Source organism: Nicotiana tomentosiformis, chromosome 8, assembly GCF_000390325.3.
Source record: "Nicotiana tomentosiformis chromosome 8, ASM39032v3, whole genome shotgun sequence".
Taxonomy (NCBI): domain Eukaryota; kingdom Viridiplantae; phylum Streptophyta; class Magnoliopsida; order Solanales; family Solanaceae; genus Nicotiana; species Nicotiana tomentosiformis.
In genome coordinates this window covers 8,499,331-8,570,857 of record NC_090819.1, presented here as the reverse complement: position 1 = coordinate 8,570,857, position 71,527 = coordinate 8,499,331, and the positions used below count along the sequence as shown (strand labels likewise).

The following is a 71,527-nucleotide window of genomic DNA, read 5'->3' as shown; positions in this document are numbered from 1 at the left end:
GTCGTTTCAGATAGGCCAATAAAATTTTAGGCGATTCAGAGCCCGTTACCCGAATTCATGAAGTTGGCGGGACGTTAACACACGAAAAATTGAAAATCATCATAAATTCCTATTTTATGACCCTAAAATACCAAAAAATGATGAACAATCATAGTGGAGCAATTACTACTGTTAATTTGATCGTTTCTGATGGGCCCATAACCGTTAGACTATTTTTGGAAGGAATAGATGTGACTATTAGTGTAATTAAGAGGTGATTGTTAAAAAGGTGCCGGTTGGATTTATGAATTAATAGAGGAAAAATTGGGGGGAAATAAATAAACTATAAAAAAGACAAATAGCAATCCTCATCTATAAGAGGTGCAACATCACTCCTTCATGTCCCTCCTTTATATATTGTTAGTATAATAGCATTTTATTATTAAAATATAATATGCCACAACTCCCACTACTCCATGATGTAAATGGCCATAACTCTTTTGTAACTCTTCTCCCATGTTCTACCACTAATTACATAATAATTTAACTTTTATCCCATGTTCTCCATGATTTCATAACTTATTACCCCACTTTCTTCCAATTTAATTCAAGGAGGAATTCTTACACTTATAAATAGGAGTCTTTCTTCCATAATGTGTGTAAAAATAATTGTAGAGAGTGTTTCAATAAAGAGAGGTTAAAGTTGTGAAAAAAGAAGAAGAGAGTTTTTTACTTTTGTTGAAGGAAGGTGTTCATCTTGGTGGAGCTTTGGACTCAACAACTTATCCATAGTTTGTTCGAGTCATACGACGTGATCGGGCTATTATATCCTGGGGGAGACAAGTCAAGAGGATTATTGCTAGGCAAGTGAAGACTTTGCTGCAGTGGGCTTGAATCCTCTTAAAGAGAGCGAGATATCCGCGCCTCAGCCTGAAGATATTTTATTTTCTTCATTTTTTTTTCAACTGTAATTGTATTTCACCAACAATTTTAAGGAGATTCATTATGGCTACAGTTGAAAAATCCGCGGATATCAAGGTGGGAGATCTCAACAAGCCATTCCGTTTCAACAGTACTTATTTCAAGAAATGGAAGGGTAAAGTACTTTTTTATTTGAGTCTTCTCAATGTTTCTTACGTCTGAGAAAAATCTTAGCAAAGTAGACAACTCCTCCATGAATGATGATGAGCTAATTGCCCTTCAAAAAAAAATTAAAAAATAAAATGATGATTCATACAAGTGTCGGTATTATCTTCTTAATTGTCTATCTGATAATTTTTTGTGATTATTATGATAGAACTTACTCTACTGCAAAGAAAATTTGGAAAGCATTGCATAGTAAGCGTGATACCGAGGAGGCAGGTGCGAAAAATATGTTGCTAGCAGATTTTTTCGCTTTCAAATGGTGGACAACAAATCAGTAGTAAACCAAGCTCAAGACTTCATAATGATTGTTGGAGAGTTAAGGTCCAAGGATATTAAAATTGGAGACAACGTTATTGTTTGTGGCATAATAGATAAACTTCCTCCTTCATGGAAGGGATTTCAAAAAACTATGCACCACAAACAAAAAGAAACTTCACTTGAGACGTTGATAATGCGGATTCGCATAGAGGAAGAGGCAAGAGGCCAAGATGCACTTATGCAATCAGAAGAGAGCACTCTACAACCCGTCACTACAAAGGTAAATTTAATTACTTCAAATAATATTACTCTTGAGACTCACAAAAAAACTTCTTTGAAGCCGAAGAATAAGACTTTTAAGAAAAGTTATGGTAGACCTCCCAAGAAGAATAATAGTGCAAACAACCAAGCACAGAATCAACAAGTTCAAATTGCGAAACCATGATTTGTCTGTGGCAAGAGTGGGCATATTGTTCGATTTTGTAAATTTCGGAAACATGGTCCTACATCTCAGCCAAAACGTTACTAAAGAGCCATTTGTGGCGGTGATAATAGACATTAACATGATAAAAAATGTTGATGGATGGTGGGCTGATTCTGAAGCAAACCATCATGTTTGCTATGATAGAGATTGGTTTAAAGTATATACTCCGTTTGAGGAGCCCAAAACCATTATGCTTGGTGATTCTCACACAATCCAGGTGTTTGGAAAGGGAGAGGTCGAGTTGAAGTTTACTTCAAGAAGAGTATTAACGTTGAAAAACGTACTTGTACTCCTTCAATGAGAAATTTTTTTTTTATATCTAGTTTTATTCTTAACAAGGCAGGCTACAAACAAATTATTGAGAGTGATCAATATGTAATAGAGAAAAAAGGTATTTTTGTGGGTAAGGGGTATGAATGTGATGGGATGTTCAAGTTGAATGTTGAGATGAATAAAACTTCTTCTAGTTCTGTTTACATGCTTTCGTCTATTAAATTTTGACATGCTCGTTTGTGTCATATTAATAATCGTTATGTGGGAATCATGAGTAGACCAAGCATAAGACTTCATAATGATCGTTGGAGAGCTCAGGTCCGAGGATATTAAAATTGGAGACAACCTTATTGTCTGTGGCATAATAGATAAACTCCCACCTTCATGGAAGGAATTTCAAAACACTATGCACCACAAATAAAAGGAAACTTCACTTGAGACGTTGATAATGCGGATTCACATGGAAGAAGAGGCAAGATGCGAATATACACTTATGCAATCGGAAGAGAGCACTCTACAACCCATCATTACAAAAGTAAATTTAATTACTTCAAATAATATTACTCCTGAAACTCACAAAAATACTTCTTTGAAGCCGAAGAAGAAGACTTTTAAGAAAAATTACGGTAGACCTCCCAAGAAGAATAATGGTGCAAACAACCAAGCACAGAATCAACAAGTTCAAATTGTGAAACCATGCTTTGTCTGCGTCAAGAGTAGGAATATTGCTCGATCTTGGAAATTTCGAAAATGTGGTTCTACACCACAAGCAAATGCTACCGAAGAGCCACTTGTGACGGTGATAACAGACATTAACATGGTAGAAAATGTTGATGGATGGTGGGCTAATTCTGGAGCAAACTGTCATGTTTGCTATGATAGAGATTGGTTTAAAGTATATACTCTATTTGAGGAGCCCAAAACCATCATGTTTGGTGATTCTCACACAATCCAGGTGTTGGAAAGGGAAAGGTCGAGTTGAAGTTTACTTCAGGAAGAGTATTAACATTGAAAGACGTATTTTTATGGGTAAGGGATATGCATGTGATGGGATATTCAAGTTGAATGTTGAGATGAATAAAACTTATCTACTAATTTTCGGCATGCTCGTTTGTGTCATATTAATAATCATTATGCGAAAATCATGAGTAGTTTAGGATTAATCCCAATGATTAAAAAGAATTTTGAAAAATGTGAGGCTTGTAGTAAAGCTAAAATAAATAAAAAGCCTCATTTCCGAGTTGAAAGAAAAACTGAATTGTTAGAATTAGTTCACACTGATATTTGTGAACTTGGAGGAATTTTAACTCGTGGAGGAAATAGATATTTTATCACTTTTATTGATGATTTCTCTAAGTACACATATGTTTACTTGATGAAAAATAAAAGTGATGCGTTTGAAAATTTTAAAAATTATCTCCATGAGGTTGAAAATCAATTCGGTAGAAAAATAAAAAGAATTAGAAGTGATAGAGGCTGTGAATATGAGTCTAATGAATTTAGTTCTTTGTTAGATCATTGGGAATAATTCATGAAACTACTCCACCTTATTTTCCTGCATCACACAGTGTGGCTGAAAGAAAAAATAGAACTTTGGTAGAGTTAACTAATGCCATATTTATTGAGTCAAATGCACCTTTAAATTTGTGGGGTGAAGTTATTTTTACTGCATGTTATGTGTTGAATAGGGTGGCTCATAAGAAAACAAAATTGACACCATTTGAGTTGTGAAAAAATCACAAGTCAAATTTGGGTTATCTTAGAGCTTGGGGTTGTATAGCCTATGTTAGGCTAACAGATCCTAAAATTACAAAACTGGGTAAAAACGTTACCATTTGTGCTTTTCTTGGTTATGCTTCTAATAGTACAACCTATAAATTTTTAAATTTTGAAGAGAATATAATTATAGAATCAGGTGATACTATTTTTCATAAAAATAAATTTTTATTTGAGTCTAAAAATAGTGGGGGTCAAAGAGATAAAGATAATTTTTTGTCTATGTGTCACGCCCCAAAACCGAGGAGCGCGACTGGCGCTCAACCGAGTAAACCCGACCGAGAAAGCCTGTTAGATTTCATTCTACCCAAGCTCATCCACGAATAGAGATAATACATATTATCATTAATTAGACGAAAATGTGTTCACGTCTACAATACTAATTCATTCCCAATAGTTTCATCATTTTTAAAGTCAATGGACAAGTAATGCAACCACAACATAACATAGTTTGTCTTTCCCCAGCACTAATACATAACCCATAATATGTCTACGGAGTCTCTATATATAAAGAAGAGTACAATGATAATGCCGGCAACAAGGCCCCGACTATACCTCAAACAGAATACACAAAGTACAAAAGATACATGACCCCGGAATGAAGTGGGGCTCACCAAGTCAGCTAGGAAGAAGGTGTACTGCTATCACTGATCAATATCTCTTGCTGTAGAACCACCTGCATCCATTTAAAGATGCAGCGCCCCCGGCAAAAGGGACATTAGTACCGTCGAATAGCACTAGTATATATAACTAAACAGTCTCTCAATAGAATGACAAATAATACAAACAAGATTATCATAATATCAATGAAAGCCTTAATTAACATCAAACCTCAATTTAGGATCAAGACAGTATTTAAATTAATTCCCATATCTCACATTGGGAGATTTTTAGTATCGATATACCATTGTCCACAATACCATTATTCACAATACCATTATTCACAAAACCAGTACCACCACACTCTTAGCACGGATTCCAATCACGACCCGTTGGTTAGGCCATATCATTAGAGACATCAACCACAATTTCACTCAATATCAATACCACCGTCTTTAACACGGAGTCCGATCACGACCCGATCGGCTAGGCTATCCATTAGGGACATCAACCACAATTATCATTTCAATTACAATTTCCAGCACAATCACCACCATGTGTGCAGCATGGTGTCCGATCACGACCCGACCGGCTAGGCTGTCTTATATGAGACATCAACCTTTTTATATCAATCATCGCATTTCATATTACTTACACATCTTTTCATTTCATTGGCACTGATGGCCATAATTATAAGATCATTCTTGGCACGTTGGCCATATTCAGTATTTCATGCTCACCTTATCAATTTCAAATATCATTATCATCATCAACAACACATACAATTCAAATCAAGGTGTGTAGTACACATGTGAGCAATTTAGAGTCTAAGGCACATAGAGATATTTCACAAAATTTGGCATAATAACCTTCATTTGAACTTGACTTAAAGTCGAAACATTATTAATGCATAGCCCATATTTTAACACATCCTCAATTAGTAACATAACATGAATAAAGCATTTGGGATGCTTGTTGAACATATATCTTTCAACCCAATCTTACTCGGAATAGCCAGTTTCATAATAAATCACTCACGACTTACATAATTTATCTGAATATCATGGGATTCAATTCTAAGAGAAGAGTTTAGCCAACGTACCTCACTTGAGCTTCCTTAAACTCTAAAACGTTCCGGAATTCTTAGCAACTTCAATCTATTATAGAAATATAATAAATTGAATCAAAATTTGGAAGATGATCATGGTTCTAGATCACTTGAGCATTTTATCAAACACTAGGTGTGCATAAGGTTTCAATATCCTTTTTATGAAGGATTCCATCATCCCACAACCCAACCTTTACCATTTTTAGCTCAACAATCTTTCTACACCCTTTGATAACACATGCATGTAAAATAACCGACCCTCTTGCCCAGAAATTATCTTGCTTATTATCCATTTCTACACAAAATTCGAAATTGAGGGTTAGGGTGTAGAATCTTACCTCTAGGATGAAGATCTAGTGAGTTTCCCTTCTCAATCTTTCAAAACTTGGGCAAGAATTGAAGAACAATTATTGGAGAATACCTTCTCACTCTAGGGCACCCTCACTCACTCTAAAATGTCAGATAATAGCTCAAAAATGACCCAAAGAGTGTATTTAACGAAATAGGGTCGGGTTTTAAAAATCCAAAAATGGAGCTCTGGAACAAGGTATGAACCGCATATCGGTCGCATATTTGGTTACAAAATAGCCAAAAAAATTGTCTGTGTATGCGGTCACTATGCGGTCCGCATAACTGTTATGCGGTTACATAATGCACCGCATAACAGTTAATGCGGTCGCATAGTCAATCGCATAGTTGCTTCCAACTGACCCAATCAACTGCCTCACTCTACGGCCATTATGCGGTCCGTATAGTGGCTCTGCTGTCGCATAATGGACCGCATAAATGCACTTTTCAGCCGAAAATTTTCCTTTACTTTTCGGTGCATTGTTCAACCCAAAAAGTCCGAGTCGCAGCGAGCTAGAATTTCTACAATCCTCAAACACGTAAGCCTAGTCTGGCACCATGAAACATTAATTTCTTTGCAAACTTTACCGGATTTTACACTTAAGTACTTTAAAATTTTCTGGGGTGTTACACTATGCCTAGTTCTTCTACTTCTATTTTGCAAGATAAAGAAAATGATGCTTTTGAGTTGAGAAGAAATAAAAGAGCTAGAATAGAAAAAAAAATTTGGTCCTGATTTTATGTTTTTAATATTGAATATGACCCTCTTACTTTACAAGAAGCTTTATTGTGACCTGATGCCATTTTTTGGAAAGAGACTGTAAATGATGAAATGTAGTCACTAATTTCTAATAAAACTTGGAAGTTGGTTGATTTACCACCAGGTTGTAAAACAGTTGGGTGCAAATAGGTCCTAAGCAAAAAGTTAAAATCAGATGGATCCGTTGATAAGTATACGGCTAGGTTAGTTGCTAAAGGTTTTAAGCAACTAGAAGGCCTAGAATTTTTTGATACTTTTTCTCCGATAACTAGAATTAATCCATTAGACTTTTAATTGCTATTGCTGTAATTTTTTATTTGCATATTCATCAAATGGATGTAAAAACTGCTTTTTTAAATGGGGACCTGAATGAAGAAATTTATATAGATCAACGTGAGGGTTTTATAAAAGCAGACCAAAAAAGTAAAGTGTGTAAACTTACCAAATCCCTATATGGCTTGAAACAAGCACCTAAGCAATAACATGAAAAGTTTGATTCCTGCATGATTAAAAGTGGTTTTAAATCAAGTGAGTGTGATAAGTGCATCTATCATTAGTTTTGGAATAATTCACATGTAATTGTTTGCCTCTATGTTGATGATTTGTTAATATTTGGCTCTAACATGAATGTTATTGGAGAAACTAAAAGCATGCTTAGTAGCCATTTTGACATGAAAGATTTAGATGAGGCAAATTTCATCTTGGAATGAAAATTACTAAAACACGTGATGGAATTTTCCTTGACCAGTCACATTACGTTGAGAAAATTTTGAAAAAATATAATTTTAATGATTGCAAGCATGTTGTAACTCCTTTTGATGCAAGTGTTCACTTATTTCCTATACAAAGTGACAATGATGTGACAAATCAAAAGGAATATGCTAGCTTAATTGGAAGCTTGAAATATGTGACTGATTGTACTCAGCCGGATATTGCATACGCAGTAGGAGTACTTAGCAGGTTTACAAGCAAGACAGGTTATGAACATTGGCATGCCATAACAAGAGTTATGAGGTATTTACTTGGTACAAAAACCTATGGCTTATTTTATAAAAAATATCCTATTGTACTCGAAGGTTTTTCTGATGCAGATTGGAACACTTTATCTGGTGATTCCTGTTCTACTACATGTTATATTGTTACTTTGGGAGGTGGTGTTATTTGTTGGAAATCAAAAAAGCAATCAATAATTGCTAACTCTACCATGGAGGTTGAGCTAATTGCTTTGGCTTCAGCCAGTGAGGAAGCGAATTGGTTGAGAGATTTATTATTTCAAATTTTTTATTTTAAAAAATCAATTCCTCCTATTTTACTTCATTGTGATAGCACTGCTGCGATTGGTAGAGTACAAAACTGTTATTACAATGGTAAATCCAGACCTATGAGGAGAAAACACAGTACTATGAGATCATATTTGACAAGTGGTACCATTAATGTTGATTATGTTAAATCTTGTGATAATCTTGCAGATCCACTAATTAAGGCCTTAGCAAGAGAAAGGGTCTGGAGCACATCGAGGGGGATGGGATTGAAGCCCATAAACTCATAAGTCACATATGAAGAAATCCAACGTGGGGACTAGAGATCCTATAACCAGATTCAATGGGAAGAACGAATCATATGATGGCTTAGTTTGAAATGCACTATTTTTATTATAGTTCCATCCCTATGGTGTGAGTGCATTTATCCTATAATGATTTACGAGGTTGAGTTTTATTAACTTTTAATGAAAATCTGTAGCTCGTATGAGTGGGGTATTAGAGTTACAGGAGCACCCTTGACAGATTTCACCTATGTGAGTGTGAAAGTAGGCCGATTCCTATGAGAATTGGGCTTGTTCTCAAAATCACTCATGAAAATCGAGATAGCACAAGGCCGTATGTGCTGGCTAATAAAGCTCATGTCAACACCTTGATTATTATGTGTAAGCATTGATAATTTATTTTTCTAAAGCAGTCATAGTTCAAATATGAGACCACTACTGATTCTGGAGTAAAGATCGTTGTTTTGCTAAGTGGAGGTTCAATGCAAAGCATACCTTTATTATGCATGATAGTCTCCCTTCAACCGGTAAAATTCTCTTATTTTAATATTAAAATGAGTGGGAGAATGTTAGTATAATAGCATTTTATTACTAAAAAAATAAAATTTTCCATAACTCCCACTATTCCATGATGTAGAAAATGGTCATAACTCCCATAACTCCCACTAGGGGTGGGCATAAAATCCAGAAAACCGAATTCCAAATCGGACCGAATTAATTCGATATTTCAGTTTCGATTTTTTCGGTATTTTGGTATAATTCGGTATTATATTTTTAGTATTTCGGTATAACGGTTTGGTCCTCGATATTAGGATCTTGAAATTTCGGTATACCGAAATACCAAATTTTAAAATTTTTTATGTTCGACCTATACTGCCCAGCCCAACCCAATATATTGTATCTCTAATTCTCTACACTGTCCTAGTGCCCAGCCCAACCCAATAAGGCCCAACTCTTACCCTCTTTAGTCTTTCCCTAGTTTCACTTCACTACAGGAAATTAGAAAGGGAGAAACAGAAACCTAGCCAAAGAGGCAACGAGCTGTGACTGTGAGAGAGAACTCAGAAAAGTGAGAACCTCGGCGCGATAGAGACGAGTCAGACGACGTCACAGCGACTTCACGACCTCGGCGCCGACGACTCTCAAGTGTGACTGCTGGTTTCCTTATTTTTAGCTCATTCTTCAATCTTCAACTCTTCAAAAGTTTCATAACTTTTCATTCTTCAATCTTCAATTTTTTATAATAATTTATGATAGATTAATTGGTAGTTCTTGGAATAAGGAAAACTCTTTGTTTTGCCACTTATTTTTTATTTAATGGCTAATCTCTTCATAAACAAGTTCTGGAAAATTTTACTTTGAACCTAAAGTCCTAAAGATTCCAGTGACATGTAAAGAGTGGGGTTAGTTTTTTAGTAGAGTTATTAAACTACAAGATTTGAATGAGTGAAAACTAGGGGTGGGCAAGCAAAAAGAATTTATGTGATTATCTTTTACTAGGTGGCGTGCAAAGAGGCATTTTCTTGTTAGGTGGCGTACTTTATTTTGATTATCTTCATTTGATTTAATAATGAAATCAGCTAACAAATTGTATATTTGTAAAAGAAAAAAGGAAACTGAACGTCTACATTAATTGTCTTATAGAAGGTTACTAACTTTGACATGAAGACTCACTTCTAGATTCCACTCTTTGCATAATATTATTTTTTCTTGCTCTCAATTACTAGTATTTCTAGTGAAAGATAATCACATAAATATATCTCTAATGAGATTACAAAATTATGTTAGGGAAATAGTAGCCCAGAAACTCGTAGATATCCTTGTCAAATACTTGTCAACCTCCATTTTAGACTTTGATTATCTAAACTCAACTCTAGTCTCATTTTGTGTTTATATTTATTTTAATTTTGTATAGATGACGGATGAAAGTAGAGTAAGTGATGCCGGTTCAACTGAAAGTTTACCTATTACTGAAGATAGCAACACCAACACAATTGATACTCAAGATTCTAAGAAAAGAAAAGTCATGCAACCTCGATCCGAAGTTTGGCAATATTTTGATAAATTTGAGGTAAATGGGGTCGGTAAAGCAAAGTGTAGATATTGTAAGCAAGCTTATGCTGCTAATACGTCTAGGAATGGAACAACAGGATTGAAAAATTATTTGGCTAGATGCAAAGAATACCCACCTTACATTGATAAAGATAATAGTCAAACAAAGATAAATTTTCAATCTTGCCAAAATGATGGAGGATCGCTTTGGAAATTTGATCAAGAAGTGGTTAGGAGGGCCTTAATTGAGATGATAGTTATTGATGAACTACCATTTAGCTTTGTAGAAAAGGAAGGCTTTATGAAATTTATGAGAATAACTCAACCATTATTTCGTCTTCCTTCTCGTAGAACAATAACAAGGGATTGTTATGAAATTTACGGTGAATTGAAGCAAAATCTAAGAAGGTCTTTTAGAGAAGCACAACCAAAAATTTGCCTCACAACAGACACATGGACTTCATTGCAAAGAATAAATTATATGTGTTTGATAGCCCACTTCATTGATAGGGATTGGAAGTTGCATAAAAGAATACTAATTTTTTGCCCTATCACTAGTCATAAGGGTGAAGAGATGGCTAAAGCTATTTCTAATTATTTGCTTGAATGGAAATTAGACAAGGTGTTCACTATTACCGTGGACAATGCTTCTTCAAATGATGTCACAGTCAAAGAATTATCTAAAAAATTAGATATATGGAAAACTAATATGATGAGTGGTAAACATCTTCATGTGAGATGCGTGGCTCATATACTAAATCTAATTGTGCAAGATGGTTTGAAAGAAATTGATGTTTCTGTCACACGTCTTAGAAATATTGTGAGGTATGTGAAATCTTCGCCTGTAAGGACCTTAAAGTTTAAACAGTGTTGTGCACATGTAAAGGTAGAATGTATCAAAACATTATGTTTGGATGTTCCTACTAGGTGAAATTCCACCTATTTTATGTTGGATACGGCACAAAACTTTGAAAAGGCCTTTGACAAGTTTCATCTTTTTGATAATGGATTTTCTACTTATCTATGTTCTCATCTTTGTGAAGATGGTAGTAGTGCAGGTCCTCTTGAATCTGATGATTGGGTGAATGTGAGGAATGTGATAGCATTTCTTGCAAGATTTCATGAGCTCACCAAAAAAGTTTCAGGTTCACGTTATGTCACTTGTAATTCTCATTTTGAGGATGTATCTGAACTTTATTGTCATTTGAAAATGTGTTTAATTAGTGAGGATGAGCATTTGAGAAAAATGGCTGAGCGGATGCAAGAAAAGTTCAAGAAGTATTGGGGTGAGCCTGAAAAGATGAATAAAATGATTTTTATTGCTTCCGTCTTGGATCCACGTAACAAATTTGAATATGTTAGCCTTGCACTTGAAGAACTTTTTGGGGAGGAAAAAGGGAAGAAAATAAATGCTGAGGTGTATGCTTATATGAATTCTTTGTTTGAAGAGTATCTAAAAAAATATTCAACTGGATCTTGTCCTCAATCTTCATCTAGTTCTACTTCATCTAATAACACATCTAATACATCTAGTGGGAGTATTTTAACTGCATCATTAATAAGGACGAAACTTCACTTGAAGAAACAAAAGGAAGACAATGGAAGTGGGGGTGCTAAATCAGAGTTGGATAAATACATTAGTGAAGAACAAGAGCCTTTTAGTGAAGAATTTGATATTTTAAGTTGGTGAAAAACACATGCTCCTAGATTTTCTATTCTTTCAGAGTTGGCTCGTGATGTGTTGGCCATTCCAATTTCTAGTGTGGCGTCGGAATGTGCGTTTAGCACCGGTGACCGTATTCTTGATTCATTTAGGAGTTCATTGACTCCTAAATGTGTGCAAGCTCTTGTTTGTGTTCAAGATTGGATTAGAGAAGAGACGAATCCTATTAGTGTTGAAGAAGACTGGGAGTATCTTGAGGAACTTGAGTTTGGTAAGCTTTAATATTTTGTGTGTATTTTAGTTCAAAATAATATATCATACTTGTTTATTTATATGACATATTTGGTCGAATTATCTTTAGATATGGAAAATAATGGAAGCACTACTAGCATTGTTTGATGTATAGTTGCAACTTGCAACTTGAGTGGTAAGTTTAATACTCTATTTGTTTGTTGATATACTTTTGTAGTTTTGTTTTATTATCATCAAAAATATAATATTCTAACTTATGATTTATCTTTTTTTTTTTAGGTTCAAGTGCAATGATGACCCGTGCTCCTAATATTCATCCAAAGAGGGATGTCACATATTGTTTAAGGAAGCATATTAGGCGTTGTCTTGAGCGTCTTCCTGAAATCCGTATTTAAGAATTAAGACTAAGTTGATTTGAGACTATTAGTGTAAACTTGAATAGAGGGATGCCCTCTATGTTTTTGTTGCACTGTGTTTAATTCTGCTGGTTACTGCTACTCGTTAGTAGTTGTTACTATCTTAGGTTGCTGTGATATTTATTTACTTCTTTTCCCTTTCAAGTACTTGTTAGGAATGTGATAATCAGGCGTGTACTTGCTGTGAATGTGATAATCATGTGCTCTTACACGCCTTTTGTTATTTAGTGTTTCTAGCTTGCTTATTTTATTATTTAGTGTTGCTGCCTTGCTGCCTTTTATTAAGCAGAATAGCAGTTGGCAGATTATTTAGTGTTGTGGTATTGTCTTACTTACACACCTTTTGTTAGGCAGAATGGCGGATTTGATTATTTAGTATTGTTGCCTTTGCTTAATGCTTAGGCTCTTAGCACTTGGTAGTACGACACATGAATATGTATTAAACCGAAACCGTACCGAAATCGTACCGAACCAAAATAAAAAATACCGAACCGTACCGAAATATTTTGGTACGGTATTTGGTATACACAATTGATAAACCGAATACCGAACCAAAACTCTTAAATACCGAATCGAAATACCGAATGCCCACCCCTAACTCCCACTACTCCATGATGTAGAAAATGGCCATAAATCTTTTGTAACTCTTCTCCCATGTTCTGTCACTAATTACATAATAATTTAACCATTATCCCATGTTCTCCATGATTTCATAACTTATTACCCCACTTTCTTCCAATTTAATTCAAGGAAGAATTCCTACATTTATAAATAGGAGTCTTTCTTCCATAACGTATGTAAAAAAAATTATAGAGAGTGTTTTAATAAAGAGAGGTTAAAGTTGTGAAAAAAGAAGAAGAGATTTTATTACTTTTGTTGAAGGAAGGTGTTAATCTTGGTGGAGCTTTGGACTCAACAACTTGTCCAGAGTTTGTTCGAGTCATACGACGTGTTCGTGTTGTTGTATCCTGGGGGAGACAAGTCAAGAGGATTACTGCTGGACCAGTGAAAACTTTTTTACAGTGAGCTTGAATCTCCTTAAAGAGAGCGAGATATCCACGCCTCCGCTTGAAGATATTTTATTTTCTTCATTTTATTTTTCAATTGTAATTGTATTTTCAACAAAATATACACATATAGATTTGTTTACAACAAATATTAAGAGATGATAAATTTTGTTAGAAACAAGATAACGGTTACTTCAATATCTTACATTGCTATCATTCTACAATTAAAAAAACTTTAGTATATTCCCTAAAGTTATACACGTATAATGTTAGTGGAACTTGTTATCAATGAACGAGGAATATACCCATAGAATGATACCCTACTCAAGATCCTTTAAGTTTTTCTTTCTGTTCCATAATTAGTGGCATCTTATTTTAATATTAATAGGAGCAATAAACTTTAAACTAAATAAAGAAACCATGATTTATTATTAGGACAAATTAGGAGGAGCCACCTATTACGTAATGGAAATACAAGGGGTATCTAGCTTAGAATTAAACAAGGTAGCTTATTATTTGAGTATTATTAGACTTGTTTTGCTTCGATTATATAACAATAAAGGAAATTATAAAGAATTAAACATTATTTTGCTTCAATTAATGAACTAACATCTTTCCCATGTCATGAGCTGAACATTTGAAACATGAATAATATAACATGGAGATTTATGATTGAATATAACTAAGAATAAGAATGAATCTAAAATCAAATTTTCAAAATATCAATTAAGAAAATGACAGTAGATCATTTAATTAAGGCAGGACATTCTAATAGGGAAAAAGTTTCCAATTGGCCCCAGTCACCCTTTGAAATTAAGTAATTTTGTCCTCCATCAACTTTTGGTCTAATATTGTTACCGCGAAAACAATCTGAGACTTTTCCCTAGATTCCTAGCTAAGCTCTAACCTAATAATAATTTTAAACCATAGTTAAGAGGTTGAGGAGAAAATTTAGATCTTTTTTCAAAACAATAAAATAAAATATAGGAGGTGTGAGAGGTTGACCTTGGTGGGTACGAGGAGGGATAGAGGTAAATCAAATAAGTATTGAGGAGAGGTGATTAGACATGATATGACGCAATTGAAACTTACTAAGGACATGACCCTTGATAGCAGGGTTGGGACGTCGAGAATTAGGGTGAAAGATTAACTAGTAGTCGAGCGTTTAACTGTTGCCACTGCTTTTTTTATCTTGTCTTTAGTCGAGGGTCTATCGGAAATAACTTCTTTGTCCTCTCAGTGTAGGGATAAGGTCTGCGTACACACTACCCATCCGAGATTTCACTGTTATATCAAGGAAGAGGCAAACCAAAAAATAAAGAAGATAAAAAACACCAAATTTTAACGTGAAAAACCCTTCAAATCGAAGGTAAAAATCACGGGATCACAAAGATTCAAAAACTTCCACTATAACAATAAGAGTGTTACAAAAGTTCTCCAAATTGACTACACAACAAGTGCCAAATATGGAACAATAATAGCAACAAGAGCAACAACAAATCATTTGAAAAAGGAGGAGAAGTCACAAAATAAAGTTGTTGTTTGGAGCTCGAAATCGGATGCTACGACACTCCAAATCCGATCTTCATCGTTCAAATCAAAGAGCAAGATGTTACGAATACTCACTCGAAATTTCAGCCCGATCTAACGGTTAATGAATCAAAAAATGTGATTTGAAGCTGGCTGGCTGGAACAAAAAACTGCAGCAAAACAAACACTTTTTCTTCTCTTTCTCTTGATGAAAGTTCTCTCAAAAATCACTCTTATGTGCTAAGTCTTTCAAAGACTTATACCAACGAGCATAGAACAATTCTCCAAGATTGTCCCATTTATAGATAATGAGTGATGCTTTCTCTTAAAGCCAAAACCAATTCTAAATAGGAATAAAAATCGAATATAATTTCGAATAGAAATGAAAATCATGAGAGAAAAAGATTATGCCATTGGACCTTTGTCCGGACGAAATGAGCATGGATCCAACAATCGTTCGTAGGAATTTACTTTTGTTGTTATCTTTTCAAAAAAACTAAACATATGAAGTCCTTTATCTCACTTTTGAGCTTATTTATTTAATAATAAAAATAAATCCAAAATAATTTGCTTGTGATAAAAGTAGGAATAAACTATAAAAAGATAATGAAGAATGAATTGGATAATTTATAGACGAATTTGAACATTTTTTCCTTCTAGAGTGCATGAAATAAGAGAAAGAAGAAAGGGAGGGTACGTGGCGGGTGATGCGCAAATCTAGGAGTTTGAGATCTTCCACTCAAACCCACCCACACGAGACCTACAATTTTGTATTTGTACTAAAATAAAAAGCTTCAGCTGAACCCCACGTACCCCTTCACCACCCCACCCACAAGAGTTCCATTAATTTTCAAGATTTTCCTTAAAACATCATTTATTTGGTGATCTGAATTCACTTTTTTTTTTCTTCCAGTAGAAAAAGCTAAAAAAAAAAAAAGCTTTCATTTTTGTTTTGTAATCAGCACAACATTTTGTGCTTGTCACTTTTGATTGTTGTTTTTTGTTTCAGCTTACAAGAAGACAGAAGAGGGCTTTTGTCTTTTCAGTTAGCAGAATCTAAGGTAAGACTCTCATCCTTAAAAGTTTCTGTTTTTTGGTTTTGTTTTTCTTGTTATATCATGTCTTATTTGCAAAGGTTTCATCTTAGGAAACAGAGGGAAAAAAGAGAGAGAATTTGGAATCTCCCAACTTTTTTTCCCTCAAAGAAGTAGAAAAAGAAAAGAAAAAGAAGGAATAGCAATATCTTTTTTCTAATAAAAATGAAATCTTTTCACTTTGTTTTGAGGCTATTGTCATACTATGATCTTGGGTGTTTTAAGATTCAATTTTATTCAGAAGATAAAGGGAACATAATATGAACTGAACTTTGGAACTTATGGTTTTCCAACATAGCTTTGCTACCTCTTTTCCTGTCATTAACCATCAATATTTTTTTATTGATGTATATGCTTATTGTTGGAACTCAAAATAATATGCAATTCCTTAGTTTAATTTTTAAAGATTTCTACATAAATCATTTTGGATTTAAGTTATTTACATTGATATATGAAATTTTTACTCCATCAGTGTAATTTATTCTAGGCTACCGATCAACTTTATTTAATACAGTTATCTGCAATTAACATTTATTCTAGGTTACTTATCAATTTTATTAAATAGATTTATCTGCAATTATCTTTTAAGTGGGTAAATATTTTTTACGCCATCCATCCATAGAACTTAAAGTCAATCGTTTTTGGTTATTGGTGTTACGTGCTTGTTCAACAATTACATAGTCATACCAAATGTTTGTTGAAATTTCTGTATCAATGAATCAATCAATTATACCCCAACCCGAAGTAGTTTGAATCAGTTATATGAATAGAGTGTTTATATGATTTTATTCTAGTAGGCATAACGATACGAGCACCTTTTTGCCTTATTTCTTTGATTCTTTCAACTAATAAGTCATGTTTAAATCTTACTTATAGATTGGAGCAAATTGGAGCAGAAGTTTAGCTCTCCCACTTTCGACGTATAATGGGAGGTGTATTGGGTAAGAATGAATCTCCCCGGGCTTCTGTCCCGGAGACAAAACTCGAGGCCAAAATAACCGAAGCAATGCAGCGGAGGGAAACTGAAGGAAGTTCGATAAAATCATTTGATAGCATAGTCCTAAAATTTCCCAAAATCGACGAGAACCTGAGAAAATGCAAAGTTATATTCCAGGAATTTGGTAGGTTGGCTGCATATCCTTTGTCGTTTTATTAAATTTACAAATCGCTCCTCTTGTACAAGGAAGATAGAATGAACAACTCTAAGAATCTGAGAAGAGTTGTCTTCTTTTGTTTGTAGATGAAGACAGTAATGGAGCAATAGACCCACAGGAGTTGAAACATGCTTTCGGTAAACTGGAGATTAATTTTACCGATGAAGAAATCAGTGATCTCTTTGAAGCGTGTGATATTAATGAAGATATGGGAATAGAATTCAGCGAATTCATCGTTCTTCTTTGTCTTGTCTATCTTTTGAAGGATGATCCTACTGCTCTGCATGCTGTATCCTGTTCACCTCTATATATTTGTTAAATTTCATTTCTTCTCCATTTCAGGTGTCCTGGAATCTGATTAAAGAAAATCGGTAATTTGTTTATTCCATCCATTTTATGACCGGAGATGAATTTAAATGGGGAACGTGGTGTGTGAGGACTCATATAGCCGAACCCAAGTTGTTTAGGATTGAGGCATAGTTGTCGTTGTTGACTATTCCAGGAGAATGTGATTGTTTAATCAATATTCTGATGTTTGGAAAATCCTAAGTGTTTGGTAGTTCACTTTGCTTTGGTGTCAGAAGTGCCAAATATAATTGTCTCTTACCGGAGGCGGAGACATAATTTGAACTTTATGGGTTCTCAATTCTAGGATAACAGCAACATGTGTTAGTGACTGAGTTCTGAATTTTGATTTTTGTACATATTTAGTGAGTTTCTTTATACAAATATAGAGTTTGCAATAAAGTTACTAGGTTCAATCGAACCGTTTCATCAACTTCTCGTGGATAATAATGTATATCTCTTACTTTTATATAGTTGCATGAGAATTCATAACTTAATTAATGCTTTTAAAGAAAGGATAGGAAAAACTCTCTTATTTTCATTTGGGGTAGTTGGGAGGGATCTTTATCCTTTTTTCAAGCGACACGGTGCTTTTCAAAGACCAATTATCTGCTTACATGTTCCCGTAGATGGATTCCATCTTCTGAGCAGTCTGTAGCCCTCCATGAGGAATTACATTTCTAATCGGTCAGACCCCTGACCCCACCAGCAGAGTTGTTTTTTCCTTGATCAAATACAGAAATCACGGATGGGACTACCAAATCTGGAGGTAACATTTGAAACTCTTGTTGATGCTTTTGTGTTTTTGGACAAGAACAAGGATGGTCACGTAAGCAGGAATGAGATGATTCAAGCAATTAATGAAACAACATCAGGAGAAAGGTCTTCTGGTCGAATAGCAATGAGAAGATTTGGTAAGTTCTCTCTTTGGCTCTCTCCCGCTCTCTCATATACGTAGGTAGAGACTCGATTTTTATATAAGTATGTGGTGATATCATCTATAAGTCCAATCACTAGTGGCGTGCAACCACATGTTTCTTTTAAGTCGATTGATTCGTAAGCGTGCAATCAAAGAGAACTTGTTCAATACTTGTCTGAGTCACAATGAGCTGCTCAGAACACACAACCAATCCCATCTATTCGTGTGCCTTGCTAGCATTTTGATTGGTCAATATATATGTGAACATTGAAATGCGATATTTGCGCTCAGAGGGACTTGATGAGGAAACCAAATCAAGTTCGAAGAAAAGAAATGATAATATTTCTATGTTTTATAGGCTTTATTATATGCAGTCGGTAGAGTTTAGGTAATACTCTATACATTTACTCGCTCATATATTGCAGTTTGTAAAGCCCTGTCTTTTTGTTTTGTAGAGGAAATGGACTGGGACAAAAATGGAATGGTGAACTTCAAAGAATTCCTTTTTGCTTTTACTCATTGGGTAGGGATCGAGGATAATGAGGATGAAGAGGGAGAAGAGTAAGATTTCAACTTAATTTTTATTTATACAGGAAGAGCAAGAATGAAGCTTCACAATGACCATGAAGGCATGAACCCGAGTTTCCTTAACTTTTGCAATAAACTAGTTGTAGCAGTGGGAGTATGTCGATACTTTTATGATCACTCGTGTAAATGAAGCCTCGACTCCCTAGTACTAGTATGCGAATAGTGTTGTGTTGCGGAAGCAGCTTTAACTTTGATTTATCCATTTTGTAGGATTAAGTTTGCTGATTGAACTACAACTAGTTACTGCTTGTGTTACTATTTCCTTTTGCATCTTTCCTTGAGCCGAGGGTCTATTGTAAACAGCCTCTCTACCCTCACAAGGTAGGGGTAAGGTATGTGTACACGCTACCCTTTTCAGACCCCACTTATGGAATTTCACTAGGTTGTTGTTGTTGATTAAACTACAACTAGGTGACAAAATGCTTGATTTTCCTGGATTAGCAAGCACAAATTTTCAGGACTGTGAGCTTAGGGTGTTTGTATTCACATTTAAGAAATTGTTTGTGATTTGGCATTCCAGTTGTGATCTCTGCCATATATTATCAGATATAAGTGCATAACCTTCATTTAGCAAAATGTATGCTTTTGGTTTCTCCAATTATATCAAGTTTTGGTGAATTTGTTAATATTCGCTTTGGTTTCTTATTATAATACTGTTGTTTCTGCTTGTTGTTTTTTATCCGTCCTTGAGCCTGGGTTTATCGGAAACCGTCATTCTACCTTCTCGGGTAGGGGTAGGGTGGTGGTGGTGGTGGTGAATTTGTTAATAGAGACCAAAAATGCACAATTCTACTAATTGAAAGGTTAAGCGGATAGTCAGATATCGGGTGTAGGTAAGTTTTTTCCGCGCACAAGATAGTGCAGAAAGTACTACTGCAGGTATCCTATTATAATAAGTACTGCCTCCGTTGACACATTTCTAAATTTGGAAATAGCTCAATTTTAAACTTTCATTTTACTTATTTTACCCTTAATGAGAAATTTTTATAACCACAAAAATGTCATGGCCTCACAAAGCATTTACCCCTTAAACTTTTAAGATCACAAGTTTCAAAAGTCTTTTTTTCTCTTAAACTTCGTGCTGAGTCAAACTACTTCATCTAAATTGAAACGGAGGGAGTAGCATCTTATAAGGGTAAATGGCAGCAATTGCAGAGAAACCATCAATACAGATCATTTTGAAATTTTCTTAAATTTCTACTTATAAAGGAACATGTAAAAACAAGTACTCCCTCCGTTTCAATTTTTGTGGCAGTATTCAGATTTCGAGAGTCAAACGAGTTTTTCTTTAGCCACGATTTTTTCGTGTGTCTTTTAAATTTTACGTAGTTTTTAAATATGTAAATTTTATTTAAAAAAATTTAAATATTTTATGTACGAATTTAAAGTCAATTAAAAAAATTTGACTCTCGAAATCTTAAATGTGCTATGTAAATTGAGACACAGGGAATAATTATCATGCATTATTGTTTGTTGTTATCAGCTTTGTTCTATCAGCTTTCTATCAGTGTTATACCTATATATATACAGATGTTATGTATACTTTTTTCGCTATTAAAGTCTTGGGTGATTAGTTAAAAATTCTAGTTGATATAGTATTAATTCTCCTCATCATATGACATGCATATTATGCTTCGTACGAGATAGAACAAATATACAAAATAATGGAAAATAGAACAAATATACAAAATAATTCCATCCATTTCATTGTATGGGGAAATGTTTACCTAGCACAAAGTTTAAGAATATAAGAAAGAATTTTGTTATATATTCAAAATAATTCCATCCATTTTATTGTATGGGGAAATGTTTACATGGCACAAAGTTAAAGAAAATAAGAAAGATTTTTGTTATTTATTCAAAATAATTCCATGGAAAGTACATGTTCTCTATGATATCAAGAGATAATAACTCAAAATTCTCTACTGAGATGATAACTAAATTGTATATATAGTTATCATATATTTACACCTAGTGACGTAGTTCTCCATTAGCATATAATTTGTGTGTGTGTGTGTGGGGGAGGGGGGGGGGGGGGGTTAGTGATGTGGAATTTCTACTTAACCATATTATAAAAGAACATGTAAAATGAGCATATGATGCATTGTTGGTATGATGTTATCATATTTGTTCCACCAGCTTTCTATCAATGTTATACCTATAGTCTATAGATGTTATTAGGGGTGTACATAGGTCCGGTTGGTTCGGATTTTACAATTACCAAACCAAACTAATTGTATCGGATTTTTAAATCTATAGACCAAACCAAACCAAACCAACAAAAGTCGGGTTTTTCAATATCGGGTTTTCTCGGGTTTCTCGGGTTTTTTTTCCGATAAACTTGTGCTCCAAATATTTCTATAGTCCTAAATACAATTTTATCAATAACAACCATGTTTTTATTTTTTAGCATTTACCTCAACTATGCTAGTCAATAGGTTGTATGGTTCCACTTTATAAAGGTCTCTACTTTATAAATTATTTTTCACTTTACACTAAAATGCTAATAAAAGCTTAAAGCAATTGACATGTCCAACTTCAATTGAACCTTAGATAAATAATTAGAAAGAGCAGGTTGGAGTATCATGGACAAATCAATTACTTTAAGTATTGTAAAAAATTTAATTTTTCCAACTGTCAAATCAACTGAACCTTAAGGAAACAATGTAATACAAAAGCTTCTTAATCGATTAAAAACCATGCACCAAGTTTCTTTTAATTAATTACCTTAAAGTAGTAAAGATTTCAAAAATAATCATGAAGCAAATTGTAGTTAACTATCCCTCTAATCAATCCTCAAAGGCGAGTCTGCATATTCCGAAAGAAAAGAAATAATTAACATATTTAATATTAAATAATATAAAAAAATAACTATACTCATTAACAATTGAATATAAATTATTACCTTCTTCAACTTGCTCAATTTTCTGGACTTCCTCTAACATGTCTTCAAACTTATATTCCTTGAAAATACATCAATGTAAGAAATAATGTAGGAAATACATCACTCTTAATTTTACATAGTCCATATTATTTAACCAAATATTTGAAAATATAAGTAAAAAAAATTCAATATCTTTTTAAGTAAAAGTTAATTACTCATGTTAATCATCTAAGAGAAACAAAATAAACAAATGAATTCTATAATAGGGAGGAATACAACAGATTTGCAAAAAAAACTCGCTAATCGGAAAAAAAAAAATCTTAGTTAATTGGGAAAAAGCAAGGCGAATGTATGCAGCTAAAAGAAAATATATAAAATGAGAAAGGGAAGAGCCTTACCGATGAGAGCAAAAGAGAGTTGATAGGGTTTGAGCTAATTGGGGGGTTTTGGAATGGAACGATAGGGTTTCTTGCTTTTGGAGAAGAGACAAAATGATTTCAATTGTTTAAGTATTTTAGAACAGCTTTAGGACTAATCTAGTTTTGCTTTAGGACTAGGTTTTGGTTTGGGCTCGATTATTCTTTTATGGGCCAGACAAAAACAAATATTTATATGGGCTATAAAACCAACTTAAAATATTATGCTAAATACAAAAATTATAAAAAAAATTAAAAAATATTTATAACTTACATTCTAATAAATATTTTTATCTATCTAATATAAAAAATATGTATACATGTAATGTCGCGTTGATTTGGTTTCGGTTTGACTTTTTTTAGTTAATACCAAACCAACTCTATTATGGTCGGGTTTTATTTTTCAATACCAAACCAAGTCAAACCAAACTACTAGTCGGGTTTTTTTTTCGGGTTGACTCAGATTTTCGGGTTGGTGCGGGTTATCGGTTTGGTTTGTACACCCCTAGATATTATGTATGCTTCTTTTGCTATTAGGGGTCGTTTGGTAGTGTGTATAAGAATGATATTAACACGGTGTATTAGTAATGTTGAGAGTAGTTATTTTGGAATTATTTCTTATCGACTGTTTGGTTTGGTGTATTAAAGGTTTTGAAAGGACAGTTCTGTCTTTATACATGCTTATTCATGTATTAAAAATATGGTAATACTAATGTCATGGTTACTATGTATAAGAATGATACTGAATAGGATGTATAACTAATATTTGAATTAGTTATATATAGGTTGAAACATACTACTAAACAAGGGATTAATAATACTAAAACTAGTATATGTATTATTTTACCTAATACATCCTACCAAACTACCCCTTTAAGTCTCGGAAGACTAGTTAAAGATTCTAGCTTATACACCATTAATTCTCCTCATCATATGACATATGTATTATGCTTAGCTCGAGATAGAAGGACTAACACGAAGTTTAAGAAAAAAAATAAATTATTTTTGTTATATATCAAAAATATCCTTAGAGCTTGAGGTATCTTGAACAATTCATAAATGTTTTATGATTACAATAACATGGTATGATTATAATAACAAATTTAGTGTAACCCCCAAGTGGGGTTTGGAGGGGTAGTACTGCTATCTATCTCTCTTTCTCTCTCTCTCTATATATACTAGAGTCACACAGTTGGCCCATATATGCCCTTTTCGAAAGGGAATCCATCCAAACTAATTAACTCTTTCGTTACTTGTATTAAAGTGTATTACAAACAATATTTCCTTTTTATTAGTACTTTTTTCTTTACCTTTCTCTTTTCTTTCTTCTTTTTTCTTTTCTTCTCTTTTTTTTCCTTTTTCTTTCTCGCTTATCGTATTTCATCCATTGGTGATGTCTTCTCCATTTTCGTAACCAATTTTACTTGAACATTAATAAGAAAAGAAATATTAATGGTCAGTACGGATCTGTAGCTTACCCTTTTCAAAAATAGGAATTGGATGAACCGCATTTTTCCTCTTACAAAGCACATCTGTTGGCTTAAAAAGCTCACGCTCAGCGACAACTACAATGGTAGATAGGAATTTATGAGTTTTGTCAAGCAAAATTGGTGACGAAAATGGAGAAGACATCAGCAATGGAAGAAATCGGATAAGGGAGTAAAAAAAAGGAAAAAAAAGAGAAGAAAAGAAAAAAGAAGAAAGAAAAGAGAAAGATAAAGAAAAAAATACTAATAAAAAGGAAATAGTATTTGTAATCCATTTTTAATACAATTAACGAAAGAGCTAATTAATTTTGGGTGGATTCCGTTCGAAAAGGGCATATATGAGCTAACTGTGTGACTTTAAGGGCATATATGGACCAATTATGTGACGGTAAGGACATTCTTGAGCTAAAGTATTAACGAAGGGCAAATATGCTCAATTTCGTATAGTACAAGGACATATTTGGACTATATATATATATATATATATATATATATATATATATATATATATATATATATATATATATATATATGAGTGTGCGTCATTCATTTCAATACAGACTACTAAAGAAAGAGCGTCATATAAAATATAACGGGGAGCAATAAAATATTTGACAAATTATCATTATGATCATTCAAGAATGAGATTCATTTAGATTCTCTCTTTATTGTGTGACATTCATACCTTCTAGCAATGAATTTCAAGTACTATTAAAACAATCTTTTCAAACCATAGGATTCATCAAATCATCAGATGATATGTCCCAAAGAACACAATCAGAATTGAACACAGTTGTTGATCCATTTCTTGTTACAATTTCTTTTCCACCCTCAGAATTTTCCCCACAATTCTCATTGCTAATTCTCTTGTGTTGCTGTAATTCTCCTCCTGCTGTGCATGTACTTCCACTACACAAACTTTGGTTCCAAGGTGAACCCTCTCCTTCATTAAGTAAAGAAGCAAAATTATAGTTAAATCCACCATTTTCAGATACTGGAAAATTAGTAGTGTCCCAATTCTTGATAGGATTTAACATGTCAGGTTCTTTAATTGCCCTTGATAATCCATACTTAATTTTCTCAATAGTTTCATCTTTGTTATCTTCATGTTTGACACTAGTACTTGGTCCATTATTTGGGGCTGTTGTAGCAGTACTTGCCATTCCAAATTGCTGAAACTGAAACTGAAAACCGATACGTTTTTTGGTCAAAAGATGGAGCATTTCATCTTTGAAACATCCTAGTGCTGCTTCAGCTAAATGAGGAACTTGTGGTGGAGATAATGTGTTAGCAATTTCACTTATCAAGTGAGAAAATGGCTTGTGAGTTACTGGATCAATTCCCATTCCAGATAACTTCTTTTTCAGCTTTGTGTTCCAATGGTTCTTGACATCATTGTCTGTGCGGCCAGGCAACTGAGCAGCAATCACTGACCATCTGTTTGGAAAAAAGTTGGACAAGCATTGAGTCAGGGGCGGAGCTGGAGGGACGGAAGGGCCGAAAAATCACATTGTATAATAAAGGTTAATTTATTCTTTTAATGTATATTAAGTAGATGTTGAAAGGGAGCTTTGGAGCAACGGTAAAATTGTTTGACCTATAGGTCACGGGTTCGAGCCGTAAAAAGTCACTAATGGTTGCATTAGGGTAGACCGTCTATGTCACACTCCTGGGGTACGGCCCTTCGCTGGACCCTGCACTAATGCTTATATTAGTGTAGGTTGTCTAAATCACACCTCTTGGGTTGGGGTGCGGCCCTTCCCTGGACCCTGCATGAACGTGGGATATCTTGTGCCTCAGACTACTCTGAAAAAGTATATATATATAGTAGATGTTGAACTCCCTCGCTAAAAATACTGCCTCCTTCATTGACTGAGTAACCATATGAATCAGTTTGATAAATAGAGTCTAATTGATGCTACTCATATTGGAAGGCACGAAAGCTGAATTGGAAGAAATTGTGAAATTATGGGTAATTGGAAATATGGTAATAGGTCCTTGATATCTCACTGATTACACCTCAATCACTGAAACTGGCTGTACAATATTTCCTCTTATGTTTTGGAAGGGAGCTTTGGCACAACCGTAAAAGTTATTTTTTGTGTGACCAAGAGGTCATGAGTTCAAATTATAAAGAAAATCTCTCGCCGAAATGGAAGGTAAAGTTGTATATATTAGACCAAATATGGTCTGACCCTTACCAAAACCCCGTGTATATAACAGGAGCTTAGTGCACTAGATTGTCTTTTGATCCTTGCTATCCAATATGAGGCAAAAACATTAAGGGGAAATTCCTAGAAGCTAAATTATTAAAGTTTTTACCTATTGCCAAGAACAGAGTGAAGTGTGACAATGGTCTGCTCTTCTGCCTCTGAAAACTGTCCATGTTTGAGATCAGGCCTGAGGTAATTTGTCCATCTTAATCTGCAACTCTTTCCACATCTCTGCAAACCTGTTTAATAGAAAAGCAATTTGCACCATATATCCTTCTAAGCATTTTTTTATGAATTAATTTAAATAGCTGCTCGCTCAACTGCTTAAACTGAAAATAGCCGGCATATGTATAAATATAGCCATGTATGATTTATGTATACCAGCTAGGAAGAGTAAATTGTGAATCTGACCGGCTATTTATGTAAAGATCGACGTACCAGCGTGCTTAGGAATTAAACGCCAGTTACGAGTTCCATGTTGAGCTATGTAAGATGAAAGCTTGTGATCTTCCTCAGGAGTCCATTGCCCTCTCTTGACATTATCTTTTTCACAACATGGAATTCTGCCCATCTCAAAGTTGTAAAATTTGCAAGTAAAATTTTCCTGTAATTAGGTTGAAATTTCTTTCTTTTTACTTTCTTTAGTGTGCTTTAAAAAAAAAAATGGAATGAGAAAACGGTTTTTATTTGGTGCTTGTAAGGTGTAAACAAATAGAGAAATGTATATATAGAGGGTAATGTTAGAAAGCCATGCATCAAATGTGCATGATAGGATTAAAGAATTTAACGCTATTGGGCGTGTGAGACATTGGCCGGTAGCTCACCCACAAGACGCCCGGTCAACTCTCTCTCACTATGTGTTTGTGCATATGGGGTTGACTGATATGTGTGTTGCTCGGATCGCCGGGTGCGTATCGGATCCTTCAAAAGTTAAGCATTTTTAAGGATCCGACACGAGTGTAGCGACGTCTATAGAGGATCCAAGCAACATGCATTGCTAGTGGAGGCAGATGGAGTCTGAAATATGCGTTCAATCAAAGGCAGATCCAGAATATAAAATTTATGAGTTGCTACAGCGATCTCAAGTTAATATATAATAAAAACTGGGTTCACATTCACGTATTTATAGAATTTTTAGTGAACTTTTTAATACATATACAAGATTTTGACAAAACATATTGTGTTCCTGTACGTGTATCAATATGTTGTACGTTGGATCCGCCACTAAATTCAATTGGTCCAACTGAATCCAACATTTCCGATACGGGACATAAATATATATATATATATACGTGTCAAAATCATTAAAATCTTAACAATGCTTAAATTTTGAACTTAGATTTTTAAAAATACAATGCGTCTAGTGAACAGAACCTTAATGATTGAACCTATAAAGATTAATTTACTATGGATGTTGGTGAAAAATATGCAGAGAATTGGATGACGTGCAAATTATGTCATTTTAAGAAATTTTGTTATTAGAGTTGGGCTAGTCTTTCGGAAGTTATAAGGTTTTTGCACGAGTGGGTGCATGGTTTCTATGTCATGATCTTAATTACATGCATTTTTAACAAAGAGGTGCATTTTTCATTTGCATTAGAATATTTTTCTCAAGGGTGTCTGGTTAATGTTTTCTTGTCATAAAGGGCCACTCTCTTTTGCAGGAATCATAGAGATCCAATGAACAAATGATAAGCTACGGCCGTAAATGTGGAGTTAGAATTTGAAGTTTTTGGGTTTTAAGTTTATCATCGAAATCATAACTTGTCTTAGTTACTGGAATCGTAATTAAATATTATACATATTTAATAAAAATTAATATAAATGTAGAGTCTAAACAAAAGTTACTGAGTTCGTCCAAACTCATACCGATTACTCTAGTTGTGCCCCTGCCTACAGGCCCATAAGGAGATTAGACTTTCAATCTAATATTTGTAATTTTACTTTGCAGTACCCACACTTGATGAAGAATTCAATTTACCAAGAGTCTTCTCCTCTTCTTGTTTAACTTTACTTCAACAATAAAAAATAAGAAACAGAAATATATATCGGTATGGACATATAATATTTTTTCAAAATTTTTATGTATATATAACATTGCTTGAAAATTAACACTAACTAAATATCAATTTGGAATAAAAGTAGAACGTTATTACAACTCAAAGCCACAAATATAAACTCGTGTACTAGTTCAATTGTCATGACACTTGCATAAAATTCTGAGTACGCCATTGCTTATCGTAGCGGAAGAAACACTTGATCACTAAAATGTTTATACAGCAATTTGCAGTGCTTTTAGTCCAATGTGTTGCAGCCCATGTAATAAATTTATATTCAGATAGTAATTTGCTTTCGAGATATAGGCTTACTTCTAGATTGGTGATGCAATATGATGAGTATATTTTTAGTATTGAGTCATAAATCAATATTAATAAATGGATTGGTTTCAAATTAAACCTGATAAAATTTTTAAAAAGATAAAAGGTGCTAGTAGTGCTAAAGCATAACTTTTGGAGAAGCATCAGAGATCATCGTTAATGTCATTAAATAAAAAAATAAAAAAAAACCCTAGCCTCCACAAGAATTGTTCAATTATCAACATTAAATTATAAAGGATGATGTTCAATTCTAGTAATAGTATTTTAATATTTATTTTTGGTTTCTAAATGCCTTATCGTTGTTTATATAATTGTATTAGTGTCATTGTCATTTCATATAGATTTTTTCTTTCTATTTAACCATCTAATGAAAGCCTCTTGACCTGATTAATTTATATTCGCTTCAAATAGATTGACTAAGGAGAATATACGCAACATATCGAAAGAGATTCTCTATTGTTAGAGACTCAAACCTAATAACTCTAATTAAGATCGAAAAATTCTCAACCATCTCATCATATTATATGTGGTCGAGAGTATGACATATAGAGGCGGTGTGACGTACATGGGGCATGGCACCATAAACACATATCTTATCTCTCCCAATTTATGAAGGGGTTGGGAGTACGTTATTGTCAAAGCACCAAAATTTTCGATGTGTATTTGAATATAAATTTTTTGAAAATTTAGAATAAAATTTTCATATTAAAAAAATAATATGAAAAGTACTACTACAAATTAACATAATTAACAATTTAAATTATTAAAAAATGAAAAAATTGTATGAAAGAAAAATTATTTGACTCCTCAAATAGTTGTATCTTCACATAAAATGCAAGGAAAGAGTATGATGTCATTAGGCCCACTAAAATTGGGGTCAAAGTCAAATCCAAAAATACTAGAAACGGAGTTTTAGAAACGAATTTTTTTTTAAACAAGTTATCTTTAATAAATCATAAATATTTGTGTAAATTATCTCATTATGCATAAACTTAAAATTTAAAAGTTAAACTATTTATAACTATAAAAGTATATCTTCCTTTTTCAGGATAGACTAAAAGATGAAAGTGTATTACTTAAACCAGGAGAGAGAAAAAATAATATAGTCTTTCCGTTTCAATTTATGTGAACTCATTTGACTGGGCACGGAGTTTAAGAAAAGAGAGAAAGACCTTTGAACTTGTGGTGTAGAATGAAGCACATATATTTTGTGTGGCTATAAATTATTGCATAAAGGTAAATTGTTTCCAAATAAGGAAAGATGTCATTCTTTTTTGCACGGACTAAAAAGGAAATAAGTTCACATAAATTGAAACAGAGGAAGTATTAGATTGAAAAGAGAGTTAAAAAGGCAATGCAAGGTTTTCGGCATGTGCCCTCTTTCTAGTTGCTCGAGAACAATTAGGAGATTCTTTAGAAGTGGGACGCACCTCTACATCTTTTCCTAAAGGCTGAGGCAAAGCTAGAGATGTAGATACAAGTTCTAACGAACCCAATAGGTTTTATTTAGATAATGTATTTGAATTTAAGAAATTCATTAAATATATATAAATATTTAACTACGAACTCAATAATTAAAATATGTTATGAGTTCAATGACAAATTCATAACTCATAAATATTAAATTCTGACTATGCTTACGTCCGAGAGAGGAGTATGGCCATTTGTAGAGTTGAAAAGGAGCGCTTCTAGAACTACTAGTTGCGTTATCTCTTGAGATAGACCAAATATTTGGCTTGAATTGTACTATCATTACTGCCCCCAATTTAGTACTGTGTTTACTGCGACGACAACGATTTACCAGCAAAAGCTCTTTTCCTTCATCCCTTTTCTAGCCATTCAAGAGTATCAAAAGTTTCTTAAGCTAAAGGCAGTCCAGTGCACTAAGTTCTCGCTATGTATGGAGTTCGGGGAAGGGACGGACCACAAAGGTCTATTGTACGCAGTCTTACCCTGCATTTCTGCAAGAAACTCTTTTCACGGCTCGAACCTGTGATCTCCTGGTTAAAAGTTTCTTGCTATCACAATTATCTAGAGATAATAGGAATCGGGGAATTAGTAGTTATGTTGGTTGACTACCTGGATTTTCACCTATCGGTGAGGGTTCGATTCCCCATCTTATAATCCCCTCCCCCATTTTCCCTTTCCTACACTCAATTACAAATAATAATAACAATAACAAATCTAGTGTAATCTCACAAGTAAGATCTGGAGAGAGTAGTGTATACGCAAACTTTACCCCTATCTCGTGAAGATAGAAAAGTTATTTTCGATAGACCCTCGGTATCATGAATGATATTGGGCTTGGGCCAAATGAAAGTAGCAGGCAAGTTGGGATTAACGTTAGTGGGCTTGAAAAGCCACTAAGCAAAAGAAAAGGATTGAAGAAACCACCACATAGGCTGGAAAGTTACATTTGGGACATGGGTTGATGGGCTTAGCATGTGAAATGCGAAATGGAGTTCGGTTAGTTAAATAGCATGATTCTGTGATAGTGCGATAGGTTGAATTTTGTAGAAACTTCTCCTCTCTGGTCTCTGTCCCTCGTATGTTTCTCTCTGTGGCTCTATCTCCTCATCTCCTTTCTTTCTGTTACTATTTCCTTACTTTATGACTATATCATTTGCATTTCTATTGTAATCAGTTTATTTGGAAGTTTAATCAAGGCATTGTTTTGTTGAGTTCATAACATTGGTGTTTTTATTGAACTAGGACACCACTTACCGCTATTTCCGATACTACCAAGTACAAGTAAAGTTTCTCATGTGCCTTCGGAGTGTGAAGCAGTGGTGGGCTCGATAAGTATCGCTTCAATTCTTCTAATGCCTGTTGGCATTCCGGGGTCCAGGCAAAATCGTTCTCTTTTTGAGTAGAGAGAAAAATCGGTGGCTTCGATCCGACGACCTCGAAATGAATCGGCCTAAGGCAGTTATCCGTCCGGTTAGCTTCTGCACGGCCTTTACACTGTCCACGACGGTGATGTCTTTGATGGCCTTGATTTTATCGGGGTTGATCTCGATCCCCCGATTCGATACCATGAAGCCAAGGAACTTGCCCAAACTGACCCCGAAAGCACATTTCTCGGGGTTGAGCTTCATGTTGTATTTCCTTAAAATCTCGAATGTTTTCTATAAATGAACCAAATGGTCATTTGCGCGCAGGGACTTAACTAGCATGTCGTCAATATAAACTTTCATTGATTTACCTATTTGTTCTTCGAACATTTTATTTACTAGGCATTGATAAGTAGCTACTGCATTTTTTAGCTCGAAGGTCATTACATTATAACAATAAGTTCCATACTTGGTGATAAACTTAAGTCTTTTCTCGGTCCTCCGGGTTCATTTACATTTGATTGTACCCGGAATAGACATCGAGAAAAGTAAGGATCTCGTGGCCGGCCGTGGAATCGATCATGCGATCGATCTTAGGCAGTGGAAAAGAATCTTTGGGGCACGCCTTATTTAAATCCTTATAATCTACACGCATTCTAAGTTTGTTCCCTTTTTTAGGAACTACAACTACATTGGCTAACCATTCAGGATATTTCACCTCCCGAATGGACCCTATTTTGAGAAATTTAGTTACCTCATCCTTTATAAATGCGTGCTTTATCTTGAACTGGGGTCTCCTCTTTTGTTTCACCGGTTTGAACCCGGGGTCCAGGCTTAGCCGATGCATTATTATCTCCGGTGGGATCCCTGTCATGTCTAAATGGGACCAAGAAAAATAATCTATATTATCAATAAGGAATTGAATAAGCCTTTTCCTAAGTTCGGGGGTTAATCCCGTTCCCAGGTTTACCTTTCGCTCGGGCCGGTACTCGATCAATATAACCTGTTCCAACTCTTCAACCGTTGATTTGGTGGCATCGGAATCTTCGGGAACAATAAAAGTTCGAGGGGTCAAAAAGTCCTCCTCTTCTTCTTCTATCTCCTGCTTCCCCGATTCAGTCGAGGCAGATGGCTGTGATTGCTATTTGACTTTCTCTTTTCCTTTGATTCTCGACCTTTCCGAGGTTGATAGTGTCAATATTGGTGTTACCTCACCGACCGCAAATATTTTCTTTGCAGCATGTTGTTCCCCGTATATTTGTTTTACACCATACGACGTCGGGAATTTCATCACTTGATGGAGGGTCAAAGGGACTACCCTCGTATTGTGGATCCAAGGTCTTCCAAGCAGGGCATTGTATCTCATATCACCCTCGATTACGTGGAACTTGGTATCTTGAATTGTTCCAGCCACGTTCACCGGTAGAATAATCTCCCCTTTAGTTGTTTCACTGGCCATATTGAAGCCGTTTAAAACCCCGAGTTGCGGGCACAATTTGATTCTGTAGGCCGAGTTGTTCCACGACCCTTGATCGGATTATATTCGTCGAACTACCTGGATCCACTAAAACACACTTAACTTGAACTTTATTTAGTAAGATAGAAATTACCAGAGCGTCGTTGTGGGGCTGAGAAATCCCTTCTGTTTCTTCGTTGTTGAATGACAAAGTGCCTTCGGGCACATAATCTCAGGTTCGTTTTTCCCTAGTAGTTTATACCTTAGTGTGTTTGAACATGGGTCCCTGTGAAATGTCGACCCCACCGACGATCATATGAATGACATGTTGGGGTTCCTCCTGTTCATTTTTTCTGTTGGCGTCCCTTTCTCTGAAATGATTCTTGGTTCGATCGCTGAGGAACTCTCGAAGGTGGCCCTCGTTGAATAGACGGGCTACCTCATCTCTTAATTGTCTACAATCCTCGGTCTTGTGACCATGCGTGCGATAGTACTTGCACATCAAATTCGGGTTTCTTTGGGAAGGATCGGTCTGTATGGGTCTGGGCCACCTAGTATCTTTGATCCTTTCGATTGCCGTTACAATGCCTTATGCATCGATGCTAAAATTATATTCCGATAACCGAGGTGCCTCTGTGGGATCGGCATACTTTTCAAAACCACTTTTGCTCATAAGTCCCCGAGAACTCTGTCCTCGATCACTTCTTCGATTGTTCCGGGCGAAATTGTGTCCTGAACCATTGTTCCTTCGATCTGCGGTATATGGTTGATATCGATCTCTGTTCGACCTTGGATCCCTGTCGATGTCCCTTTGGTTCTTAACTACCGACCTGTTTCGATTTCGTCATCTTCTAAATCGTTACCCTTTATGGCACACGTGTAAGAGGTGATGTGTACGTTAGGGTCGGTCGTCCCATTATATTTAGGAATCTCGGGCATGCAGAATTTTTTGGGGATCGGTTTTAGAGCTGCACTCGGGGGAAAAGGATTTTGCACGAATTTTTTGGAATCCAACCCTTTCAACACTGGTGGTGCCCTCGGGATCTGATCGACCCTTGAGTTATATATTTCCATTTTTTATCATTTTTTTCGATCCATTTTGTGAGTTCCTCGAGTGTCTTAGCAACTTCGGGATTAGTCCCCGATTCTTGCTTATTTGACCTTACTATAGCTGGATCCGTTCTGTGGATGATTTCTCGAGGTGGACTGGGCTCCGGTCTGCTCGGTATCTAGGTTTGACTCTGCAACTGAGCTATCGCTACCTGTTGAGCTTGCAATATTTCGAAAATCATACGCAAGCTGATTCCGTTTTCCTCAACGTTATGGGTGCCTCGAACTGCAGATCGAGTACCACAATGAATGCTATTTTCAGGTTCAGAACATTGATTTGCCTCAATAGCCACATGCGAATTAACGTCTAATGGTACTTCGACTCGAGCCCCAACGGCATCGACAAGCGGCCTTTCGGCCCTGGGTGTCAAGTTGTTGTTCTCACCTTGAAGGCCAACTTCGTTGTCGACAGGTAAGGCCATTAATTGAGAGTTCGTTATTGCTAATCTAAAATCAAAGACACTTTCAACGACAAGCGTAAAATGGTGTGTTTTGCAGATTTGTGTCAAATAACCACCGTTATCCTTAGCCCCACGGTGGGCGCTAAACTGTTTACCCGAAAAACGAATAGAGTTAAATTTATACGTAATTCTAAGGGTACGCGGTATAACTTGGCATAGATCGTATAAGCGAAAATATCGAATATTGACTATCAAGAATGAAAATACAAACAAGGTTCAAGGGAGGATAGTTTATGAGTAAGCAAGATGAAAATAGTGTATAAAGCTCAAAATGATAATCTCTCAATATGGAGCATATGCACAGTATCTGAGTTATGGTGTCTTAATGTCTCAATGCCCCCTTACAGAGATAATAGCCATCCCTCTTATAGTAGGGGATCCTACTTTAGATATAATTAAAAATACATAGTGAGGAACCTTGATAAATCAATTTTTCCCTTTTTCCTGCTGAGATTCTCTCCTTTAGCGTCATGTGAATGGAGCGGAGTAGATATTGGATTAGACTTTCCTTATGATCTTGGTTCACATTTCCTTACTTCATACCTTGGGGTTGCAGATGCAAAGAGGGCAAGTTAAATGGTATACATATGCTTCTTGTTAAATCCTTTATAAGGAAGCCATTGCACAAGAACAGGTCCATCACCAAGATTACACCATGTGACTATCCTTTTTTATGTTAAATTGCTTCTGAATATTGGGGGATCATCAAAGTCTAAACCATTACATGACTAATACACACTTGATTTTGAGACGATTGTGTGGTCAAGAACTAAAATGTGTGGATTTCATCCTTCACATATAGCTCTTGGTGGCTTCCAGATAACACTGTTAAATGAGGTTGCAGTACACGTGCAGAAAACCAATAAATTGTCAGAAAATCGCAACTCAAGCTTATGCAAAGCTGCTGAGATATTACTATATGGGAATTGTTGGACATCTTTTTGGCATGCTTTTCAGTCAATTAATAAGCAGGATATTGTTAATTCATTTCCCATGTATGAATGTGATGGTATTTCTATTGATTTTGTTAATGCGTTGACATCTGGAGGATTCATTTTGATAATGCAACTGCTTCAAGGGAAGATTGTAGTGTTCGCGTCAAAAAGATTTCTAACCCAACAAGACTTATATGCTCTTACTAAACTAGCACAGATGAGTCATTTAGTTCTTCATTTTTGCAGCAGCGTGTACATCATATCCAGCAACTGGTTGTCACCTCGTGCTCTAAATTTAACTTCCTAATGACTGGAATTCCACCCTTAAACCTTGAGGACAAGGTTCTCATTGAGAATGGGGGTAATGTTATGAACTCAACAAAACGATGCCTTGATTAAACTTCCAAATAAACTGATTACAATAGAAATGCAAAGGATATAGTCATAAAGTAAGGAAATAGGAACAGAAAGAAAGGAGATGAGGAGATAGAACCACAGAGAGAACCATACGAGGGAGAGAGACCAGAGAGGAGAAGTTTCTACAAAATTCAACATATCGCACTATTATAGAATCGTGCTATTTAACTAATCGAACTCCATTTCGCATTTCACATGCTAAGCCCATCAACCCGGGTCCCAAATGTAACTTTCCAGGCTATGTGGTGATTTCTTCAATCCTTTTTTTTTGCTTAGTGGCTTTTCAAGCCCACTAACGTCAATCCCAACTTGTCTGCTACTTTCATTTGGCCCAAGCCCAATATCATTCATGACACTCGGCTCACTAAAAATATAGTCATAAAAGAATTAGCTTCTTGATTATTATTTTTTTGGTCTTTTAAAAGAATTAGCTTTTATATCCCAAAAGTTTCGGCTAGTCAAGTTAGTAAGTGTAAAATCGAATGTCAAAATTAAATAGTTTCTAAATACATAAATATGGAAAAACGAAATGAGTATCACATAGTAATATCTTTTTAAAATATATATTTAAAAAAAAAAATTGTAAAAAATGCATCAAATACAGCATTTATTGACTTAATATCCTAGACAAATTCTAGTTTCACCATCTATAAAGTACAAAACTCTAATCAACAAAGTATCGTAGAAACTTGAGCATCAATCTTATTTATGAATGTTTGGGTGGACTTTTCAGCTAAAGTTTTATATATATATATATATATATATATATATATATTGTTTTCATAAAATATATTCTTATATTAATCTCACCTCTATTGTTATAAAAAATATATGCGTGCAATATTTTTCAACATTCGTCAACTCAAAGTTCTAAATGTGCATCTAAAAAGGGGTTAGCACTTAGTAGACTCCGTTAACGTGGATAGATTTACCTTAATAGGCAGAGGCAGACCTACGTATTGAGCAGAAGGGTTAGCACTTAGCAGACTCCGTTAACCTCCGCAAAATTTTTGAATATATGTGTATATATATTAAAAACGGTCATATATTTAACTTTTAAGATCAAAAGTTTGACGGAAACACGATTGAACAATTTGCTCATGGGACCCCGACCACCTTCGAATCCTGGGTCTACCTATTTTAAGAGCAAGTAATGTTTCTAGTTCGATTTATACGCATACCGTTCAAAATTCAACAGATAATAAGCTCGTTCTCTATCTTTCTCCCCATGTGTAGTAATGTGTAATAGTTCGGACACAAATAGAAACTTTTGAAACTTACTAATTCTTAGATATTATTGCTAGCGCCAATTTTAAGACATAAGCCAAACTTAACTAACCTTCTAGAAGGAAACAGTAACTACGTGCACTACTATTTAGCCTATGGAATTACTCCATCTCCTAGTTCTGTGGAATTTGTGAGCCCACATGTTTTTCTTCACTTTTTTATATATATATATATATATATATATATATATATATATATATATATATATATATATATATATAAGTAATCTCTTTAAACTATAAAATTATCCCGCTTTTTGCATATCCTAAAACGTTAATTTTGGATGATCCAATCCTTAAACTTACCTGCCGGTGCCGGAAGCTTCTTCTCATTTTGGCCGGAAAATTCTTTCTCTGCCTTCGGAAACCGCCGTATCACGTTTCGCGGAAGGAAAAATACTCACAAAGCATCGATTTACGCCGCCGTTTTTGCGGAGGCGAGGAGGAGGAGAAGGCCGGCGGAGAGTTTCTATGAGCTACTGAGAGTGAAACAGAAAGCGTCGAGTACGGAAATCAAGGCGGCCTACCGGAGTTTAGCAAAGGTGTACCTTCCGGACACTGGTGCTCAGCCGGAGGAATTTTCCGACGGCCGGAATTTCATAGAGATCCACGACCCTTATGCTACGCTCTCTGATCCAGCAGCTAGGGCTATCTACGAACTCAAAAAATCCACGATGCTTATGCCACGCTGTCGGATCAGTGAAACGAAGTTTTGCCTGACCCGGAGATGGGAAACGGATCAGTGCTGGTGATGTCAGGTTTTTTCGGCCTCTATTTTACTGCCACATTTGTACTCCATGTCGTTGACCTGATGAATTTAGCTCGGGTATTATTATTTTTAGGCCGCTCCAGAAACTATTTATATCTGTTAGTCGAAAAAGTATATAAGATTTATATAATTTTTATATATAACATATAAAATATATATGTATACAAAAAAAAAATATACATATTTTATATATTTTTTCGGCTATAGAAGAGCCTTTACTTTCAAATGACAACTGCTTCTTCCTGCTGCGAGGGCCTTGAAACCAAACCGCCCCCGCCTGATCAAGTATATCTTCAATATTTTGGGACCCAAAGGAAAAGAAAAAGGATTTAAGTTATATGTATTGCTATTATAAAACTTATACACTATTAGTGAATATCACAAGTTACTCGAATGGGAAGAAGAGGTTCAGCTCATTTGCGGTTCACTTTGTAGGTTTGCTGAGCAGATTACTCAGACATTTTATCTATTGGTGTCGTTGTTTGCGTATCCGCTGTTCGAGAATCTGTAGAAACAGTTGTTAGCAAAAATGGAATCAAATGCCACAGAATATTATTATTTTTATCAGATTACTATTTAATAAGAAATTTACTTATGATTACTAATAAGTAATCTAATAGTATAAATATCTTTTTTACATTGTCCATAAGTAAAGCAGGTATGGCCAAACTCAATAACTTTGGTCTAAATTTAGAGGCGGGTTCAGAATTTGAAAGTGCGGGTACACTACTATCGAATAAAAATTTGAGCAAATGCTGAAGTGGGAATCGAACCCAGGCAGCGCCATAGCACACTAAAAGTCAAAGTTGTACCTCCCAAATCAACCAATATATACAGTTGCCTAAGCTTTGAGTCTTAGCGTGCCAATAAAAATATATGTATGTTATTTAAGATATATGCACGTATATACATACAATTTTTTCAAAATTACCGGGGAGCCGGTGACCCCCTATCCTAAGAGTAGGTCAGTCTCAGTCTAAATATTATGCTTGTCTTGAGAAATTTATTGAATATATATAAATTAATAATTTAAATCCAGTAACTTAAAAATCTAACATCTCATAAACTTCAAATTCTGGTTCAATCTCTCAATAATAACTTGTGAAAGTCGAGAAAAGTGAGCTACATTCATTAAATGTTTGAAGTAAAAATTTAGTGGGGTGATCAATTTTCATCCTGTTATTTAAGCTATAATTAAACTTTTCAAAATATTTAACTTGTAGCTAATGTTAGCGAACTTCATACAAAAGTTTGTCTGTTCCTTCTTCGCTGCTTCTTCTTCTTCTTCTTCTTCTTCTTCTTCATCATCTTCATCATCATCTTTTTTATCATTGTTGAATAAAAGATGATATTCGATTATTCAACCAAAAAAAAAGGACGAGAACACCAGAGACAATAGAGAGAGTTAGTCGTAATTGAACCAAGATGTTAATCTCCTTGAAATTGCAGTAAAGACAACAGTGTACAAAGTACAAAAATTCGTATACAAAATACTTCCACCCCAAAAAGAAAACTACGTAACAAGCCAAAAATCCAACGGACCAGACTACAGATTTTACCTCAAAGAAATAAAATAAAAACAAGTTGGTATAAAAAGGCAGGTGAGGACTTCAACTCTACAGTACTTTTTGCCCCTCCATGAATATTCCTACGATTTGTACAAACTTGAATATTCTCCATGCATAATTGCGCGATTCTTGAAATCATTTACTACTGGTCATCAGCATCGAGTTGATGACATGCATAATCAGCCGAATGCTTGAAAGTTCAGCAGGGGTTGTCGTAGGAAGATTCCGATGATGGATTAGTATCTGATATACTTGCTCAAAGATAGGTCGCACGTGCACTGCAATCATTGGATCAGTTGGATTTATGGCGGTTAGCACATCCCTCATCCAGGACAGTTTTCGGGCTGTTTCACTGCTAACATCACAGGCCAACTGCTGAAGAAGCGAAATAAGAACTCCTTGACTCAACGGGAGAGGATTCATCGACAAAATACCCGGTAAATCAACCTGGTAGAAGGCACAGGAACACCATTAAGATGCATCAACCGACAAAAAGTACACAACTCAACAGAGAGAACCAGCAGGCCCGCTATCCCCTTGTATGGTCAAGATGTCAAATGCAATCAACTAGGAAATCATTACTGTAACTTAATTGGATGTCTGTTTCTACTAGTTAATTTGCATTTTCCAACTCTATGATTTGGTTCATATGCGCTTCAATTAAGTGCGTCCTTCTAAGTTCTACCAGCTCAAACGATAAGAGGTGAGACATTTTCCATGTGCAAGGAATAAAGTAAAAGCAAAGAGTATACCTGAGAACATAACCACGCTACAATAGACACATCACTTCTTTGCAAAGCCGCAGTGAATGCTTCCTCGTACTTGCGCTCCGTTAACAATCTAGATAGTTCTTTGGTTGGATCAACAGGAACCTCAAGCTATTATAGAAGGTAAAAGTTTGAGTCAAAATGATAAGAAAGGACGAAAGTCTAATAGCAGCATATAAGTAGCTTATTCTTTTTTTTTATAAGGTAAATAATTTTATTGACAAGTAGCTTATTCTTTTCTCTAGTAAGAAGTAGTAATTTAAGGGAATAGAAAGAACCTTCTCGTGCAGTAATGGTCCATTACTCATGTGGGTAATCAGTGGATTTGGTGAATTGGAATTAGCTCCAGAAACTGCAAGAGTAAGCAACTTCTTTTGACCATCAGCTAACTCTCCACTCAATGTTTGAGTCATCGATGATGCGGAATTAATGGCATCCTGAAAATTAACTATAGTCAGTTCTTTTTAAAGACTAAAAAACTCTAATAAGTATGCAATTTGAAAGAGTATAAACCCAGCCGTTATCGATGAAAACAGGTATATCCAAGAAAAAGTTAACCTCCGACACTCATTGCAACAACTTAAGCACAGACCTAGAGGGAAGAAGGGAAGATTTTCATATACACAAAAGAATTATCGATTTAGTTATATCACCAGAGAATTCTACGAGTAACAACAGCTTTTAAACCTAAACTGAAAGTAACAACCAAAGAAGAATACTACACGCACTCTCTCGTGACATCTATACTAATGAATTGTCACTCACTACTCTTGGTGGCTGCACACTACTAAAACTCTCAGACACATGAGATCAACATGTATCACCCATAACCTTGAAAGCAACAACACAATTTCCAACCCAACACGTGTCGAAGTCTCTCTAAGAAAAAGTCAGTTGACTATCCCCCCCCCCCCCCCCAACACACAGAAGAAAAAAAAAAGTATGCCCAAGTATGACCTATGCGACAGTAGGGAAAGTTCATTGTGATGCTAAGTTCAGGTATTCGATAGAGCATACGCAAACAATCCTCCAGCCCCTTATGTAGAAAATAATATCAACATATATCATAACGTGTCATATTCCAAGAGAAAATAGTTATCACGAAGAACACGGGTTTAGTTAACATGTTTTTAGAACACAACAGGAGATAAACCGCTAAACAAGTGTACCCCAAACATCGGGTAGATACCATTTTGACTTCTTTCATTAGAACGCTAATACTCCCTCTATCTCAATTTATGTGGCGGTGTTTGACTAGGCACAAAGTTTAAAAAAGAAAGAATGACTTTAGAAACTTGTGGTCCAAAACAAGCCAGATATTTGTGTGGCTATAAAACATCTCAATAGAGGTACAATGGAAAGTTTAAAGTCAAATTGTTTCCAAATATATAAAGGTGCCATTCTTTTTGGAACAAATTAAAAAGGAAAGTGGGACATGTAAATTGGGACATAGGGCGTATATAGGATGGTCTGATAGGAATGAATGAAAACAGTAGGTTGATAATACAACAATATAATTGAAAATCACGGTAGAAAAAATTCAAAATATAGGTGGTGGAGTATATCATATTGACCACCACCAACTTTCCATTCCAGAGCATAATGTATATAGGATGGTCTGATAGGAATGAATAAAAACAGTAGGTTGATAATACAACAATATAATTGAAAATCACGGTAGAAAAAATTCAAAATATAGGTGGTGGAGTATATCATATTGACTACCACCAACTTTCCATTCCAGAGCATAATGTAATTGGTGTAAGTAAAATATATTGAAAAAGGAAAGAGAATGGCCGAACCCGAAAGTAGCAAGAAAAAAGAAGAGAAGTCATATTAAAATCACTGCTACTAAGTCATACCCTTAAAGCAATTGCTAATGGTGAATGCATGGACTCAAATTGTTGTAGAACAGCAGCAGTGTGTTCAGCAAATCCTTTCTGAAACGTCAAATCTACTTGCTCAAACATTGATTTGCATGACATCTCAAAGGCAGGAATCACCGAAGCTTCCAATGTAGATTTCAAAGTTTCCTGCATGACAGTTAGAATGTCATTGGGTACGTAACATCCAACATTAATTTGGAAACTGAAGCATCCAACAAAAGGAACACAATGAAGACAGCAGGAAGGAAAGAGAGCACGTTGAGATATTCAGAAAGTTAATTCTAAGAGCTACTACGCTTGTAGAAGGATATCTAGCAATCTATCATTGCAGGCGAGCAATAACACATAAGTGAACATGACAAAGCAGAGAAAATGTCTTTGTACCCACACTGAGTGGCATTAACTAAATAAAGAATCGCATGCTCATGCTGACCTGAAGTGCTTGCTTGCCAGAGGTTTGGAATTGCGCTTGGATTTGCCTAGCAACAGAAGCTTCGAGTTTGGAGCTAACTGTTCTCTCCAGTTGGTTCACTGCCTTGTCACTAACTCCTTTCTGCACCATACACATCCCTTTATTGACAAACAAATTCAAATTAAAAGAGAGGTCATATTTTCATTAAAGTAACCTGGAAGGCTTCTGAAATAGCAGTTGATACAGCTTTCTCAACTGTAGGGGCAATACTGCGTGTGACGGCTTGTCCAACAGCTGCCAGTTCTTTCTTCATTATTTTTTCAATTAGCCCCGGCATGTCCTTGTTAAAGCAGTTAGATATCATATTGGTTATTTGTTGAGTACGATCACGAAGTGAGTTCTCTTGTTTTGCACTCTCTTCTTGGAAACGAGCCCATAAGACATCGGAGTTGGCCTTGACAGCCTTCTCCATGCTCCGTCCCAAGGCAGCCTCGAGTCTTCTTCCTTCTTTGGTAACAGGAACAGCGACCATCATACCCATCTGCTTTTGTGTTTCTTTTTGCATATTAAGAAGCTAGAAAGCACGACATTGAGAGAAAACGGAACAAGTAAGAATAGCATATAAGCTAAATGAAAATTTAACTAAGACGATATAACCGCAGGAAGGCCAAATTTCCACCATGCTTTAATGTATCAATGCAAGACCTAAAATCGATTTGGGAAATAAACAAGATTCCATAAAACAAATATATGTATAAGAAAATCTGCTTCCATCCCTTGAGGAGTTTGAGAGTTCGAAGCAGAGAGTTCTCTGAAAGTAGTTTCACAAACGATTAGACATGAAAGAGACCAAGAAGACAGAAATTAATTGAAAATAGTCCAATAAATGTCAGGAGGGACTTTTTTTCGTAACCGAGAAATCCCTCAGGGTCGATGGCACATGGTTCAAAACTCAATGGATAATGGGCCCGCCCCTCTATCCTTTTCCACTTAAATACCAAGCTTTTGTCTACGGCACGTTCAAACTCGTGACGTGCACCTAACCCACACATCACGCGGTGTGGTCTTACCACTACCCAAAGCCCCGGAGGCAAATTTCAGGAGGGGAACTGGTTAGAGCAAGGACCAAGTGGCCAATTAACAGCTAGAAAATTCTCAATTCAGTGCAGAAAAAGGGCAGTCGAAAGCGGCATGTCAAGGTTATATGGATCACCATTTGTAGTAAGATATAATAGGAAAATTTCAAAGTAATAGAAACTATCTAAATACAACAACTACGCCTCAGTCCCAAACAAGTTGGGGTCGGCGATACGAATCCTCATTCCTTTCATTTAGCTCAACTCATAGCATCATCATTACTAAAGCAAATTAACAGTGCAAGTAAAAAAGATAAATATATATAAATAAGGCAACCATCTAAATATATGATTACAAATTACAATAATAACAAAAACCTGTAATTTGAAATACTAACAAGAATGACTAAAAACATCTTAAAATAAAAAATCTAAAGAATATTAAGACCATTTATGCACACAGGCTCTTAAGAGTAAAAGCAGGCACCTGATTTAGCATCTCATGCATGGACAAAATTTGTGAGAATGCAGCTTCCATAGAGGTGCTACTTGAGCTGACACCACCGTCGATGGATTCAGATGAGTTGAAAGCACTAGGCGAGGGTGAAGATGGTCTAAATCCTTGAGTGTTCTTCGCCTTTTGCTTTTTTCCTTTGGCTCTAGGAGCTGAAAGTTGATGCGCAGAAACTTGCACATTTGAGTCTAAATCATTTCCAGAGATCTCCTTGGCAGAGTCATGATCTTCTTCTGGGGCAGTTGACGGTTGGGTCAGCCGCTCAGTTCCACAAGCCCCATCAAACTGCCTAGATTCCTCGACAATATAAGTTTCAGGCGATAAGGCATGACATTCTCGAGCCATTTCTATTCCAAGATCAGATGCCTGAGAGCAAAAGGCTTTCTCTTTGTTTTCCGACACAAAAGTATGAAGTTCTTCTTGAGAGCCAATATCAGTTTTTTGATTGAATCTTGTTTCACCAACCTTAACCTCCACCTCCACATTGCGGGCTTCCTTGTTGATTACAACATCCTGGATGCTCGATTCTCCCTCACTTTTCTGCTCATTAACATGGTTTACCTCAGAGGATGAGTTAGCCATCAATATCTCTGAAGGAGTCACCAGATGAGTCGGGTGCTTAAACTTAATTGGATTACCAACACCTGAAGAACCATCATCACGTGGCACTTCATCATCATTATTCCTTGGGTCACCATCCGACGAAGTAAGACCAGACAAGTTTGGATGAATGGCATCCATTTGCCTATCGACTGAATACTCACCAACTTTAAGATCCCCAACATGGTCATTGATAGAGGGACCACGCTCAGAGCTGTTTGATGTGCTTCTGACACCAGAAAATTTTCTAGCCAACTCAGGACTCAAAGGCGGTGGTGATGCAAAGGGGGCAATATCAGTATCGGTAGTTATACTGGGCAAACTAGCTGATTTAGATTGCACGGTGGAAGAAGCAAATTCCACAGAGGTGGTCAAGGCAGTGCGCGCTTCAGTCATAGGAGGTCTAGTTGTAGCTACAATCTCTGTGACACTCTCATTCACTGAAGATTTGGGTGCAGAACTAGTTAAAGGAAACTCCATTTGTTTACTGCCAGGGGGATCAACAGGAGCATATCCTTCAATACGAGCAGCGTCACATGAAACACTAGATTCCGTCCTTTCGAAGCCCACCACATTCTCCATGGGAGGTGGCAAGCATTGGCATAAGTCCAAAGCATACTGCTGAATAGCCTGTGTCTGCACACAATACACTTGAACAATCTGTTCACCATGAGGCAGTAAATCACTTGTTCCAGTGAAACTCAAAATTGGCATTGTAACTGTAAATTCAGCTATGTAATCCATATGGGTTGCCATTGGGTTCAGGTCATACTCTAGATGAACAGCATATATTGCATTCTTTTTTGCATTTGCTAGTAAGAGCAGACCTGCTTGAGACAAGGCTACAACTTGGTTAAAAAATGCCTCTTCAGCACGAGCTTCAGAACTCTTCAACTCTAATGTTTGTGTACAGTGCCATGAATCAGCATCACTAGGAAGCAACCAGCCTTCTTCACTAGCTGATACCCATATCTTCATTTCTCGATTAAGTGGACCCTGCATACCTTTGACTGGTTATATATGTAGAACTAAACGCAAGAAACAACCAAGATACAAACTTATGGAGAAAATAAAATAAAATCAAGATCAACTTCTTATTGCGTAGCAACTATTCTCCTAAAATACAATTCGTTTTGAGCAAAATTGAGATCAACTTTCTGAATGAATAGCTGCTAGTCTCCTAAAATATGATCACTTTAGAGCAAAACATAACTTATTACTCATAGCAGACAGCTGATTCTATCAAAAGATGTTTGCTACAAACTTTATTAGCACATACCCCAGTGATGAGTATGATGTGGTCTGGGCGTTGTGGAGCAGTCAGGAAGGTAGCTGAATTAACAGGATTACCATCATGAGGCCTGAGAATTGCAATTGGTAGTGGCTTCCGGTCTTCCCAAATCTTAATCTGTAAAACATGATACAAACCACATGTATCAGTCGATGAGCAACCAAGCTTAGTTATCAAATGCAGAAGATAATTCCTTAGTTCAACATCAGATCACCATTTTTTCATTTCACAGGACACAGACCACATCTATCAGTCAGTATTAAAGAAGAGAACATCATATCATCCTTTTTTCTCTTTTTGTTTTGTTTTCAGAACTTCACACACTACCAAAATTCACTGTGAAGAATGCATAAAACCTAAAGAACTATGCAAGTATTAAAGAAGAGAACATCAGTTACAGTATGACATAGCCCACCTTCCTGATAACTACCAAAGGACCACAAACATTCTGGAATATATGTTGTTGTTGGTTCAACAGAATATTTGAATCTTACATACTGGATATTGTTTCGTAAAATAACGTTTTCATTGCAAGCTCTATATTTTACACATTCCCAAATTCCCATATGTCAATTGCGAGTTGGTTGTTTAAAAATGCATGGGGCACCATTTCATGAAAAACGATGAACTGTAGCATATAAATCACTGGATAAAAAGTTTTGGTAGGACTTGTTGCTGAAGTATCGTTTTACAAATTCATATGCATTGAATGATATGACTGCCACATAGAGCAAAGACAACAAACATAACAAACTATAAGCAAAACTCCCACGAACCGTGCCATCCACAGAAGCAGATACCAATCGAGTGGTCATCCACTGGCACATTGACAAATCAGTCACTTCTCCATCATGAGTACCAACAAGTTGTACCCCATCAACCAACCTCTCAACAGGACACCTGAGAGGTTCATCCGCTGAAAAAACTTCAGCTTTTCCAAATTTTGTGGTATCAATTTTTAGAACATGTTTTCCGATTCCAACCACAAGAATTTCCTGTTGAAGAGGGCATAATTATAGTTAAGAAGAAATTTAGCAGAATAACTACGCTAAAAGGAGTTCCAAAAAGAAGAGAAGGATTTATGGTACTTGTTTGTGACAATGCCAACAAACTCGAGGATGAACAGATTCCCCTTCACCAACAATTTGAATAGCAATGACAATCTTCCCTGTAATTTGGGGCTTATCTTCCTCATCTGGTCCTTCAGTAATTTTCCATATATAAACACGCCCATCAACACTTGCACTGAAACATAAGCAAATTAGATAGATAAAGCACTTACAGAATACCTGATATGAATAAAAGAGAGTAGCCCTACCTAGCCAAAAGGTGAACATCTTCAGCAAAGAAAGCCATGTCTGTGACCCTCTGAAAGAAAATTCATAACTCTATCAATACAATAGTGGCGTATTCCACAGGGATGGTTAAAACATATTATAAACTTCCAATTACTAAAGTTCTTATAAATACAGTTCTTTCTTATTGAATTTTATTTTAACTAATAAACCTAATCTGTAAAGGATTTATACATTAATCAATCAGCAAAATCGTACTCGGTTCAACAAGTGAAAATAGCAAAACCAAGGAAGCCAAGGCCAAAAAGTAATAGCAGCTCCAAACATGACGATGCTGTCCTTTTTTTAACAACATGAGGAAGATAGTCTTTACATGAAAGAACAATGAAGTTCATTTCAGAGCCATTTCTAGAGCACCAATCATATGTGCAGACTGCTGCATTCTATGTGACAGCAGAGAATGCAACAAAGTTCCACGCGTAGGCGTATTAAAAGCTATATTTTCCAATGTCCAACGAAACAATCATGCACGTTCAATCTCACACACAGCTAGGTATTAGTGGAAACGTGAATATCATGACTTCAATATAAGAATAAAACTAAAAAAATTAGAGCTTCTCCATAGACCCCTATTTTGGGTAAAACCACAAAACTTCATGATTTTTCACCCCCTTATCCAGAAATACTCAATTTGTCAAAACAATGTTACAAGTACATCACAATTGAGTACTTCATCCACAAAAAGAAGTACATCAGGATTGATAAATTACTTACGTGCAACTGGTGTATGCACCAAAGCGGTAAGTGCATGAAATGTGTCTTTTATATAAAGTTTATTACTTAATAATGGTTAAATAATATGACTTAACAAAAAATGGTTAACTAATATATAGTCTTATCGGGTGGAGTGGTTTAGTGGTAAATGAAGTGAGAGAAAACTGTGAAGTCTCAGGTTCAAATCACACCGGAGGCAAAAAAATATTAGGTGATTTCTTCCATCTACTAAAGCCTTGTTGGCAGTACCTATGCTGGTTGGACATAGAAAATACACGGTAGAATAGTCGAGGTGCGTACAAGGTGGCCCTCCATCATCTACACACACTCTCCCTCTCTCAATGTATGGCCTAATCATGGTAAAATGGTTTAGTGCATGGTAAGTATTTCCCGACAAGAATGCAGTAAGATATTTACAATCTTTAACATCACTAGCATTTTATGCATACCAACTAGCACAAGTATTTATAATATTCTTACAACTTCCACATGGTGTGCTTGTTATTGTCCCTTCCCTTTTTCCTCCCTGAGCTGTTGGTCTACCGGAAACAGCTCTCTGCCTTTTAAAGGCAGGGGTAAGGTCTGCATACACTCTACCCTCCCCATACCCACTTGTGGGACTACACTGGGTTTGTTGTTGTAGTTGTTTACAACTTCCACATAACAAAAATATGTGAAATGCACATACAATGTAGCTAGGTAAAGCAATGAAATAGATCCAACAGATTAACAGAACCATTAGAATATAAAAAATGATAGCTTTTTTTATAAGGCTAACCTGTGCAAGACCTTTAAGCAATGATCTCAAGGCAGTGTTAATATTAAGCACTCGAATAGCTCCCAATTTGAGTCCATAACATATATAGCTTTTGTTAACTGCAATTTGCCGGCCCAAAACAAGGCCCGGATCCGAACCATACTTAGTAATTGGAGTAACCTCCAACTGAGGCTGCACTTCACCAGACAACCTAGCATCTATGTCATAAAAAACATTCTCCCCATTCAAATGTCTCCCTTTAGGCAACTTAGTACTCTGCATTCGAGCCGGGCCGGGTAAAACATTTGGTGAAGCAGAAAAATCAGAAAGCTCAGACCCAGAAGTTGTAGGCTGTAAAGGAGGAATAATTTGCAAAGTGGTGGGTTGCTGAGACGAAACTTCTAGAGTTGAAGAAGGTGGTGCACTTAACAAAGCCATGAGTCTCGCCCCATGATTAGGGTTAGGGTTAGGGTTCAAAAATTGGTGAGGACTAGTAGGAGTAGGTGGTTGAAGTGGAGGGGTAGGGAAAGACATGGATCTTTGAGGATGCAAATGGCCATCTTGTTGTTGAGGTGCGTATTGTGTGGGGATATTGGGATTGAATTGAGGGATATGGTGAAAAGGGGTTGTTGTATGAGGTGGATAATACAGTCCTCCGCTACCACCGCCACCTCCGCCGGCGGTGGGCGGAGGATAAGAAGCTGAAGGAAGTGGAAATGGGGAAGAAATCAAAGTGGGGTTAATGGGATTTTGGGGATTAGGGTTTGTTGAAGTTGGCGGTGGAGGAGTTGAAGGATTGAAGAATTTATGCATATCAAACGGTACTCCGCCGGGCTGGTTTGGATTTCCGGCGGAAGCCATAATTGTATAGTGATAATATAGGGATCGGAGTAACTGTGAAAAAATGCAAATATATAATCCTTAATTGGAAGAGAGAATTTAGGGATTTGAAAATGGAGGATTTGAGTGTTGGATTGGAGGAGACAGAGATCGGATTAAGTGGAAGATTGAGTAGTGTGTTGAGTCATGAGTGTGATAAAAAGTGATGAATAGATGGGAACTTTTTAGGGAAGTAATGCCTATTATGGGAAAAAGATGGGTAAGAAATTATTATTTTATAAAAAGTTGAGGATCTAAGTGTATTTCTTGTTTAAAGTAATGCTACTTGACTCCTAGGCCAAAGATAGATTTAGAGAGTGTTTGGCTAAGCTTATAAGCTGGTCAAACTGGCTTATAAGCACCTTTTGGCTTATTTATGCGTTTGGTAAATACTCAAAGTGCTTATAAGGCAAGTGCTTATAAGCTAAAATCAGCCATAAGTCATAAGCCGGTCACCACCAACTTATGGCTTTTCAACTTATAAGCACTTTTAGTTTGACCAACATTTTTACTTGTTTATCCTTAATAATATTTTCTAATTCACAAAATAGTTTTTCCAAAATAAATTTCTTAACTTTCTCTTCATTCCATATTCGTTATTAATTCTTTTCTTTACAAAGAAATTTTTAATTTATAATCTTTTGAAAAAGATTCAAGGGTATTTTAGTCATTTTAACAAAAGAATAGCTTATCAGCATTTTTTAATCAAACACATCAACTGCTTATTATCAGTTTCAGCACTTCTATTCAAGCACGTAAATACTTATTTTAAAAATCAGTTTCAGCATTTAAAAAAACTTTTCAGTACTACAAGCTCATCAGTTATTTACAATCAGCTAATCCAAAATTGTTGATTAGGGGTAAAAAAAAAAAACAGACTCTTGCGAAAATGTTGTCATGTGACCAGGAGTTCACCGATTCGAGCTGTGGAAACAGACTCTTGCGAAAATACAGGACAAGACTGCGTACAATAGACCCTTATGATCCGGCCTTTCCTCGAACCTCACGTATAGCGGGAGCTTAGTGCACCGGGTTACGCTTTAAGCAAAGAAAAAATGAGAGAGGGATTTCAAGGTAGAAAATTGAACTATCGTCAATTAGGTGAAAGTTGAGGTAGTCAACCAATTCAACTACTAAATTTCTCCCAAGATTTAGCTATTAGTTTAGAGGTCGAAAATAAGTTATACAAAGATTAGTAACGTGAATTAGTGATGACGAAATTAGTTATGCATGCATGGATTAGTCATATTATGGGAAAATGATGGGCAAGAAAATATTACTTTATAGTAAGTTGAGGATCTAAGAGTATTTCATGTTTAGAATAATCTTGACTCCTATAAGCCACAGATAAATTTTAGTTTTTTTTTATATATAAATTACATATATAGGGGTAAGCGAAGGAAAAATAGGGGAGAATTACAAGATAGAAAATAGAATCCTCACCATCTACATGAAAGTCCAGTCAACTAGTTGAACTACTAAGATTCCTTGATAGATTTAGTTATTGGTTTAGAGGTCGAAATCATGCAAAAATTATTAACGTTGGATTAGTGATAACGGAATCAGTAATGCTTACACAAATTAGTCATATTATAATTATAATGTAATGATTAGCATTTCGTGAATATTTAAACACTTTTTATAAGAATGTGTTATTCAATCGCGTTGATGTATTATCCGCATCCACAAAATTTAGCACAAATCATTATATATTTTGGTAGAAAATTGTACCAAAAATTGAAACAAGAGGCAGTATTAATGGAGGAAACAATAATATTAATGTTCATTAAAGATAATACACTTCATCTTTAATGAAATGTTAATACAACATTTTGGGATCATTCATATTTTTTCAATGGATTACATTAATGAGCAAAACTGATGGACAGAGTAGTAACGGCTTAAACAAACCAACTTGGTAAAAATAGTCAAAGAGAAAAACTAGTCCAATCGTACACTCCTTTTTTTTTAATAACCAAGAAATTTCCTAGGGTCATTGGCGCACTACTTTATTTCTCAACTATATATTTGTGCTTCTTTTTTTTTCAATCAACAACGCCTTTGGCATTATAGCCGGGCAGTATATCTTGATCCATCGAGCAAGATTAAAAAAAATTATTATTTTGGTGTAAACATATATAATGTGTTTGATTTGCCCCGGTAAGGTTTGCATGTTGTGCACATGCTTGATTTTATTGGTCATTGCTATTGGTTTATTATTCGGATTTGGCGTTTACAAGGATGGTTTTCACAAGCTGAAGAACACGATTCATGTCGATTATGTTGACAGAAGGCCCTTTTTGGGTTTCTCTTCTCCTCCATCCTACTAGCACTATTTTCTTTCTTTGTTTCTGAACAAAGATTAATTGTCCTGCCTTTGTTTTCTTCAATGGAAGAAATATCTGTTAATTGCTAATAGGTGTTACTTTTGTATAGTTCTGTGGTTTGCAGTTTTAGATATGATTGATTAAAATTGGGCTTGCTAGAGATAGTTTTACCGAAAGTATCATAAAATGTCAAATCCATTTCCTCTGGTGAAACATTCAAAAATAGTCTTATGCATTACTATTTAGGAAAAAGGTTCAAATTTGCTCAATTTTGGCATGTCGTTAGCAAATCGATGAGTACTTGTCTTTGCAATTAACGTAGCTTTAACATGAAACAAGTGGACTCTACATGTCCAAATTCATCGAGAAAAAGTCCAAATTTTCCCCTCTATTTTTTACTATACTAAAATTACCTTCAGATTGACCTCCATTAGGAGTCAAACACAAAAATTAGACTTTTTTTTCTAGAAACAACGGGAAAAAAACTAATACCAAAGATCAACGAACACAGATGAAGGAAGAAAAAGGGATATTTTGAATACAATAACTTCACAAAATTCCACTAGATGTACAATTACCGCAGGCAGTCAATTAGAACTGTCAAGATATAGAATATGCTATAACACACTCGAACAAAATTTTGTTAAATGTACATTCGTGTATATAACCCCCAGAAAACAAAGAGCTTAAATATCGGATGAAAATGGAGAAAAATTTTGCCTAAGCAAATCCATTTGGTCTCTCCCCACTTTTGGCAGATCTCTTCTGTATATCTGCATCATAATGGGCAAAGGCAGCATCTAAAGCCTGTAAAGACACGAATTTTTCCATGAGATCGAGTGGATAAGCCGAAGTGCAGCACGATACAAAATAGAACTCCATAGTAAGCACTTCATTCAATTAAAAAGAAGATCGCGGTATCTTCCATCAGGGAATGTCAAAATGCTAGAACTCCAGACAAATAACATTATCGTCTCAAATATCTCAAAAGGGAAACTAGAAAAAAATAAACAGACCTTAGCAAGAGTACGAATATTCATACGATTTTGCTGCAGGGAGAGTACTCCCATACTCTACTATTAGTGGACCTGAAGCCAGAAGTTAACCTGAAGCATTGGCTGTACAAGAAGGGAAACTTGATGTCTGAAATCCGATTGCACAGATTCCTTGATCTCCTGAAAGTCAATAGAAAACTTGAAAATTCAAACAAACAAGAAACAACTCCTCAAAAACAATATGCTGAAAGATAGCAAGAATTAAACATTATCAAACTGCACCTACAAGATGGCAATGGAGTGGCTGGGCAGGGAAGCGATTGGCTTCTCATGCATCAGCCCTACCACCAAAATTTTCCCTGCACCAGCAAGCACCTGGTTTGCTTTGTAATATCGTTTTATTAATTACTTCATTGTTCTTTTTATTAATATAAAAAGATTTTCGATTTTTTTTTACCATATAAATACAGGTAGTTCGTTTTTCCATTTGCTTGTTCTCAGTCATTTAATTAACCTGTTATTACTACATCAGTCTTTTCAAATGACGATGAGAGATCATAAATACACTGATGAAAATGATTTCTCGAGAACGTCAAAAAAAAAAGTCATATTCAAAAGATTCATGGAGAGTCAGCTAATCTCAAAACCACAACCACCTCTAAACTTGTAGACATTTTCTTATTGTCACAACTCACAAGTGACATAGTACCATGATGAATTGTTTTGTTTCTAAAGTCAACCTAAACAATCTATACCAAAGCCAAGCTAATCTAAATAGCACTATCGATTTATCTTCTGCTTTAGATTATTCACAAAATTTGTACTCAAACATGAAATTGAAAAAATTTGCACGACATATTTTCAACACAGGTCCCTTGTCTATATTTTCATTAATGTGGTACTTATGCTTTCCTGAGCCGAGGGTCTATTGGAAACATCCTCTTTATCCTCACAAGGTAGGGGTAAGGTCTGCGTACACACTACTACCCTCCTCAGACCTCACGGTGTGGGATAATACTGGGTATGTTGTTGTTGTTGTTGTTGTTGTAGTATATTTTCAACACAGGCCATGCTTTATTTGGTGCATTAGAGATTTAAAGACAAATGAAAAAGAAAAAACAAAAGACATGAAGAATCTGCAATGAAACTGCAAAAGGGAAAAAAAACTAGAAGTGCATATTTATCCATTTGCAAAAGATCATTACCTGCAACTTGGGGTATATCTGAGACATTGCATCCTTTAATCTAGTCACCTGTCAAAAATGACAAGGATCAGAAAAGGCCAACGGATGTAAATCTTTGTTGAAAATGATTCCATATAAGAAGGAAAAAACGTGAACTAAATTACATAAGTATCATGTTTTTTCCCTTCAAATAATCAAGAAATCCCCGAGGGCCAGTGGTGCACAATTAGAAACTCGATGGATAATGGACCGCCCTTCTACCCTTCTCCACTTAAATAGTGCCAGATTTTGTGTGCATCATTGGAGGAAAATTACACAATAAAGTTAATAAATAAGACACACTCAAAATTTTGGATATATCGGACAATTAAAATAAGAAAAAGTTTGTAAACACTAAATCTTTCTTTTGGACCGTAACACACATAATTACACCGGCAAGAAAGAGGTGGTCTAAAACATTGTTGATATTTAAAACGTCAAAATTCAAAAATGCTACCTTGGTGTAGAAATATTTTGCCGTTATTGGATAAGATGACCAGAAGTGCTTCAATAATTCCTGAATTGATGTCCAATGCTAGAAGTAAAATGAAAATTATCAATCGTCATGATTAACAGAATTTTATGAGCAGAATAAAAAAGTCTGGCCAAATATTTCAGATCCAGAATAAATTAAATCACCCTGTAAAAACAACTCACAAGTAATAGCTCATCTTTCGTTGCACTAGGCAGCCTATCTAAAACACTCTCATGGGGGTTCTTTCCCAGATGATACTTTGTACTCGAGATATTCTGACTAAGCCCGTTGAGAACCTGTTAACAATGATTTAAAGTTCAACTTCTCCATGAGAATATGATAGCATTCAATGGCAATTTCCCAATTTCAAAAAAGTGAAAATACCTTGAGAGCTACTTCTGGACTAATTATTGGTTCGATCAATCCTTGTGAATTTATCTCGAAGATGGAGTTCTTCAAGGAGCAAAAGGCTTCTTCTTTGCTCACACTAAATTTCAGCTGTCTTGTCCCTGTACCAGCATCCCCCAAAGCCTTTATTGCATTTGCTTGCTGAGAATCAAAGTAATCCCGAGGATCCTGATTTAGGAAACAATCGATGTATTAGATAATCCAATGAATCATGATTAATGGGAATTCAACAAAACAAAACTGATGCGCGCCACACCTTGATACTTAGCAATGCAACTGGTGGCTCATGAGGTCCCTGAAGATCCTCAATTTCAGCAACTCGAGAAACTTTAGCTATGCGTTCTCTATATGCACTCTCATCAGACACTTCGGCAGCTAGTTCAGCTATTCCACCAATGAAATGACTTGTATAAGCCTTTTTTGGCTAGGAAGAATGGACAACTGTATGGAGTAGTAAATACATTTTACCCTGATTTGTCCTGATGAATGCTTCAGCAACAGATCTTGTGTCACCCAGCTCAACATCTTCCCAGATTGGTGAGACAATAAGAAGGGCAAACATCAAGTCAAATATGAAATAATAGCAACTCAGTTTAAACAAAGGCAGCCAGAACCACTAACCCACTATGTAAGGCTCTCCCTCTCCCTCTCCCTCTCCCAACCCTAAGCTGCAGCTATCAAGGACATTCACATAGAAGACACAACAATGATGCATAACAGAGAACCAGTAGTGCACACATAAAATCTTAATCATTTGCACCCGACATAGAGAAAACTTCAGTCTGCTTCACAATTTGTCTCAGGGAAAGGAGCCTAAAAGAAATTACTCGGAACGGAATGGTGTTAACGATAGAGCTTGTTAAAAAAGAAGCTTACCTATAACTCTTCCTCGAAGAACTACTGCTGCATGCTGGTTGAGGTACTGCGAGAACGACCTCTTGAATGGTTCATACTGTGGTTCCAGAATCTCCTTAGTTTCATCAAGAGGTAGCCCATGATCCTATTTTTACCATGGCATATGAATATGTTAGCTCCATTTCACTTTTAAGGGGTTATAGCAAAGCATATACAAGAATAGGAGGTCCTATCCACTACAAATATGTTTTCCAAGGTACACAAGCTATGCAAAACTCAGTGTAACCGGAAGAGGGGATGTTTGGAAAAAAAAATATCGTAAGCAGTATTGTCTCATTAAGAATCCACCATTTCACTGATCTCTCTCTGATTTTCTATCCACAGACACCATGGTCACCACTTTATAACTAGTCGAGAACCTTACTTTTTCTATCAAAGAACATTATGCTTCTTCATTCAACCTATGGGGAAAAACATGGACAGCAAATCCTATCTAACAAGTTGATTAAATAATAAAGTTTTGTTGATGTACCGGGAGATGCATGTAATCATCACCTTCATCTGCTTCCATGTCCAGAGTTGGATCCACCCTTCTGATCTGAAAAGAATACAAATGCTGTAAAGACTTCTGGAAATACTTCTCCATCCATCCTTTATCAAGGGAAGAGAGAAAGGAAAGAGGGAAACAAGAACACTAGATGGAAGTCCTTTTAGGATGGATGTTAATAGAAAACAATGAAAACGGTAATCATCTAGTACACACACCTTCTTACGAGCTTCAAATGCTAACATGTCATCTTGCTTCAAGAAAACCGCAAGCTCCTCATCTTCAGCAGCCTCAGCAGCTGCTGCAACAATATTTTTTGTGCTGTGGAGGTATTCAGCTCTTGAATATTTAGTCCAGAATTCTTTTTCTGACATCTGAAAGGGAGTATAAGCAAAAGACGCAACATGCAACTAACAAGATTCAGAATTCAAAAATCCAATTTGACTGATAAAAGTACAACGTGAATCATTCTCAGATAATTGTTGTCATCATAGGGGGCTTTGGGTGTTTGTTACCAATTAGCAAAGCAGTTAAGACTTAAGATGGACCTGTAGACGAATTACAATAAGGAAGCAAAGGGGACAAGGGGTTGTCTTGTCCCACTCCTATACTCGATTGTAATTGAAAAGGTTCACTAAAGCTTCAATTGAAGATGCTTCAATGATCTTATATTAGGTCAACTTTTGTGGACAAGCTAAGCATGCATATCTGTCTGAGCATGCTTTTGCGCAGGAAAAACTCACAAGATAATTGGATTGAAATCCAATGAATTGTCTATACCGCTTGCTGACAATACTTTTACCTTGCCCGGAACAAATTTCAAATATGCTTGGCGGACAGCTGGTTTCTCAGCAAAAATCTGAAACATGTTCAGCATATGATTAGACAGTAAAAAGCAGTGTTATAAGTATAAGATACCAATACTTCTTTATTATAAAGAACCTTGAAAAAGCTCAGTTGTCAGCTTCTGTCATTTAAATTTCATAACCTAGCCTTCTAGTATTACATTTTCAAGAACTGTGGGAAGAACATCAGAAGTGGAAGAATTAGAAATCTATTACAGCAACCTTTTTTTTGAGAACTCCATTACAGGCTTACAGCAACTTCAGACAAAGAATGAGGCGTAAAGAGACCCAAAGATGGATTCTTTTTCGTGGAATTTTGTGTTAAATTTTGATTACTGAACAGAGAATCTGACTACATCATAGAGCCAATAAGTAACGGGGAGTGGGCTCTGCAGAACAGAAAGCACTGCACATATCGTACTAGCCTGTTGATATGTCATCTTAATTTTTTTTAAAAGATTTAGCTCTAAAGAAACCAAAGATTATTAATTAAGTTCTGGAGGCACAAGTATAGAATATTTCTGACGTAAATTTCAGAGAAAAAAATTTATAACCCAAAAATCTGCAAGGGCCATTGGACGTAGTGGATAAATCAGAAATGCAGAAAGAAAGCAATTGGACCAGTGAATGTGACTGGCACGCTTTGAAACTCGGTGGATAATGGGCCTGCCTCTCTACCATTCTCCACTTAAAACCAGAATTTTGTCTGCGGTAGAATTCGAACCTGCGACATGTGCCTAACCCACACATCACGTGTTGTACTCTTACCATTAGACCAGAACCCTAGGGACCAAATTTCTTAAAAATTTAAGACAGATTAAATTCTTGGAGCTAGTTCAACTTTCAACGTTCAAGCCCTGAAAACAGACTCATGTATTGTTTAATCTTCTTTCTATAACTTTCTGGCTCAAAGCATATACTCAGAAGTTTCAAGGTCATATGTGGTCTTCAGAATTTTCCACATTTCTGTGCATCTTACCCTCCCCAGACCCACTTATGGGAAACTACTGGGTTTGTTGTTGTTGTTGTTGTTGTCTATGCATTGCAGAAAATTTTGGAATCTCAGATTCTTTCCCTTCTTGTGGTCAAGTTATGGCTTTAGATAATTAGTGTCAAGGAACAGCCCAGAAAGCTAGCTCCTCTGATGGTTTTGCAGTCCTGTTTGGATTGGGAACAAGTTGCGTAAACTCTAAACCACAGTGATGCTTTGAAGATTCAATCACCAGACCAATTTAAGTAATTGTGCTTAAGCCTGAATTGTACAATGCAAATCCAGCCCCAAGAGATGATGCCTGGAAGTTCTCCTTTTTCTTTTTGGTTGAGAAAGGTTAAATATGGAAATTCCCTTTTTTACCTCTTCATTTTTTATTTATGCAGCTGTAACTCTTCAAAACCACAATTCAACCGCATCTGAAATGGTTTTTGGTTGCCAAATGTGTTTTGGGCAACATTTCCAGATACAGAAACCAAACTTACTTGGTTCAAAAAACAATACCTTTTTTTTTTTGCAAAACCTAATTATTTTGGTTTCAAGAATAGAAAACAACTCAAAGGTGGTGGCATTTGAATTTGGCTGTGGTTTAGTTTCTGAAGGATTGGTTTTAAAAATGAGCTTGGCAGCATTTCTCAATTACTTCTGAAGCTAAATTATTTACATTTCCAAGGAGGGTGTGAAACTAATGTATTTTAGTTTCCAGAAATCAACCTAATTTAACTATTTGTGTTTAAAAAAGACATAACTCAAATAAAATCCTACCACGCGATTGTTGCTCGAAAACATTCCTAGACAAACACCATTTTTTGTCATCACAATTCACAAGCCCAGAAAGTGGGAAGCATCAACCTACCTCCACTCTCTGTTGTCAAGTACGGTGGCAGCACCCAGCTCAGTATACAGCAATTTTTTCTTGCTATTTTGCTGCTCCAGCCTGAACCCTCTAACCCGATAGTTCCAGTATATTTCTCACTTTTACATCTCCTAATCAGACCTAATAACCATTTTTTTATAATGACCTAAAAGGAGGAAGTATCCCATCCTTGACCTACATCGTCTAGACTATTAACAAGAACAACATGCATTGATAGTGACACTGTTTGAATAAGAATCAATTTAACCACTTCATAAAACAAATATGGTTACCTGATGAATAACCTCCGGTGTCAAGTTAAATGTAACTCTGTTCGTCTGAAACAACAATGAAAAAAGCAGGTTGTCAAGCTCCAAGGTCAATGAGCACAGAGGTCACCAGTTCAAAGGGGAGGGGGAGAGAAGAGACTGCAGACCACATTTTTGACAATACAATGTTTAAAGCCAAAATATTTGCATTTTTATCTGCTTCTAGTCGTTTATTAGTAAAAGGAGTCAGAAGTTCATCGTAACACTAAGCACCTTCAGAATTAAGATAAAAAGGATCTGATCAGAATTCAAAAAAATCACTTTTGCTTAGACATATCTTGGAATAGAAAATACAGCACCCTATCAAAAAAATGTGAGCCATGTGTTCACACAAATATGGTGACACCCAGACCAGGGAGAGAAGATTTCCTTCTTACCTGGCCATCGGATAAAGGTTTTACACTCCACATGTCGTTTTTTAAAGCCACCCGTTGTTTTGGCTTCTTGATATCGCCCTGTTCAAGTAGCTTCTGCAATAAATTGGCAAGATAGAATATAGTCAAGTCTATAGGAAGCAGCCGCCAGCTTCTTAGGCTTCTAGGTATATCTCAAAAGTTTTAGCAAGAACAATGATTTATCATGTTTATCAAAAATAATCTATTTAACAAGGTCTTTCTACCTACTAACCTTCCTAGCGGCCCAAAATTCAGCCTCTGATAGAATACCTCCAATGACCAATTGCCTGTGGAGTTTCTGCAATTCACTGCCACTTATACTTTTTAGTGATATCACAAGAGGAGAAATAAAAAGGTCAAGACGAAATGCCAATTTTGGAAAGAAAAGGAGCAACAAAAATTGCAGATTTTAAGTAAAACGGTAGCAGTTACAAGACACATTTACAATATTAGCTAGCATCACAAAGGGGATTTAGAAAAAGCTCCAGCCTTCTGCAACATTGAACCAAAAAGAAAATAATAAATTCCATTCACCTATTCTCCTGCAGTAACTTAATCCGACGTCCCATTTCTGCTGCACTGAGTTGTTCATCATGTGGAACAGCAGGTTTTTCAGAAGCAGCTTTCACAACTTCTCCACAAGCCGCAATTGCAGAGGCTGTTCAAGGGCAACGGGTTTGTAAGTACACATAATGTTAAAAGTACCAACTGGAACATCCAGGGCAGGGTATCATAGAGTAACCACATACTCTGTAATGGACTAGCTGGTGTTGAACCACTCAAATAGTAATACAAACAGTGAAAAAGAAATATTTAAGCCTTCTAAGAAGCCATACTCTAATTTTGATACTTCTAACTTATAAACACCAAAGCAAGTTAGACAACAAAGAGTCACTAAACAGAGAACCAAGACTTGGGTCGTAAATAATAACTAATGCCAATTATATATGCATGGAATGGATTAGGCAGCAATTTCTTATATTCTGCAGTGCTCTGATGAAAGGGTCAAATTCAGCACCTAGCCAACTCTGCACTTGAATGCAGGAGCAAAGGACGCATGGAGGAATGGGTTGTTCAATACCACGAGAAGGCTGGTCTCAGCCCATCTCTGCCGTTTTACAAATTGTTTTGCATCCTCTTTTTAAACCAAGATCAACTCAATGACTAATGACTTCATTGAGTTCTAATCTAACCTTGCTGGGCCTGGGCTCGAAAGGAAAAGCAGTTGATCTTTTAAGGTGTAATTAATATTAGCCCAAAAGGAAAAGCCATCAGGAAGAAAAAACGAGAAAGCAAACAAACAAACTCAAAACCTCAAAAGAAAACGAATGTCTACATGTTAGTTGTTACTGGCTAACTATCCAGAATATTCAAGTACAAACTGAAAACAAAGAGCAAACAGATTTGGTCACACACCGCAAAAAATAATCAACAACAAGACCCCCAAAAAAACAAAGTCTAGTATATTTCAAGTTGTCACATATTTGAAGCAGAGTGGTCCACTAGTAGCTGGATGATGAAACTGAACGATATGAGTCAATGCATGTCAGAAGACTAACCAACAAATTCTCGACACTTGTCGCGGTCCGGGAAGCTATCAAACTCAAAAATATAATTCCTGCCCTGAAAACGATAGAAAATGGACCATATTTAGTTGCAGTACTCAGATCAGTTAGTAGTTTGTAGACTTCACCAGTACTGGGATGAGTCTACTATTTCTAGACTTCACCAGACGCAGAGAAAACAGTCATACAAGAAAGTGCTCACAAATCAAATTCTTTTGGTAATCATAAATCTGAACCTGATCGTGCATGAGATTAAGAAGAGCCTGCTTACTTGAACCCTCTTTAGAAGACCTGTGGCCTGAAAAGAGAGTTAAGACAGTCAGACAGAGAGAGAGAGAGAAAGAGAAGTGAAGAGAGACGTCAAGTGTGGACAGCACATTAGTAATGGATAACACACAAAATTTATTAATAAATTAGAGTGGAAAGAGGAATTGCAGGCAACAGAAGAATCAGAATCAAGGCTAAATATCAAAGAGATACAAGAACTAACAGAGAACCAACTTCATACAATCGTCTCCAATAAATCAACTGTACTTTTAATTGACCGAATATTTTGCATCAACTAAGTACTGGGAAAAGAAGTGCTGTCAAAGGGGGGAAAAGGATGGAGAGGAGCACCTTTAATCAACTTGAACTCCACATTAAGCTTTGTCGTTGATGTTGGGTCATTCGGCATAAAGAAAAACCGTTCCTTGGTCTACACACAATAGAAAAGACAAACTAGCAAATCAACAGTTTGTTGCATCAACAACTGCAGTAGAATCTACCATACAGATCAGATAAAAAATTGAAATTCATAGTTCATACCATCTTAAAGAGTAATTTATTATTCTGAATCAATAACCCATCAGATATTGTGTTTTTTTTTTCTTTTTCGAATTAAAAGACCACCCAACAAAACCACAAACTAGGAGCCCAACAATGCCTTTTCCCACTGATCTGTTCTATAGGCTCGTACCACTGTATTCTTGAATTCGAAGGAGGGTGCTTACCGCAAGGCTATCCCTCTATTGTAGAAATTGCATTTTTTTTCTTGTAAACAAAAATAACAATAATGCATCAACCACGCACTAGTTGGAGTCAACTATTGAATGTTCAATATCCATTCTACTCATTATTTTAATCAGTAAAAGAGATTATGTTAATTAATGAAAGAGGCCAACTGTTCTAAGCAGCAATCTGCTGCTAGGTAGAATAAATAGATAACTTTTCGCAAATTTTACTCAGTTATTCCACATATTACTAGAAAAAAATGTTTACCAGTCAGTTACCTGACCAATCACTTTTCTCTCTTTCTACCAGCTCCATGTATCAGTTGCATTCCTGTTATTTTAATTTTGTTCAACTTATCAACTAGGTCTCAGTCCCAGACCAGTTTATGTAGTGATATGAACCCTCTATCAGGTCGGCTCTAGTTGGGAATTCTCGTTTTTTGTTCTTTTTATGATGCCGGTGTTCTTGAGAGGACCTTCGCCTTGACTGTTCCAACGGGTACCTGCTACCAAGGGCGGAGCTAGCATAGGAGTTACGGGTTCGGTCAAATCATATATTTGTCTTAAGAAATCCATTGAATATGTACAAATTGTTAATTTAGAACCCAGTAACTTAACTAGAATGTCGAACCTACAAGCCTCAAAACCTAGCTCTACCTCTGCCCGTTACCTCCCAGCACAAGTATGGAGTAACTCTACCCACCATAGTCAGATGAGAAAAAATCACCTAGTATTTGTCTACTTAGGATTGGGATCATTATTGTTAGTGCTGCTATTTTTAGGGGGGTCCGCGACCATAGGAAACAAATGCACAGCTCAATCATAACGTCCATACGAATACAAGAGGGGTCGGAAGGAAAAAATTACCAACTTCAAAACGCCAGAAACGCCAGGGTCCTTGACTGAAGATTTGTACTTGACACGCTTAACCACCTTACCATCGGCCATAATCGAATTGTTCAAAATTTACAGTATTTTCACGACACACATCAAACAAAACAATACAATTTGGGTATATTACGGATTCTATTATGATCTAATTCAATAATTTGAGTTTGCAAATGATCATTTCTCAAAGCTAGGGCAAATGTGAACTCGAAGTTTGGATTGAGATAATAGTGATTTATGGAAATGGAGATCTAGGGTTCCGATGTATGGGTTTTAGAAGAGAGGGGAAAGGCCTACTTTTGTCTTTCTGAGCGCCAACTGGAGACTGATCAGCCTCTGAATGTATTATGGGTGTATATATATATATATACACACTCTCCACTGCGGTAGACGATTCTGGCTTCGTTTGGTTGGTGTAGGGAGGAGCATGTGTTGGTTGTTAGATGAATTAATAAAATAATGTACTAAAATATTTAAAAAATATCAACACTAAAGTAACTATATTAACACTAAAATATAGTTATTAATATTAATAATACGTAGCTAAATTCTAAAATACCAAAATGAACATTTATAATAGTAAACAAATCTTACTACTTATTTATAAACTGTTTAAACTACTTTTATATTTGATGTGCATTGGTTGACGTCACAGAGTCGGATCCAGAATTTAAATCTTATGGGTTCAACTTTTAAAGTTTTTATCATTGAACCCATTATATTTTTAAACTTATGGGTTCATATTTACTATTTTTATAATTTTAATAAATTTTTACACATAAATTTTTACTCTGCGTCAAAAGTTATGGATTCAGTTGAACCCGCTGATACTACATTGTTGACGATGGTGGCTAATCTCGTATGCACTTGTGTGGCCGATACTATTACTAATTAAATATTTATTGAATAATGAGTTTGATCAAGTTACCGTATATATATAGTGTTGTTATAAAATAAAGACTCTAAGAGAAATAAATTGAAGACAAGTATAGAGGGAGATTGATATTTTATTCAACTTTCAAAGTTATGTACATAATGAACTTAAAACTCCTCTATTTATAGAAGAAAGGAAGCAACTGCGAGGCTTTTCGGGAAGCAGCTGCAAGGCTTTTCTTTAGCTGCTTGTAAGTTGTCTGCATGAGCTGCTTGCAACCTGCATGTTTAATAAGAAGCTGCTGCAAATCATTTCATTGAGCTGCAAATCATTTCATTGAGCTGCTTGCAACCTTCCTGCATCAGCTGCTTGTAGATAAATTTCAACTGAATACTAAATGGATAATTTTCTTCAGGAAGATTATCTATAGCGGAGAAATAAATGGACATCCACAATATAATTATTTTCATAACACTCCCCCTTGGATGTTCATTAAAAGGTATTGTGCCTCATTAAAACCTTACTAGGAAAAACCCAATGGGAAAAATCCTAGTGAAGAAAAAAGAGTACACATATTTAGTAATACGCATTTCTAGCTGCCTCATTAAAAACCTTATAAGGAAAACCCTGTGGGAAAAAACCTTAGTAAGGAAAAAAGAGTACACCGTATATTTTACTCCCCCTGATGAAAACCTTGTTTCAAATATTTAAGTCTCCGCATTTCAATCTTGTATACCATCTTCTCAAAAGTTGAAGTTGGTAAAGATTTAGTGAATAAATCTGCCATATTGTCACTTGAACTGATTTGTTGCACATCAATGTCACTATTTTTCTGAAGATCGTGTGTGTAATGGTTGCAAAGCGAGGTAAGTGTCGTGGTTAACCTTGACTTGAGGGAGTAGGATTTATTTGTCTATTTTCTACGTGATTTAATGTGCGGATACAATGTATATGTAAGATGACGAGTACTTATGCGTTGTGGTTGATTCAAAGAATGCGGGTAAAATTTGTTTATCATGAATAATTACCTATTTAATTAAGACATTCTTGTTTAAGTTTATTATTGATTATTTGATCATTATTCGTGAAATTATTATTCATTTAATTATTGTTGAATATTTCGGAAGGTGAAGTCGGTATTCTGGTATTGAATTGATTGATAAGTGCATATCCCCGCATTTAAATACTCCTCCAAATTTATACTATTATTTGCATGGTAAGGAAGAGTGTAAAAGCACGAAGGGTGATGCCGTGCAACTTTTTATTATTTATAATATCATTGTCATGGTAAGGAAGAGTATAAAAGCATGAAGGGTGTTGCCGTGCCATTTGTGAGTGTAAAAGCACGAAGGGTGATGCCGTGTCATTTTCAGAAAGAGTAAAAGCACAAAGGGTGATGTTATACCAAATGAGAGTAAAAACACGAAGAGTGATGCCGTTCCCTTTTCATATTATCAATTGCTCATTTTATTGTTGATAAATTAAATGGCTGCTAAGTGATATTTATCCTGCTAAAATTATTATATCATTCTCCTTCACATGTTCCCTCCCGATTTATAAATTGTTATTTATTGTATTATTGTTACTTTGTATTTGTATATACTTATACATGTGGTTTACGTACGTGTCTTGTCATAGCCTCAACACTACTTCGTCGAGGTTAGGTTGGACATTTACTAGTACATGGGGTCGGTTGTACTGATACTATACTCTGCACTTATTGTGCAGATTTTGGAGTTGGTCCCAGCGGCGTACCATAGACTTACTCGGATTCAACTACCCAGAGGAGACTTGAGGTATAACTACACAATGCCCGCAGTTTTGAAGTCCCCTTCTATCTTATCTTAGCTGTGTTTTATCTTTCAAACAGCTTAAATTTTATTCAGACCTTTATTTGTATTATCCTAGTAGCTCGTGCACTTGTGACACCAGATTCAGGGATATATTTTGATAATTCGGTATTTATGGTCTTCCGCACTTTATTTCAGTAATTTAACTTCTATTTAATTAAATTTACTTTAAAATAGTTAAGATTATTTTAACGTTGACTTGCCTAGCAAGTGAAATGTTAGGCGCCATCACGATCCTGAAGGTGAGAATTTCGGATCGTGACAATAATCTTAATTCTTGGGATATTCTGATTTTAAACCAATCGGCCCCTTGTTTATCTACCATAAACGAGGAGAAATGATTAAAGGAAGAACATTTTAAATATACTAGTCTTAAGGTAAGCGTTTTGCACGAGTACCCTATATCAGTAAATATATAATTTTAAAAGATTACATAACTATTATTAAATTAATATGTTCGAGTTATTGAACAAAAATTAAAGAAAAATATATAAGTTCCTCAAAATAATAAATGTTGATCCAATTTAGCTAGTCCAATAAATAAAAGAATCTACCTACAAAAGTTCTTATATGACTTGTTGTGATTTCTGAGAATTTAACGTTTTTATGAAAATTATTATTATTTTGTCACTTAATAATGAAAACAAATAACAACTTAAATTAATACTATAATATAATTAATTTTGCTCTATTTTCTTATTTCTTTCACCGCCAATGCTCTTCATGCGAAAATAAACTTATGTACCTTAAGAGTTTTATCAAATTGAAAAATAGTTTTACTCGCATGATGATCTCGAAAAATAATTGAGTTGAATTCTATTGCTAATTCCTTCTTAATTTTTAAAATAATTTATTTATTTTTGCGTCGGGGATATAAAAATTATATTTTATGGAAATCGCCGTAATCAAATATAAGGAAAAGAGAATGTAATACTCTTACTTCTCCCAAGTAATATTTATTTTAAAGTCTTAAATATACTTTCTATATAATTCAAACAAGGAAAGATTCAATAACTAAATTTTAGTTGATTTTAAGTCCTATATATTAGGAAAATAACTAAATTATAATTTTGTTTAATGTGAAATCTATTTTAAAGGGTAAAAACGGCAAACGATATTTCACTAATGGCCTTCGTGCTTTTAATATAGTATACTAGTTTTAGGGTACGCGCTTTGCGCGTGTACCCTATATAAGTGAATATACGATCTTAAAAAATTAAGTAATTATTATTAAATAATGTGTTTGAACTATTGAACAAAAATTAAAAGAAAATATAAGTTCCTAAAATTGATAAATGTTGATCCAGTTTAGCTAGTTCAATAAATAAAGAATACTGTCTTGTAAAAATCCTTATATGCTTTATTGTAATTTTTGATGATTTATGTAGGAATATATGATGAAAAGTATTGTTATTTTTGTTACCTAATACTGAAAACAAGTAACAAATAATACCATGATATAGCTAATTTTGCTATTTCTAATTTCTTTTACCGCTAGTGCTCTTCTTGTGAAAATAAATTTATGTAACTTAGGAGTTTTATCAACTTAAAAAATTATTTTACTTACATGAAGATTTTGAAAAAGAATTGAAGTAGATTCTTTTTCTAATTAGTTAATTCAAAGATTTTAATTTTTTTGTTTTGTTTTTGTATTAGGGCTTTGTGCTGTTAAAATAACATAGAAAATATAGATAAATTTTTAACTCGATCATAATTTTTCTCTTAATTAATTTTTAAATAATATTTCAAAATTACATTCAATAATTAAAACAATATTTAATTAAGTACATGCCTCTTACTTTTAATAGTTACAATCTATAGAGACGATCGGCGAGAAGCAGCTTCAATCAAAAGGCGAAGAGCACATGAATCCGGCAAAATTGGCTGCAATCTCTGAACCAAACAACAAGAGTAACCACGGGACTTCAGAGTGATACAAAGGAGACGATCATAGCAGAACCCTAGATACGACATTGTAATCACATGATCCCACAATTAAAGCTATGAACAAAAGGAAACTATCTATGCCTAATGAGATGATAACAGAACCAGTTGAAGCACAAAGGGCAATAAGCAAGCCTATGGGTGACAAGGATGAAATACAAAAGGGCACTGAACCACACAAGGCTACGAGTGAGGTTCGAACACGGGCAGGTGTGGTAAATGGAAATAAATTGGCATCTAGGGGCATGAATTTGCAATACATAGCCCCAATGATTGTAGAGGGTGAGAAGATAGTCCAGCTGGATCAAGAGGAAATAGACAAAGAAAGCTAGAAGTGGAGAACATCTATAATCCTCTATGTAATTGGAAATTCACCATCCATAGGAGCTGTTGTCACGACCCAAACTCCCTCTGAGACATGTTGTGACGGCACCTACTCTCTACGGCTAGGTAAGCCTAACAGATTGCGGAAATATCAATAATGGAAGCAAAATTAAATAACTAACTGCATTAGATACTGAATAATCAATAATAATGCCGCTCGACATATACAATAACCAAAACACTAGACGTACACAGTTTCCCAAAACACGTAACAACATAAGTCATAAGCTACCGAAGAAAACTTGTATCTCTATACACCAGAGTCTAATAAAAGAAGTAAGGAAGGTAAATGACATAGGAGGGAATAGAGGGGGACTCCGAGGTCTGCGGATGCGGCAGATATACCTTGAAGTCTCCGTACAATAGCAAGCACTCTCAGCTAGTAGCGGGGCTGATAAAAAGTACATGGATCTGCACACAAAACATGTGCAGAAGAGTAGCATGGGTACACCACAACGGTACCTAGTAAGTGCTAAGCCTAACCTCGGTAGAGTAGTGACGAGGTCAGGTACGGGCCCTATTGGGATATAATAATAAGACAGATGCTATAATAAAAATGAAGTAAAACGGAGAAGACAATAGTAAGTATTCACAAAGCAATAAAGACACCGCAACATGATATAATAACAGGGGCGCTCCCGAGATACCGTCTCGTAGTCCCAAAAGTAAATATACAGAGAGAACTCCCGAGGTACCACCTCATAGTATCAAAAGTAAATATGCAGGGAGAACTCCCGAGAAACCGACTCGTAGTCTCAAAAGTAAATGTGCAGGGAGAACTCCCGAGGAACCGCCTCGTGGTCTCAAAAGTAAATATATAGGGAGAACTTCCGAGGTACCGCCTCGTAGTCTCAAAAGTAAATATGCAGGGAGAACTCCCGAGGAATCGCCTCGAGGAACCGCCTCGTAGTCTCAAAAGTAAATGTGCAGGAAGAACTCCCGAGGAACCGCCTCGTAGTCTCAAAAGTAAATGTGCAGGGAGAACTCCCGAGGAACCGCTTCGTAGTCTCAAAAGTAAATGTGCAGGGAGAACTCCCGAGGAACTGTCTCGTAGTCTCAAAAGTAAACACACATCTCAAACCGATAAATACAACAGTTAACACCACAATTTCTACAGTCAATACTGATAAAGAACAAGGAAAACAAGAAATCAACTAGGCATGCTTCACAGAGTTCAAATAAGCAGTTAAAGCACGTAGATATGTGATATTAGAATAACTAGGATAACTACATAGGTTGGTATAACGTAATTAAGAATGAAAAGCAGATTACTACTCAGAAAAATGGTATAACCCAAATTAAAAGGAAAACAGGCTGCTACTCAAAAAATTCGGTTTTTACAACAAATAGCCCGCGTACGTACTCGTCACCTCACGTACATAGTGCTCACATATCACAACATTACCAAATCCTAAGAGGATTTCCCTCACACAAGGTTAGGCAAGCCACTTACCTCGAACCAAGCTTAATCAATCGATAACAATGCTCTTTTCACAAATATCCGGCTCTAAATGGCCCAAGTCTAGCAAAAAATAATTGTATTTCATAAATACAACTATAATAGACTAATTTAATTAATGAAATCATGACTTTAACAAAAATTTCGAAGTTCATCCTAAAAGTCGACCCTGGCCCACGTCTCAGAATCGGGAAAAAATCACAAAATCCGAAAGCCCATTCACTCACGACTCCAACCATACCAAATTTATCAAAATCCGACCTCAAATGACCACTCAAAACCCAAAATCAAACTCTTCAAATTCCTAGTCTCAAACTCCCAAATTCTACCTTAAATACACACTAACTAGGTGGAAAAATAAATAGGGAAGCAAAATTATTGATAAAAAATAAGCACAAGGAACTTACGTCACGAAATCCCCCGAAAATGCTCTCAAGAAATCGCCAACCCGAGCTCAGGAATGAAGAAAATGGCCAAAAATCTCGAAGCCTCGCTTAAAAGGGTTATGCCCAGGCATTCCCGCATCTGAGGACCACCAGTCGCACATGCGATGCCGCAACTGCGGAAAAATCATCGCAGGTGCGGATTCCACTTATGCCCAGGGTTTTCGCTTCTACGGACCAGGGATCGCACCTGCGATCTCAATTCTGCGGAGACCCTTTCGCTCATGCGATCCCAAACCTCCCAGGCGTCTCCGCTTATGCGTTCAAGCTTCCGCAGAAGAGACTTCGCTCCTACGGCCTTCATGTCGCACATGCGACCCCAGGCCAAACTCCTCCAGCCTGCATTTGCGATCCTCCCCTCGCACGTGCGAGTCCGCACATGCGGTCTCCCCACCGCAGGTGCGAAAATACCAGAAACCAGAAGCTTCAGCCATTTGCCTAAGTCCAAATTCAATCCGTTAAGCATCTGAAACACACCCGAGGCCCCCTGGGACCTCAACCCAATATACCAATAAGTCCTAAAACACCATACGAACTTAGTTTAGCCCTCAAATCACATCAAACAACGCTAAAAACGTGAATCACCCTCCAATTCAAACTTAATGAACTTGAAACTTTAAACTTCTACAACCGATGCCGAAACCTATCAAATCACGTCCGATTGACCTCAAATTTTGCATACAAGTCATATTTGACATTACAGACCTACTCCAACTTCTGGAATTGGAATCCGACCCCTATATAAAAAGTCCACTACCTGTCAAAATCTCCAAAAATTTAACTTTCGCTATTTCAAGCCTAAATCAGTTACAGACCTCGAATTTATAGTCCGGACACGCTCCTAAGGCCAAAATTACCCAACTGAGCTAACGGAAATGACGGAACTCCATTCCGGAGTCGTCTTCACACAGTTCCAACTACGGTCAAAATCCTAAGACTTAAGCTTCCGTTTAGGGACTAAGTGTCCCAAATCACTCTGAAACCACAACGACAACCTCCTGGTAAGTCACATAAGTAGAAAAGGTATGGGGAAAACATTAAATAGGGGATCAGGGTTATTACTCTCAAAATGATTGGCCAGGTCGTTACATCTTTCCCCTCTTAAAATAATCGTTCGTCCTC

At 35.8% G+C, this 71,527-nt stretch overlaps 5 protein-coding genes across 8 annotated transcripts; 2 read left to right on the top strand and 3 right to left on the bottom strand.

The window, feature by feature from the left end:
- Nucleotides 1-11,265: 11,265 nt before the first annotated feature.
- Nucleotides 11,266-12,507, top strand: LOC108946184 (zinc finger BED domain-containing protein DAYSLEEPER-like). The gene is made up of 2 exons (XM_070182025.1): nt 11,266-12,261; nt 12,352-12,507. The coding sequence occupies exon 1, from the start codon at nt 11,274-11,276 to the stop codon at nt 12,015-12,017; it is 744 nt and encodes a 247-aa protein (XP_070038126.1). The 5' UTR covers nt 11,266-11,273; the 3' UTR covers nt 12,018-12,261; nt 12,352-12,507.
- A 3,452-nt stretch (nt 12,508-15,959) lies between these two features.
- Nucleotides 15,960-19,531, top strand: LOC104102246 (probable calcium-binding protein CML21). 2 transcript variants are annotated; one of them, XM_009609913.4, is made up of 6 exons: nt 15,960-16,076; nt 16,205-16,256; nt 17,166-17,410; nt 17,530-17,732; nt 18,528-18,702; nt 19,163-19,531. In XM_009609913.4, the coding sequence occupies exons 3-6, from the start codon at nt 17,215-17,217 to the stop codon at nt 19,270-19,272; spliced, it is 684 nt and encodes a 227-aa protein (XP_009608208.1). In that variant the 5' UTR covers nt 15,960-16,076; nt 16,205-16,256; nt 17,166-17,214; the 3' UTR covers nt 19,273-19,531. The 2 variants fall into 2 exon arrangements, with proteins under 2 accessions (XP_009608208.1, XP_070038128.1); XM_070182027.1 differs by having other exon boundaries at nt 16,014-16,256.
- Nucleotides 19,532-24,735: 5,204 nt separating this feature from the next.
- On the bottom strand, nt 24,736-26,976 carry LOC104097187 (transcription factor MYB80). The gene is made up of 3 exons (XM_009603721.4): nt 26,734-26,976; nt 26,405-26,534; nt 24,736-25,519 (listed from the first exon to the last, which is right to left on the bottom strand). Exons 1-3 carry the CDS (start codon nt 26,864-26,866, stop codon nt 24,808-24,810), a joined length of 975 nt encoding a protein of 324 aa, XP_009602016.1. The 5' UTR covers nt 26,867-26,976; the 3' UTR covers nt 24,736-24,807.
- A 12,380-nt stretch (nt 26,977-39,356) lies between these two features.
- LOC104097188 (enhancer of mRNA-decapping protein 4-like) lies at nt 39,357-49,896 on the bottom strand. Its single transcript, XM_009603722.4, has 12 exons — nt 48,903-49,896; nt 47,374-47,423; nt 47,144-47,300; nt 46,832-47,050; nt 46,044-46,172; nt 44,138-45,760; nt 42,789-43,148; nt 42,596-42,715; nt 42,139-42,309; nt 40,555-40,713; nt 40,262-40,387; nt 39,357-39,956 (listed from the first exon to the last, which is right to left on the bottom strand). The coding sequence occupies exons 1-12, from the start codon at nt 49,740-49,742 to the stop codon at nt 39,645-39,647; spliced, it is 4,266 nt and encodes a 1,421-aa protein (XP_009602017.1). The 5' UTR covers nt 49,743-49,896; the 3' UTR covers nt 39,357-39,644.
- A 2,703-nt stretch (nt 49,897-52,599) lies between these two features.
- On the bottom strand, nt 52,600-63,873 carry LOC104097189 (general transcription and DNA repair factor IIH subunit TFB1-1). Of its 3 annotated transcripts, none has more exons than XR_011410177.1 (20): nt 63,431-63,873; nt 62,190-62,268; nt 61,808-61,869; nt 61,566-61,629; nt 60,541-60,664; nt 60,239-60,314; nt 59,989-60,081; nt 59,576-59,620; nt 57,393-57,449; nt 56,809-56,964; nt 56,576-56,641; nt 56,065-56,188; nt 55,657-55,713; nt 55,445-55,572; nt 55,165-55,356; nt 54,963-55,076; nt 54,763-54,840; nt 54,288-54,335; nt 53,104-53,262; nt 52,600-52,894 (listed from the first exon to the last, which is right to left on the bottom strand). XR_011410177.1 is itself a non-coding variant. In XM_009603723.4 (20 exons), exons 1-20 carry the CDS (start codon nt 63,509-63,511, stop codon nt 52,808-52,810), a joined length of 1,800 nt encoding a protein of 599 aa, XP_009602018.1. In that variant the 5' UTR covers nt 63,512-63,873; the 3' UTR covers nt 52,600-52,807. The 3 variants fall into 3 exon arrangements, 2 of the variants coding, with proteins under 2 accessions (XP_009602018.1, XP_018626690.1); XM_009603723.4 differs by having other exon boundaries at nt 53,194-53,262; XM_018771174.3 differs by lacking the exon at nt 59,576-59,620 and having other exon boundaries at nt 53,194-53,262; nt 63,431-63,818.
- Between the last annotated feature and the right edge of the window lie 7,654 nt (nt 63,874-71,527).

Excerpts from the sequence above, each read along its gene's own strand:
- LOC104097189 (XM_009603723.4), bottom strand. The coding sequence starts at position 63,511 with ATGGCCGATGGTAAGGTGGTTAAGCGTGTCAAGTACAAATCTTCAGTC. Across the intron at positions 55,714-56,064 it reads TCTTCGAGGAAGAGTTATAG|ATGTTGAGCTGGGTGACACA; the intron begins GTAAGCTTCTTT and ends CAATCTGGGAAG. Across the intron at positions 54,336-54,762 it reads CAAAATATTTCTACACCAAG|GTGACTAGATTAAAGGATGC; the intron begins GTAGCATTTTTG and ends CATTTTTGACAG.
- LOC104097188 (XM_009603722.4), bottom strand. The coding sequence starts at position 49,742 with ATGGCTTCCGCCGGAAATCCAAACCAGCCCGGCGGAGTACCGTTTGAT. Across the intron at positions 47,424-48,902 it reads TGCTTAAAGGTCTTGCACAG|AGGGTCACAGACATGGCTTT; the intron begins GTTAGCCTTATA and ends ATTTTCTTTCAG. Across the intron at positions 39,957-40,261 it reads TAGCGTGGTTATGTTCTCAG|GTTGATTTACCGGGTATTTT; the intron begins GTATACTCTTTG and ends GCCTTCTACCAG.
- LOC104102246 (XM_009609913.4), top strand. The coding sequence starts at position 17,215 with ATGGGAGGTGTATTGGGTAAGAATGAATCTCCCCGGGCTTCTGTCCCG. Across the intron at positions 17,733-18,527 it reads ATCCTACTGCTCTGCATGCT|AAATCACGGATGGGACTACC; the intron begins GTATCCTGTTCA and ends GATCAAATACAG. Across the intron at positions 18,703-19,162 it reads AATAGCAATGAGAAGATTTG|AGGAAATGGACTGGGACAAA; the intron begins GTAAGTTCTCTC and ends TTTGTTTTGTAG.
- LOC108946184 (XM_070182025.1), top strand. The coding sequence starts at position 11,274 with ATGTTGGATACGGCACAAAACTTTGAAAAGGCCTTTGACAAGTTTCAT.
- LOC104097187 (XM_009603721.4), bottom strand. The coding sequence starts at position 26,866 with ATGGGCAGAATTCCATGTTGTGAAAAAGATAATGTCAAGAGAGGGCAA. Across the intron at positions 26,535-26,733 it reads TTTAATTCCTAAGCACGCTG|GTTTGCAGAGATGTGGAAAG; the intron begins GTACGTCGATCT and ends TCTATTAAACAG. Across the intron at positions 25,520-26,404 it reads CACTCTGTTCTTGGCAATAG|ATGGTCAGTGATTGCTGCTC; the intron begins GTAAAAACTTTA and ends TTTTCCAAACAG.